Source organism: Pseudochaenichthys georgianus, chromosome 10 (genome assembly GCF_902827115.2).
Source record: "Pseudochaenichthys georgianus chromosome 10, fPseGeo1.2, whole genome shotgun sequence".
Classification (NCBI taxonomy): Eukaryota; Metazoa; Chordata; class Actinopteri; order Perciformes; family Channichthyidae; genus Pseudochaenichthys; species Pseudochaenichthys georgianus.
The window spans coordinates 28,572,478-28,644,566 of NC_047512.1; the positions used below are offsets into that span (position 1 = coordinate 28,572,478).

Sequence of the window (72,089 nt, forward strand, 5' to 3'; positions counted from 1 at the left end):
AGTGTTGATACTCCAAGGAGTTTTCAGTTTTGGTGGCAGTTCTTCCTGTTTGTCTAGAAGTCTTCTCATCAGGGCTCTATAAATAGAGAACTACAGCAGATATGTTATATTTAATGCAGCTGAACCGTGTATTACAATGCCGTTATGTGATGACTTTCAAAGAGAAAAGCAAGCACACGGAATAAAGTATTATTTTTTATTTTTTTAATCGGATTTCACATTGCATTAACACCATTTCCCAACGTGCATTGCGGCTAAACCATCGAATCACCGAGCTGAGGATCTTGCCTACCTCTGTTTCCGGTATTTTTTATGACGGATGTATTTTGTGATACACCCATTCCTTCACATTTAAATTTAAATTTACATTAAAGTATTTCGTGAGGCCTTCTAACATGTTTTTAAATATAACTACGGTTCTAGTTGAAGAGTTTGTAAATTGACATGAACCGAAGCTGTTGCCTGGTAACGCAATCGCACATTGTCACGTCCGTTAATTCCACATCCACACACATGGATTAACATCGATTTAATACATTAATGTTGCCTTTGTTTCTGCTAAAAGAGGTGTCAACCAGCTGGGGCTACAAGAACATCGGCGAAATCCAGTGTGACTATAAAAAAAAAAATCATTATTATATTAATATTGACAATAACAACCGACCGTCGGGTAGCATTTGCTTGGCATTGACGGGTAGGCCTATATCTCCACTGGTTGAGCCATGTTAACAATACTGTGTAACTGTCACGTTTGAAGGGACGAAATCGTGACATCTTCACGTCTCCCAGCAAGGTAAATCGCCACATGTTCACGTCTTGCCGTGATACCGGGTTGAATACATTATGTGACACAAAAAAGCATGTATGATCAGTTTAGATCCAGTGGCAAATGGTATTGGGTCTCAAATGAGGAGATAGAGCAGCATCAATGATGGTGAAATGAACAATGCAGCCGCTCAGAGGAACAGATAGTAAAGCCAGTAGAGGATATTGACACAGACGAACGCCATGGGGAAAGCGGTGCGAGAGTGGCGATCGATGTTGTGTGGATTTTCCACCGTGAAGGCGGCCGCAGCTCTGCGTGAAGCGCTCCTCACTGAGGACAGACCGCAGCCCTGATCCGAAAGCCTCTCTCTGGCCCCAGCATGGTTCCTCGTGTCGCAGTCCGCTGCCTGCTCCAGGGGCTCCTCTGCAGTGGAGCTCATCTGCACAGTGTGTTTCGGCTGGGTGGAGCGGAAGATGGGGATGGAGCCGTTTCCGTTGGATTCATTGAAATCCCTCAGAAGCTCCTGATAGAGAGACAATAACAGTGTTGTTGTTATCCAACATGCTTTAACCTCTTCTATACCGCACCCCCGATACCGCAACCCAGTCTCACGGCATTTCCTGTTATAGTTACGACATTTAATCTATTGATTCGTGTTCACCAACACGATTTTCCCCTTTTTTTCGTGTCATACAGAACGATTTTAAAAACAATGTATTTATATTGGTAGTATGTTTCGTGCCTGCAGCACTTCTTTTTGGCCGTTCGGGTCTTGGAAGACCGGAAGCTGTGGGGTTCATAAAAACATGTTCTTACTCAATATCAAGCCACGATTATTGTTTTTATTTTAAATCGTATAATGTCGGACTTTTTTTGTCGTCTGTGAGGAAAATAAATGGGGCTCAGAGCCTCAAAATACTGAAATCTGTATTTTTTTAATCTTTTTTTCCTTCTAATTTGTTATTCTTTTCTAAATAACACACTGTTATTTACTCACCAATAACACACAATTATCCTTGTTTTTATTTATTTGTTTAATTCCATAATCTCGGGCTTTTTTGGCGTTCATCAGGAACTGAATTTCAAAATAGAAATAACCGGAAACAGACGTAGGCCTATAAGGGACATTTCGATCATCATTGCGATACACACCCACTGAACTCATTACCCAAGATCCTCAGCTATGGTTTAAGCTCGCTGATTGGAAGTTTTAGCCGCAATGCATGTAGGGATATGGTGTTAATGCGATATGAAATAGGATGGCCGAAGACACTACACTACCCATAATCCCCAGCTATCGTTTAGTACTACTGTCCCCGTGATTAATCTTCAAGCTCTGGGATTGGATGTTGGAGTGGCTGTGCGCCAAGGTTACGCTGAGCGTCAAACAGCTGTTTGAAATGGAACGAAACCACGCCAGACTATCCAAAACTGGAATCTAACACCCCCCCAGAACTACACATGCTGGCTAATGTCCATCCATCCATCCATCTTCTCCCGCTTATCCGTGGTCGGGTCGCGGGGGTAGCAGTTCCAGCAGAGAGCCCCAAACTTTCTTTTCCCTGGCGACATCAACCAGCTCTGACTGGGGGATCCCAAGGCGCTCCCAGGCCAGCGAAGAGATATAATCCCTCCACCTGGTCCTAGGTCTACCCCTTGGTCTCTTCCCAGCTGGACGTGCCTGGAACACCTCCCTAGGGAGGCGACCAGGTGGCATCCTAACTAGGTGCCCGAACCACCTCAACTGGCTTCTTTCGACGCGAAGGAGGAGCGGCTCAACTCCGAGTCCCTCCCTGGCTAATGTGTTTCGCAAAATGTTCTATGGGACGTCTCTACTGAACGTTTTGGTTTTTCCCACAATTAGAAGTTGCCAGTATTAAACACATTGGTGTTATCAAATGTAAAACATATAATTAATAAATGGGTGAAAATCGCTTGTGTCCATAATGCTCAGCATTAAAGGGAAATGGAAACACTTTTCAAACTGCTTTCCATGCGACAATATTCCCATTAGGAAATGTATTTATCTAGTCTATTTCCAATGTAAACGATCGAGATACGCAAATTAATTTTTTGAAATATGTGCCTCATGACCATGGGCGCTTCCATTGCTCCGGGACTTTCCCAGTGACGTCACTGAGTGGGTACGGCTTCCTGGGCCAAAGCTCAATAACAAACAACATGGCGTGCAATGCACCAGTAGTTTACATTAAAAGAAAACGGTCGTCGTCAGGAGCGTATTGTATTGCCCCAGGCTGCACAAATGGATTTTATACGACGAAGGAAGAAGTACATTTCCATAGGCTGCCACTAACGGATGAGAAGCTGCTCAAAGCATGGGTTATTTCCATGAAACGGTCCGATCCGCCGCTGAATCAGTACGCACGTGTGTGCAGCGAACACTTTAAAAATGACGATTATGTCCACAAAATGAGGTTTGATGAATCTGGATGCCTGGTTCAATACAAAACATCGGATTTGAGGCCAGGATCTGTATTCGATTTCTCAACGTATGCAGTCAGGAACACCGACCGTCCCAGCACGTCGGCCGCGCAAGACAATGACACCAGTGTCAACAAACGTGAAGTTCGAGCCACCAAACGAGTTGCTTCAGCTGCTGAGAGAGAGGTAAATATTGCAGCACTACCAGATTATAGCTCACGCATGTATTTACTGACACAGTGTGACCTTATTAATTAACGCAATCGCGTCCAAACTAAATGGTAGCTATTATTATGACGTACAATGGAGAATTGGGGGTGTTCTATAGCTCAACTAATTAAACTGGCATACACACGCTCATCTGTCGAAAACAGCCCTAAAAAGGCTATTATTGCTGGACTAGGTGTTCAATGGATGGTATTGCAGGACCCAGAGCGCACGGAGCACAGAGCGGACAGCAGATAATGGAATTGCAGTTGTATTGCTATTGCTTATAGATTATCAGAACATTTCAAAGGGGACACAGCCCCATTGGATATTAACCTATGGATTAACTACATCATCGTTTTTATCGTTGTAATGCCATTGAAGACCAGTTTAGACCAGACAATGAGGAAGGTAAGCCGTTAGCCTAGCGCATGTTAGTACCTAGCGCCACTTGTTTTGATGTACGTTTTTGTTGATAACCTCGCGAGTTTGTATCTTTCAGTGTTGAGGTGGGCACCGTTAGATTCTGTGTCTTTACGATCATAAACAATGTGTTGGATGTGCAGCTAGGATAAGTAATAAGGGAGCTAGGAGTGATTTTCGGTGCAGTAATAGGTTAGCATTTTTCGCTCGGGGCTAATTCAGAGGCTCACTGTTAGCATTGTGTGTTTTTTTTTTTTAAATTCCGGATCGTATGCCACTCTATTCGACCTAATCGGTTCATAAGCATAGGCCATGGGATGCATGGTAACTGTAGATGCTTCCACATCAATGTCATCTCCCGACGAATAGCCAAATTCATCGTTCAAAACGTCGATCTCATTGCATAATTCCTCCATCGCTGCCATATCTGCTACGTTGTGTTGACTTCCGGTATGGATATCCGGAGCGAAGACCCACCCAGTGACGTCACCATTTGGGACTCCCCTAATGGCGGCGGCCTGGTCCCGGAATTCCCCACCCGGCCGGCGGATAATTACTTTTGGCGAGTAATATCATCATCATAAATATTACGATCAATATCCATTGTAAAATGAATAAACTACCGGAATATTATAGCTGTAATTGGTGTTTCCTTTCCCCTTTAATATATACCCACATGACAGCTCATTGTTACTTTGTAATTCTTCTCCACTACAATTCAGAGTTTAACCTGGTATTTTTAGAGTTACTTTGCAGATTCTGATTAATGATGTGAAATATAAACAACCCTTAAATCAGACTTTAGTTACACCTGAGTAAAATTCAGGTAAGGTGATTGTCAAGTGCCAACAATCAGGAGAGATATTTGATAGTTGGTGCTTGAGAAGACTAAACATTTATCTGCAATTGACATGAATGGAAACGAGTAATAAAGTATATTCATTACTCGTTATTCTCTACTAATAGTTAATTAAAGACTGTATAATGGATATTTTGCACATCCCTTTCAAGATGTCAAGATTTTCTAAGGTTTATTGACATATCATATACACAACTATGGTAGTTATGCAATGAATGAAAAACTTGGGTCGCAGCTGAGGTTCCTCAACAGTGCATTACAAGACATCTATCAATATTTGTGTATACCTCCACCATTAAACTGTCATATTCTGCACATTTCTTACTATCTACATGCATAAAAGTATAATTGATACGTAAAATATCAGTTCAAATAAGTGCTTCAACATAGTTAACATTGCAGGAAAGCAATATATTAGACGTTAAGTACTTTGTCAGGCTTAATATTTATCTGTTGATACCCCCAAAGCTTTGTTATTATTTAAAAGAAGACCTTAATCTAAAGTATTATTTAATGTTTAAATAAAGGTTAATTCGTTTTTCTGTTTTGCACCTCCTCCTATTAATATCTTTGTACATCCTGCACTAAACTGTTTTATTGCAGAGATCACTTATAGTATCTTCTTGATTTTTTATATTCTATATTTCTATCACAGACCTTCTACTTTCCCCTTATGAAAGTATGTACTCTAATATTTTTGTCATCAAATATAACACATCAAAACAATAATTCAATAACGTGCTTTAACCACTAGGCGGTGCACACAAGGTACACACAGCCATAATAACTTTGTGTTATTAGTGTAGGACACTTATGTATGTACAACATCTGCAGATGTGTAGTTGTATTCATGTTTTCACATAATATTACAGCATATTGCTATATTATTTCAGACTCAGTATTTACATTCTTACATTCAAAGAAAATCAGTAATATCTTTAAAAACTACAAGTCCCTTTCTATCAGCTGTGCACCGTTATGGTGTAAATATAACCTATCTACGAATTAGATCAAATATAAAAGTCAGCCGAATTAGTGTTGATACTGCAAGGAGACGTATTGTGTGAAGAGAAATTGAAGATGTTGTTTAATTGTTGATATATTTATGATCCACGTCAAGTATTCCGTTTCAGCGGCATTTCTTCAGTTTTTCCAAAGGTTTTCTCATCAGGGCTCTATAAATAAAGAACTACGGCAGATCTGTAATATGTAATGCAGCCGAACCGTGTATTACAATGCCGTTATGTGATGACTTTCAAAGAGAAAAGCAAGAACACTCGGAATAAAGTATTATTTTCTTTAAAAAATGTTTGTCGGATTTCATATCGTATTAACACCATATCCCTGAATGCATTGCAGCTAAAACATCCAATCAGCGAGCTTAAACCATAGCTGAGGATCTTGGGTAATCAGTTCAGTGTCTGTGTATCGCAATGATGCTCGAAATGTCCCTTGTAGGCCTACGTCTGTTTCCTGTTATTTTCATTTTGAAATTCAATTCCTGACGGACGCCAAAAAAGCCCGAGATTATGGAATCAAACAAATAAATAAAAACAAGGATAATTGTGTGTTATTGGTGAGTAAATAATAGTGTGTTATTTAGAAAAGAATAACAAATTAGAAGGAACAAAATATTTTAAAAAATACAGATTTCAGTATTTTGAGGCTCTGAGCCCCATTTATTTTCCTCACAGACGACAACAAAAGTCAGACATTATACGATTTAAAAGAAAAACAATAATCATGGCTTGATATTGAGTAAGAACATGTTTTTATGAACCCCACAGCTTCCGTTCTTCCAAGACCCGAATGGACAAAAAGACGTGCTGCAGGCACGAAACATACTACCAATAGAAATACATCGCTTTTAAAATTGTTCTGTGTGACACCAAAAAAAGGGGGAAATCGTGTTGGTGAACACGAATCAATTATAGATTAAATGTTGTGACTATAACACGAAATGCCGTGAGACTGGGAGACTAATTTGTTCTGGGAATGTCATTTTCGAGCCTGAGACCTGAAAAACAGGCTCAGGGCTTAACAGGTTAAGGGTGGGTGAATACAATTAATTTTAACTCATAGAAATCACTTTGAAGCTTACCATGTTGATGAATTCAAATAATACAATTATTTTTCGTAAACAAGTCTTCGGAAATGTAATGTTAAAAAACACGAAAAGGCATTCTTCGATTTAATTTGTGAGAATTTGCCGACATTCCCACATCAGAAATCTGAACAATGGATAAACCAGGTTAAAATTATTGTTTAATTTTGTTGACAAGTTGGAGTCAAAAGTTTCAAGATGGATCTCTCGGGATATGTGTTTTTGTCAATAAATCTGAATACTGTCAAAAGTAATCAAAGGTTTTAAATAATGTATATTAAATGTAATATAAATCGTACTTTGAATGATTTATGACCAAACCCCTCTGAAAAATCCTTAAATTTTTATTTGCTTATTTAAGAGCTACTGAAGTGAAAATCTCCCTTTCAGAAAAAGAGAAAAATATTTGGAGAAAACGGCCTTAAGGATACGTTTTGTAAAATAGAACATTTTGCAAGACACTACAGGTGAATACTTAATACATTTAAGCTAATATGTATCACCATACAATTTCCCCAGTTGATTAGGTTTATGCAAATTAGGTAATATCTTATGCCTACTTTCTGAGGAATCTAAAGACGCCACTAGACACAGTTTAGTATAATAAACACTTAACGGTATATTCTGGATGTTTCGTTCCACTATAGTTTTTCACCTCATATTTAAATATGAACATTTCCTCACCCTGTGTAATTCCTCTATCGTCTGGTTCTGCATGGTATAGAAGTGTGCACATGCGTACTCCACTAGAGCACCAAATATGAAGGTGAAGCAGATGCCCAGGTACACATCGATGGCCTTGATGAAGCAGTTGGCATTGGGCAGGGATGTGCGGGCACCCATCATCAGGGTGGTCATGGTCAGGACTGTTGTCACTCCTGGGAAAAACATCACAGTGTTGTTTTCATGATGTAAGATAGTGGATGAAACTCTACTTCATGTGTCATTTTTTTTGGAATTTCCTTTTTCTATGCTCTTTTATCTAAATGGGTACTGGTGTAAGTAAACCATTTAAGGGTACAGTTGTTCCTTTAGCTGGAGCCACAGTGATGATGATGTATTTATACTATCCTTATGAATGCAGGACAGTTATAATGCTTGAAGGAAATTGGTGCAATCCACTGCGTCTATTTCCTACATGTTGGATCAACATGTAAAGCCAACATGTGTATATTGTATTAATGCTATTTTTATCCACCTACAAAACTCTTAAAGATGAATACAGTTGTGTTCAATTGAAATGATTGTAATTGTATGTACTGATAGTCCTATCATCTACAATATTTAACATTTTTGCCACAATGGAGTGTGTTTTAACCCCTGTATTGTGTTCAAAAGCTGTTACCGTTCAGGTGTTCGCGTGTCAATTTTGACCCATGATTTATCTCAGTCCAAAACACACAAAAAAAATATTATCATCGAATATTGTTTTAACTTCATCATAACTAACTTATAATGCATTCATTACCGTACAATCCTGTTGTAATTTAATGTTATGGCCCAAAACACATTACACCACATATTGCAAACGTGCATGTGTGTGTTCAGGTTCAAGTGTTAGTGTACATATTCTTTGAGAAAGGTGGAGTTCCCATGGGGGGAGGGGGGCAGAGGGAGGGGAGACCAGGTGCATGTTGCGAAACATTATTGTTACATTGTATGAAGGGGGTGGGGCTGGGGTGTCTAAAGTCAAAGATGAATCTTGATTGGGCCAAATTTGACCTCAAGTCACCCTAAACAATGCTGCTGGGTCTCCCCAAACCCGAACACCAAATGATACACCTTTTCTTTTTAGAGACCTTCAGACTTGTCAAAAATTGTCAAAATCAGTTTTGTAGTGTTTATATAGCTGTTGTGGAGGATATCATGAAGCCTTGTTCCGATAAAACAAACTAGAGTGTAGTTATTATATAATTTTAACTTGAAACGGGTCACGGGAGACCCGAACACAACATAAGGGTTAAATGAGTGTATATTTGTCGTTTTTCTTTCAAATCTAGGATACCTAACTGCCGATGAACACAAATCTGTCAGCATTGTGAACATTTACTTTTCTGCTATATTTTAAATAGCACCACTATAAACATTTGACTATATTGTGTTATAATATGTTTTCTCTGCTTTGGTCATATCTGTCTGACCATATATAAAGTCTATAAAAGTGATTCAATATATGAAGAATTGATGCACTTAGGCCAGGGGTGGGGAACCTCCGGCCTCCGGGCCGTATGCGCCCCGCGAGACCATTTGGTACGGCCCTCGAGGTAATTTATAAACACACGCAAAAAATAAAATAAATCTAGACCGCAGAATAATTAAACAAGAGAGTGCCTGTTTTTCCTGGCCAAGGTCAGGGTCCTTGAACACAACACGAGCCTAACGTGTCATCACGTGGTATGTGTCTCGTCTGACAGGGGTGTAGTTCTAACGGAGAGCACCAGAACGCGGCTCCGGGCCGGGACTTCACAAATTGCAGTAACCATAAGGAGCCATACACATGCCGCAGTTTTTGCGTGGCTGTGTCTTTATTTGAGAGCCCAGTGGCGATCTGCTCATCTGTCATACTGATCATACAGTCAATACCTTTGTTGTTATTAGCATCTGGTTAGCTAGCTATGCTAACGAATATAAGAAGCTTTTTCTCCAACCAGTGAGGTAAAGGCACATCTTTATATGACCATTAAAGTTATCAAAAAACAAGAGAATAAAGTAAACAGGTATAAAATACTATATGACAGTAAAAAAAAGTTATTATTAAACAAGAATACAGTTTAAAAGGGGAGTGATTTGTAAAATATCCATAAAGAAAAAAATCTGCTTACAGTTCTGTTTCATGTGGGTGTTGAGAGATGTATCCATAGATCTATTAATTTTACTCTCAAAATGCACCAGATTGATGCTTTTAACTTCAACATTAAAAAAAAATCTTCCTGGTGGTGCATGCCCCCAAACCCCCCTAGATGAGATTAGATCCCCCCCCCCCCCACTTAAATCATGTCCATATGGATATGAAACTAAATACATTTGCACACATCTTGTGACCATATATTTCTGTTTTGGTGGTCATGCCACGGTGCATGCATGCGCGGGTCATGGTCAAATATCTGGATTAAGAGGTTGCTTTTTCTTTGCACAGCATGAAAGAAAGGCAAAATCAATGGGCTGTGATTTTAGTTTTCTAAGCAGACGTTGAGTTCAATAATTTGTACGGCCCTCGAAGGATGTTGTAAAAATTGAAATGGCCCTTGAGAGGAAAAAGGTTCCCCACCCCTGACTTAGGCTCTTAACTCCATGATACTTTGACCTTTAGATAAACCCAGTTAGACATCCAGTACTGACCGATGCAGGTCCTGGCTGGGACAGAGGACTGGCTGATCCAGAATGAGACCCAGGAGAGGACCACGAGCAGGATGGAGGGAACGTACGTCTCCAGGATAAAGAAGAGCACGTTTCTACGCAGTGCGAAATGCAACACCAGCTTAGGGTATTGTCCTGTAAAAAAGACAAGGTATTGTAATGATGTATCATTTCTGCTCTCATATATAGGCTACTCATTTGTTAGAAGGGGCTTCTGGGGGTTGAAGTATCCTACCTGTCTCATACACAGCCTCGGACACTGAGGTATAGTAGCTCTCTACGCTGTACTGAGCTAAGCCTCAGTATGTCGAGACCCTTCACCGAATCATTCCCTCTGGTCCAATAGAACACCACGTCCTGCAGGTTTGTAGCCCCCTGGAAACACACATACAAAATGTCTGATAAGTTAGTGGTCCAGGAATGAGTACTACATCCGGAAATGAGTTAGCATTTTGGCACGTTGGGATTCCCTCGTCCCAATATCAATGTTTTTGGTCCTGAAATACTACTTAATATATTTGTACATTGTGTATAAAACACTTCATTAAATATGCCACAAACGGTTGCTAACAAGGGACTAAATGAGACTACTAAATTTCATAGCGCCAAACATTAGCCACCGTTAGCGTAGCGGTGGTCACGCGCAGTCATACTACCGCAACCCAGTCTCACGGCATTTCGTGTTCACCAACACGATTTTTAATCTATTGATTCGTGTTCACCAACACGATTTGCCCCTTTTATTCGTGTTGCACAGCACAATTTTAAAAGCAATGTATTTCTACTGGTAATGTGTTTCGTGCCCGCAGGCTGCAGCACGTCTTTTTCTCTCCGGTCGGGTCATGGAAGACCGGAAGCTGTGTGGTTCATAAAAAGATGTTCTTACTCAATGTCAAGCCACAGTTATTGCTTTTATTTTAAATCGTATAATGTCGGACTTTTGTTGTCGTCTGTGAGGAAAATAAATGGGGCTCAGAGCCTCAGGATACTGAAATCTGTATTTTTAAAATATTTTTTTCCTTCTAATTTGTTATTCTTATCAAAATAACACACTGTTATTTACTCACCAATAACACACAATTATCCTTGCTTTTATTTATTGGTTTAATTCCATAATCTCGGGCTTTTTTGGCATCTGTCAGGAACTGAATTTCAAAATAAATATAACCGGAAACAGACGTAGGCATTTCGAGCGATTACCCAAGATCCTCAGCTATGGTTTTAGCTCTCTGATTGGATGTGTTAGCCGCAATGCATGCTGGGATTTGGTGTTTATATTATATGAACTCCGGAAAACATTTTAAAAGTATAAAATAATACTTAATTCCGAGTGCTCTTGCTTTTCCTCTTTGAAAGTCATCACATAACGGCATTGTAATACACGGTTCGGCTGCATTACATATTACAGATCTGCCGTAGTTCTTTATTTAGAGAACCCTGATGAGAAGACCTTTGGAAAAACTGGAAGAAATGGGCGCCGAAACTGAATACTTGACGTGGATCATAAATATATCAACAATTAAACAACATCTTCAATTTCTCTTCACACAAATACGTCTCCTTGCAGTATCAACACTAATTCGGCTGACTTTACATTTGATCTAAATTCATAGATAGGTTATATTTACACCATAACGGTGCACAGCTGATAGAAAGGACTGTAGTTTTTAAAGATATTACTGATTTTCTTTGATTTAAGCTCGCTGATTGGAAGTTTTAGCCGCAATGCATGTAGGGATATGGTGTTAATGCGATATGAAATAGGATGGCCGAAGACACTACACTACCCATAATCCCCAGCTATCGTTTAGTACTACTGTCCCCGTGATTAATCTTCAAGCTCTGGGATTGGATGTTGGAGTGGCTGTGCGCCAAGGTTACGCTGAGCGTCAAACAGCTGTTTGAAATGGAACGAAACCACGCCAGACTATCCAAAACTGGAATCTAACACCCCCCCAGAACTACACATGCTGGCTAATGTCCATCCATCCATCCATCTTCTCCCGCTTATCCGTGGTCGGGTCGCGGGGGTAGCAGTTCCAGCAGAGAGCCCCAAACTTTCTTTTCCCTGGCGACATCAACCAGCTCTGACTGGGGGATCCCAAGGCGCTCCCAGGCCAGCGAAGAGATATAATCCCTCCACCTGGTCCTAGGTCTACCCCTTGGTCTCTTCCCAGCTGGACGTGCCTGGAACACCTCCCTAGGGAGGCGACCAGGTGGCATCCTAACTAGGTGCCCGAACCACCTCAACTGGCTTCTTTCGACGCGAAGGAGGAGCGGCTCAACTCCGAGTCCCTCCCTGGCTAATGTGTTTCGCAAAATGTTCTATGGGACGTCTCTACTGAACGTTTTGGTTTTTCCCACAATTAGAAGTTGCCAGTATTAAACACATTGGTGTTATCAAATGTAAAACATATAATTAATAAATGGGTGAAAATCGCTTGTGTCCATAATGCTCAGCATTAAAGGGAAATGGAAACACTTTTCAAACTGCTTTCCATGCGACAATATTCCCATTAGGAAATGTATTTATCTAGTCTATTTCCAATGTAAACGATCGAGATACGCGAATTAATTTTTTGAAATACGTGCCTAATGACCATGGGCGCTTCCATTGCTCCGGGACTTTCCCAGTGACGTCACTGAGTGGGTACCCTTCCTGGGCCAAACCTCAATAACAAACAACATGGCGTGCAATGCACCAGTAGTTTACATTAAAAGAAAACGGTCGTCGTCAGGAGTTTATTGTATTGCCCCAGGCTGCACAAATGGATTTTATACGAAGAAGGAAGAAGTACATTTCCATAGGCTGCCACTAATGGATGAGAAGCTGCTCAAAGCATGGGTTATTTCCATGAAACGGTCCGATCCGCTGCTGAATCAGTACGCACGTGTGCAGCGAATACTTTAAAAATGACGATTATGTCCACAAAATGAGGTTTGATGAGTCTGGATGCCTGGTTCAATACAAAACATCGGATTTGAAGCCAGGATCTGTTCCCACAATATTCGATTTCTCAACGTATGCAGTCGGGAACACCGACCGTCCCAGCACGTTGGCCGCGCAAGACAATGACAGAGCCACCAAACGAGTTGCTTCAGCTGCCGAGAGAGAGGTAAATATTGCAGCACTACCAGATTACTAGCTCACACATGTATTTACTGACACAGTGTGACCTTATTAATTAACGCAATCGCGTCCAAACTAAATGGTAGCTATTATTATGACGTACAATGGAGAATTGGGGGTGTTCTATAGCTCAACTAATTAAACTGGCATACACACGCTCATCTGTCGAAAACAGCCCTAAAAAGGCTAGTATTGCTGGACTAGGTGTGCAATGGATGGTATTGCAGGACCCAGAGTGCACGGAGCACAGAGCGGACAGCAGATAACGGAATTGCAGTTGTATTGCTTATAGATTATCAGAACATTTCAAAGGGGACACAGCCCCATTGGATATTAACCTATGGATTAACTACATCATCATTTGTATCGTTGTAATGCCATTGAAGACCAGTTTAGACCAGACAAAGAGGAAGGTAAGCCGTTAGCCTGGTGTATGTTAGTACCTAGCGCCACTTGTTTTGATGTACGTTTTTGTTGATAACCTCGCGAGTTTGTATCTTTCAGTGTTGAGGTGGGCAGCATTAGATTCAGTGTCTCCTCGCGATCATAGACGATGTGTTGGATGTGCAGCTAGGATAAGTAATACGATTTTCGCTGCAGTAATAGGTTAGCATTTTTCGCTCTGGGCTAATTCAGAGGCTCACTGTTATCATTGTGTTTGTTTTTTTTTTATTCCGGATCGTATGCCACTCTATTCGACCGAATCGGTTCATAAGCATAGGCCATGGGATGCCTGGTAACTGTAGATGCTTCCACATCAATGTCATCTCCCGACGAATAGTCAAATTCATCGTTCAAAACGTCGATCTCATTGCAAAATTCCTCCATCGCTGCCATATCTGCTACGTTGTGTTGACTTCCGGTATGGATACCCGGAGCGAAGACCCACCCAGTGACGTCACCATTTGGGACTCCCCTAATGGCGGCGGCCTGGTCCCGGAATTCCCCACCCGGCCGGCGGATAATTAATTTTCTTTTGGCGAGTAATATCATGTACAATAAATATTACGATCAATATCCATTGTAAAATGAATAAACTACCGGAATATTATAGCTGTAATTGGTGTTTCCTTTCCCCTTTAATATATACCCACATGACAGCTCATTGTTACTTTGTAATTCTTCTCCACTACAATTCAGAGTTTAACCTGGTATTTTTAGAGTTACTTTGCAGATTCTGATTAATGATGTGAAATATAAACAACCCTTAAATCAGACTTTAGTTACACCTGAGTAAAATTCAGGTAAGGTGATTGTCAAGTGCCAACAATCAGGAGAGATATTTGATAGTTGGTGCTTGAGAAGACTAAACATTTATCTGCAATTGACATGAATGGAAACGAGTAATAAAGTATATTCATTACTCGTTATTCTCTACTAATAGTTAATTAAAGACTGTATAATGGATATTTTGCACATCCCTTTCAAGATGTCAAGATTTTCTAAGGTTTATTGACATATCATATACACAACTATGGTAGTTATGCAATGAATGAAAAACTTGGGTCGCAGCTGAGGTTCCTCAACAGTGCATTACAAGACATCTATCAATATTTGTGTATACCTCCACCATTAAACTGTCATATTCTGCACATTTCTTACTATCTACATGCATAAAAGTATAATTGATACGTAAAATATCAGTTCAAATAAGTGCTTCAACATAGTTAACATTGCAGGAAAGCAATATATTAGACGTTAAGTACTTTGTCAGGCTTAATATTTATCTGTTGATACCCCCAAAGCTTTGTTATTATTTAAAAGAAGACCTTAATCTAAAGTATTATTAATGTTTAAATAAAGGTTAATTCGTTTTTCTGTTTTGCACCTCCTCCTATTAATATCTTTGTACATCCTGCACTAAACTGTTTTATTGCAGAGATCACTTATAGTATCTTCTTGATTTTTTATATTCTATATTTCTATCACAGACCTTCTACTTTCCCCTTATGAAAGTATGTACTCTAATATTTTGTCATCAAATATAACACATCAAAACAATAATTCAATAACGTGCTTTAACCACTAGGCGGTGCACACAAGGTACACACAGCCATAATAACTTTGTTATTAGTGTAGGACACTTATGTATGTACAACATCTGCAGATGTGTAGTTGTATTCATGTTTTCACATAATATTACAGCATATTGCTATATTATTTCAGACTCAGTATTTACATTCTTACATTCAAAGAAAATCAGTAATATCTTTAAAAACTACAAGTCCCTTTCTATCAGCTGTGCACCGTTATGGTGTAATATAACCTATCTACGAATTAGATCAAATATAAAAGTCAGCCGAATTAGTGTTGATACTGCAAGGAGACGTATTGTGTGAAGAGAAATTGAAGATGTTGTTTAATTGTTGATATATTTATGATCCACGTCAAGTATTCCGTTTCAGCGGCATTTCTTCAGTTTTTCCAAAGGTTTTCTCATCAGGGCTCTATAAATAAAGAACTACGGCAGATCTGTAATATGTAATGCAGCCGAACCGTGTATTACAATGCCGTTATGTGATGACTTTCAAAGAGAAAAGCAAGAACACTCGGAATAAAGTATTATTTTCTTTAAAAAATGTTTGTCGGATTTCATATCGTATTAACACCATATCCCTGAATGCATTGCAGCTAAAACATCCAATCAGCGAGCTTAAACCATAGCTGAGGATCTTGGGTAATCAGTTCAGTGTCTGTGTATCGCAATGATGCTCGAAATGTCCCTTGTAGGCCTACGTCTGTTTCCTGTTATTTTCATTTTGAAATTCAATTCCTGACGGACGCCAAAAAAGCCCGAGATTATGGAATCAAACAAATAAATAAAAACAAGGATAATTGTGTGTTATTGGTGAGTAAATAATAGTGTGTTATTTAGAAAAGAATAACAAATTAGAAGGAACAAAATATTTTAAAAAATACAGATTTCAGTATTTTGAGGCTCTGAGCCCCATTTATTTTCCTCACAGACGACAACAAAAGTCAGACATTATACGATTTAAAAGAAAAACAATAATCATGGCTTGATATTGAGTAAGAACATGTTTTTATGAACCCCACAGCTTCCGTTCTTCCAAGACCCGAATGGACAAAAAGACGTGCTGCAGGCACGAAACATACTACCAATAGAAATACATCGCTTTTAAAATTGTTCTGTGTGACACCAAAAAAAGGGGGAAATCGTGTTGGTGAACACGAATCAATTATAGATTAAATGTTGTGACTATAACACGAAATGCCGTGAGACTGGGAGACTAATTTGTTCTGGGAATGTCATTTTCGAGCCTGAGACCTGAAAAACAGGCTCAGGGCTTAACAGGTTAAGGGTGGGTGAATACAATTAATTTTAACTCATAGAAATCACTTTGAAGCTTACCATGTTGATGAATTCAAATAATACAATTATTTTCGTAAACAAGTCTTCGGAAATGTAATGTTAAAAAACACGAAAAGGCATTCTTCGATTTAATTTGTGAGAATTTGCCGACATTCCCACATCAGAAATCTGAACAATGGATAAACCAGGTTAAAATTATTGTTTAATTTTGTTGACAAGTTGGAGTCAAAAGTTTCAAGATGGATCTCTCGGGATATGTGTTTTTGTCAATAAATCTGAATACTGTCAAAAGTAATCAAAGGTTTTAAATAATGTATATTAAATGTAATATAAATCGTACTTTGAATGATTTATGACCAAACCCCTCTGAAAAATCCTTAATTTTTATTTGCTTATTAAGAGCTACTGAAGTGAAAATCTCCCTTTCAGAAAAGAGAAAAATATTTGGAGAAAACGGCCTTAAGGATACGTTTTGTAAAATAGAACATTTTGCAAGACACTACAGGTGAATACTTAATACATTTAAGCTAATATGTATCACCATACAATTTCCCCAGTTGATTAGGTTTATGCAAATTAGGTAATATCTTATGCCTACTTTCTGAGGGATCTAAAGACGCCACTAGACACAGTTTAGTATAATAAACACTTAACGGTATATTCTGGATGTTTCGTTCCACTATAGTTTTTCACCTCATATTTAAATATGAACATTTCCTCACCCTGTGTAATTCCTCTATCGTCTGGTTCTGCATGGTATAGAAGTGTGCACATGCGTACTCCACTAGAGCACCAAATATGAAGGTGAAAGCAGATGCCCAGGTACACATCGATGGCCTTGATGAAGCAGTTGTGCATTGGGCAGGGATGTGCGGGCACCCATCATCAGGGTGGTCATGGTCAGGACTGTTGTCACTCCTGGGAAAAACATCACAGTGTTGTTTTCATGATGTAAGATAGTGGATGAAACTCTACTTCATGTGTCATTTTTTTTGGAATTCCTTTTTCTATGCTCTTTTATCTAAAGGGTACTGGTGTAAGTAAACCATTTAAGGGTACAGTTGTTCCTTTAGCTGGAGCCACAGTGATGATGATGTATTTATACTATCCTTATGAATGCAGGACAGTTATAATGCTTGAAGGAAATTGGTGCAATCCACTGCGTCTATTTCCTACATGTTGGATCAACATGTAAAGCCAACATGTGTATATTGTATTAATGCTATTTTTATCCACCTACAAAACTCTTAAAGATGAATACAGTTGTGTTCAATTGAAATGATTGTAATTGTATGTACTGATAGTCCTATCATCTACAATATTTAACATTTTTGCCACAATGGAGTGTGTTTTAACCCCTGTATTGTGTTCAAAAGCTGTTACCGTTCAGGTGTTCGCGTGTCAATTTTGACCCATGATTTATCTCAGTCCAAAACACACAAAAAAATATTATCATCGAATATTGTTTTTAACTTCATCATAACTAACTTATAATGCATTCATTACCGTACAATCCTGTTGTAATTTAATGTTATGGCCCAAAACACATTACACCACATATTGCAAACGTGCATGTGTGGTTCAGGTTCAAGTGTTAGTGTTACATATTCTTTGAGAAAGGTGGAGTTCCCATGGGGGGAGGGGGGCAGAGGGAGGGGAGACCAGGTGCATGTTGCGAAACATTATTGTTACATTGTATGAAGGGGGTGGGGCTGGGGTGTCTAAAGTCAAAGATGAATCTTGATTGGGCCAAATTGACCTCAAGTCACCCTAAACAATGCTGCTGGTCTCCCCAAACCCGACACCAAATGATAACACCTTTCTTTTTAGAGACCTTCAGACTTGGCAAAAACTGTCAAAATCAGTTTTGTAGTGTTTATATAGCTGCTGTGGAGGATATCATGAAGCCTTGTTCCCATTAAACAAACTAGAGTGTAGTTATTATATAATTTTAACTTGAAACGGGTCACGGGAGACCCGAACACAACATAAGGGTTAAATGAGTGTATATTTGTCGTTTTTCTTTCAAATCTAGGATACCTAACTGCCGATGAACACAAATCTGTCAGCATTGTGAACATTTACTTTTCTGCTATATTTTAAATAGCACCACTATAAACATTTGACTATATTGTGTTATAATATGTTTTCTCTGCTTTGGTCATATCTGTCTGACCATATATAAAGTCTATAAAAGTGATTCAATATATGAAGAATTGATGCACTTAGGCCAGGGGTGGGGAACCTCCGGCCTCCGGGCCGTATGCGCCCCGCGAGACCATTTGGTACGGCCCTCGAGGTAATTTATAAACACACGCAAAAAATAAAATAAATCTAGACCGCAGAATAATTAAACAAGAGAGTGCCTGTTTTTCCTGGCCAAGGTCAGGGTCCTTGAACACAACACGAGCCTAACGTGTCATCACGTGGTATGTGTCTCGTCTGACAGGGGTGTAGTTCTAACGGAGAGCACCAGAACGCGGCTCCGGGCCGGGACTTCACAAATTGCAGTAACCATAAGGAGCCATACACATGCCGCAGTTTTTGCGTGGCTGTGTCTTTATTTGAGAGCCCAGTGGCGATCTGCTCATCTGTCATACTGATCATACAGTCAATACCTTTGTTGTTATTAGCATCTGGTTAGCTAGCTATGCTAACGAATATAAGAAGCTTTTCTCCAACCAGTGAGGTAAAGGCACATCTTTATATGACCATTAAAGTTATCAAAAAACAAGAGAATAAAGTAAACAGGTATAAAATACTATATGACAGTAAAAAAAAGTTATTATTAAACAAGAATACAGTTTAAAAGGGGAGTGATTTGTAAAATATCCATAAAGAAAAAATCTGCTTACAGTTCTGTTTCATGTGGGTGTTGAGAGATGTATCCATAGATCTATTAATTTTACTCTCAAAATGCACCAGATTGATGCTTTTAACTTCAACATTAAAAAAAAATCTTCCTGGTGGTGCATGCCCCCAAACCCCCCTAGATGAGATTAGATCCCCCCCCCCCCCACTTAAATCATGTCCATATGGATATGAAACTAAATACATTTGCACACATCTTGTGACCATATATTTCTGTTTTGGTGGTCATGCCACGGTGCATGCATGCGCGGGTCATGGTCAAATATCTGGATTAAGAGGTTGCTTTTTTCTTTGCACAGCATGAAAGAAAGGCAAAATCAATGGGCTGTGATTTTAGTTTTCTAAGCAGACGTTGAGTTCAATAATTTGTACGGCCCTCGAAGGATGTTGTAAAAATTGAAATGGCCCTTGAGAGGAAAAAGGTTCCCCACCCCTGACTTAGGCTCTTAACTCCATGATACTTTGACCTTTAGATAAACCCAGTTAGACATCCAGTACTGACCGATGCAGGTCCTGGCTGGGACAGAGGACTGGCTGATCCAGAATGAGACCCAGGAGAGGACCACGAGCAGGATGGAGGGAACGTACGTCTCCAGGATAAAGAAGAGCACGTTTCTACGCAGTGCGAAATGCAACACCAGCTTAGGGTATTGTCCTGTAAAAAAGACAAGGTATTGTAATGATGTATCATTTCTGCTCTCATATATAGGCTACTCATTTGTTAGAAGGGGCTTCTGGGGGTTGAAGTATCCTACCTGTCTCATACACAGCCTCGGACACTGAGGTATAGTAGCTCTCTACGCTGTACTGAGCTAGCCTCAGTATGTCGAGACCCTTCACCGAATCATTCCCTCTGGTCCAATAGAACACCACGTCCTGCAGGTTGTAGCCCCCTGGAAACACACATACAAAATGTCTGATAAGTTAGTGGTCCAGGAATGAGTACTACATCCGGAAATGAGTTAGCATTTTGGCACGTTGGGATTCCCTCGTCCCAATATCAATGTTTTTGGTCCTGAAATACTACTTAATATATTTGTACATTGTGTATAAAACACTTCATTAAATATGCCACAAACGGTTGCTAACAAGGGACTAAATGAGACTACTAAATTTCATAGCGCCAAACATTAGCCACCGTTAGCGTAGCGGTGGTCACGCGCAGTCATACTACCGCAACCCAGTCTCACGGCATTTCGTGTTCACCAACACGATTTTTAATCTATTGATTCGTGTTCACCAACACGATTTGCCCCTTTTATTCGTGTTGCACAGCACAATTTTAAAAGCAATGTATTTCTACTGGTAATGTGTTTCGTGCCCGCAGGCTGCAGCACGTCTTTTTCTCCGGTCGGGTCATGGAAGACCGGAAGCTGTGTGGTTCATAAAAAGATGTTCTTACTCAATGTCAAGCCACAGTTATTGCTTTTATTTTAAATCGTATAATGTCGGACTTTTGTTGTCGTCTGTGAGGAAAATAAATGGGGCTCAGAGCCTCAGGATACTGAAATCTGTATTTTTAAAATATTTTTTTCCTTCTAATTTGTTATTCTTATCAAAATAACACACTGTTATTTACTCACCAATAACACACAATTATCCTTGCTTTTATTTATTGGTTTAATTCCATAATCTCGGGCTTTTTTGGCATCTGTCAGGAACTGAATTTCAAAATAAATATAACCGGAAACAGACGTAGGCATTTCGAGCGATTACCCAAGATCCTCAGCTATGGTTTTAAGCTCTCTGATTGGATGTGTTAGCCGCAATGCATGCTGGGATTTGGTGTTTATATTATATGAACTCCGGAAAACATTTTAAAAGTATAAAATAATACTTAATTCCGAGTGCTCTTGCTTTTCTCTTTGAAAGTCATCACATAACGGCATTGTAATACACGGTTCGGCTGCATTACATATTACAGATCTGCCGTAGTTCTTTATTTAGAGAACCCTGATGAGAAGACCTTTGGAAAAACTGGAAGAAATGGCGCCGAAACTGAATACTTGACGTGGATCATAAATATATCAACAATTAAACAACATCTTCAATTTCTCTTCACACAATACGTCTCCTTGCAGTATCAACACTAATTCGGCTGACTTTTACATTTGATCTAATTCATAGATAGGTTATATTTACACCATAACGGTGCACAGCTGATAGAAAAGGACTGTAGTTTTTAAAGATATTACTGATTTTCTTTGAATGTAAGAATGTAAATACTGAGTCTGAAATAGTATAGCAATATATATTGTGTGTAATTGGTGAGTAAATAACAGTGTGTTATTTTGAAAAGAATAACAAATTAGAAGGAAAAAAATATTTAAAAATACAGATTTCAGTATCCTGAGGCTCTGAGCCCCATTTATTTTCCTCACAGACGGCAACAAAAGTCCGAAATTATACGATTTAAAATAAAAGCAATAATTGTGGCTTGATATTGAGTAAGAACATGTTTTTATGAACCACACAGCTTCCAGTCTTCCACGACCGACCGGAGAAAAAGACGTGCTGCAGCCTGCAGGCACGAAACACGTTACCAGTAGAAATACATTGATTTTAAAATCGTGCTGTGCAACACGAAAAAAAGGGGCAAATCGTGATGGTGAACACGAATCAATAGATTAAAAATCGTGTTGGTGAACACGAAATGCCGTGAGACTGGGTTGACTACCGTGATGTAGTTTGTTTATAGCCTGACGTTAGCTATTTACTTTAGCTATTTCATTTACTATTATAACAGTGGTCTTAATATGTTATGGAGCCCCTAAAGGGACATGGAAGAAGAAGAAAAAAGGGAGAGAGAGAAAAAAAAACGAGAAACTAATCCGTTGTCCTGACTTTATTTAATTTTTTGAGAAAGTTACCGGTGCGCCAAGTGGAGCACACAGGAGACAACCATTTAATTGCATACTGTTATGTTTACGTGGGGAAATGACAGTGCATATATATTATTTGAGATATATTTCGAACTCCGACTTAATTTTATGGGCATTTCGGCCAGGGGTGTAGAGGTATTTGTTTAAGCACCAGATTGCAAAACAGGAGAGTCTGTAAACCAGTCTGCTTTGATCTATGAATTAATGTCTGTGACTCTCAGAGTACCTGCTGCCCGCAGCTGGTCTAAAGGGAAACAAACACTCAGAACACACACACACACAGAGCACAAACAGATTCACATCAATCATGCACCCTGGTGACCGGACATCTCCTTCATAAAACTAATAAAAGGGAGAGTAATCGGGCAGTTCGATGTGGTGTAGAGGTGTGTGTGTAGAGGTGTGTGTGTGTGTGTGTGTGTGTGTGTGTGTGTGTGTATGTGTGTGTGTGGTGTGTGTGTGTGTGTGTGTGTGTGTGTGTGTGTGTGTGTGTGTGTGTGTTGCACACGTGTGTGTGCACACGTGTGTGTGCGTGTCAGCCAGTATGAGTGCGTGTCAGCCAGTATGAGTATGTGAAAAATAAAGACAGTGGGAGAGAAAGCCTGGAGCTTACCCGGCTTACATAGGTGTCAGACCTCGCAGCTTTAGAACGAGTGTTGACATAAGCTACACTGATATTATTGTGTGAACTGCACACAGTATAGTGTACTCAGAGAGAGTCTGGTGATGGATTGCTGCATACAGTGGAAAACCTTTGATATGAAATGCAGTTTTGTTGAGCTTAATGCTGAAATCGATAACGCTTTTGAATGAAAAGAAAGAAGAACGAGAAACTTTCTCGTGCGCACGAGATACCCGTTATTCCAACCCAGTCTCATGGCATTTCGTGTTCACCAACACGATTTCCCCCTGTTTTTCCTATTGCACAGCACGATTTTAAAAGCAATGTATTTCTACTGGTAATGTGTTTCGTGCCTGCAGCATGTCTTTTTCTCCGGTCGGGTCGTGGAAGACCGGAAGCTGTGTGGTTCATAATAACATGTTCTTACTCAATATCAAGCCACAATTATTGCTTTTATCTTAAATCGTATAATTTCTGACTTTTGTTGCCGTCTGTGAGGAAAAGAAATGGGGCTCAGAGCCTCAGAATACTGAAATCTGTATTTTTAAATCTTTTTTTCCTTCTAATTTGTTATTATTTTCAAAATAACAGACTGTTATTTACTCACCAATAACACACAATTATCCTTGCTTTTATTTATTGGTTTAATTCCATAATCTCGGGCTTTTTTGGCATCCGTCAGGAACTGAATTTCAAAATAAAAATAACCGGAAACAGACGTAGGCATTTCGAGCGATTACCCAAGATCCTCAGCTATGGTTTAAGCTCGCTGATTGGATGTATTAGCCGCAATGCATGCTGGGATTTGGTGTTAATACGATATGAAATCCGGAAAACATTTGAAAAGAATAAAATAATACTTAATTCCGAGTGCTCTGATGAGAAGACCTTTGGAACAACTGAAGAAATGCCACCGAAACTGAATACTTGACGTGGATCATAAATATATCAACAATTAAACAACATCTTCAATTTCTCTTCACACAATACGTCTCCTTGCAGTATCAACACTAAATCGGCTGACTTTTACATTTGATCTAATTCATAGTTATATTTACACCATAACGGTGCACAGCTGATATAAAAGGACTTGTAGTTTTTAAAGATATTACTGATTTTCTTTGAATATAAGAATGTAAATACTGAGTCTGAAATAGTATAGCAATATGCTGTAAAATTATGTGAAAGCATGAATAACACTACACATCTTCAGATGTTGTACATACATAAGTGTCCTACACTAATAATACAAAGTTATTATGGCTGTGTGTACCTTGTGTGCACCGCCTAGTGGTTAAAGCATGTTATTGAATTATTGTTTTTATGTGTTATATTTGATTAAAAAAATATTAAGAGTACATACTTTCATAGGGGGAAAGTAGAAGGTCAATGATAGCAATATAGAATATCAAAAATCAAGAAGATACTATAAGTGATCTCTACAATAAAACAGTGTGTTATTTTGAAAATAATAACAAATTAGAAGGAAAAAAATATTTAAAAATACAGATTTCAGTATCCTGAGGCTCTGAGCCCCATTTATTTTACTAACAGACGGCAACAAAAGTCAGAAATTATACGATTTAAAATAAAAGCAATAATTGTGGCTTGATATTTAGTAAGAACATGTTTTTATGAACCACACAGTTTCCGGTCTTCCACGACCCGACCGGAGAAAAAGACGTGCTGCAGGCACGAAACACATTACCAGTATAAATACATTGCTTTTAAAATCGTGCTGTGCAACATGAAAAAAAGGGAGAAATCGTGTTGGTGAACACGAATCAATAGATTAAATGTCGTGTTGGTGAACACGAAATGCCATGAGACTGGGTTGGTTATCCTGACTTTTTTTTTGACTCTCTCTTTTTTTTTTTCTTCCATGTCCCTTTAGGGGCTCCGTAATATGTGGACACTTCGTGAACATAATGTGTAATCATCATACATTTGTGTTGGCCACAGATATTACTTATTAAAAAAATCCCATTGCTTTTTGTCATGGTAGCCTAGGTGATGCTAACTTCCGGGTCAGCCATAAAAAGAAACACCACTATGAAAATATTATTGCACAACTGTACAGTTTTAATTATCTGCTACAAATAACATTTCAGTGTGGTGCTCAATACCCAGATGTTGTCGTTCGATGATGATGATGATGATGATGATGATGATGATGATGATGATGATGATGATGATGATGATGATGATGATGGTGATGATGATGGTGATGATGGTGATGATGATGGAGTTCTCAGATACTCACAGCTCTCCAGCTGCAGGGTGCACACCTGTCTGTCCATGGGGTACTTGGTCAGGTCCATGTTGCAGGCGATGGTAGCTGTGATGCTGTTGTTTATTCATACAGTGGCAAGATCATTAGAATAACTCCCCTGAATCACTGGTACTCCTTTGATGTACGACAGGGAGGTTAATAACTAGTGAAATCAAAGAACTCTCCCCTTTATGCATCGATCAAAAGAACAAAGTCTCGTATCTGAAGTGTCAGATTATTATGTATCCCATCCAATCATAAATTGCTGACTTGGTATGTTGAAAATCTCCTGTTGATATATTGCTAACCTATAGAGTGTTCTCAGTCTGTATAGTCAAATCTACTAATTGGGTAAGAAAACATTGTAGATTTGTAATTGGTAGACATGGACATGGACAATATTGATCTGACGTACAATGCAACTATAAATACACAGCTTAATCAGCTTCAAATAAACAGATTTAATTAACAGTTGAATCAAACTGTGTTCTTCTATTCAAAAAGAGTAAGGAATGTCCTTGCATTTCTGTGCTCAGTAAAGCTGCATGAAATTCTCTATCAGTCTGACATGTCTGATAAGATGTCAGACTGAAATTGGACTGTGGCTAAAGGGGAATCTTCCCTAACACAATTTGATTAGTTTGAAGAGCTTTCAAAATACAGATATTCAGGGGCATTACCCTTAGGTGATATGACTTATAAGTGATGATAAATAAGTGTGTTTTGTTGCTTTTTCTTGTAGAACCCAAGGCCAATTCACGGTTGATTACCACGGCAAACAACATGAAACAGTTTTTGTGTGCCTTCCCTTCATTTCCTGCTCTTTGCTGTAAGTGTCCCCCTTTCATTTTTCTCTCAGGTCATTTGTACACATACTGGCTCTGCAGAATGTGTATTTTTGTTGACACATGCGGAAGTAAAAACGTCACTAAATGTCAAATCAATTAACTTAAACCTGTACCGTAGGGCATAGAGAACGGTCCCATTGCTGAAGATGCGGATGAGGCGGTTTTCCACTGTGACGTCATGCAGGAAGGAGCGCTTGGAGTCGGGGATGAAGGTGTCAGGGATCCACAGCAGGGACACGAGGCGCCCGTCCACGCTGACGCTCTCATTCCCCGGGAACACCAGGCGGGAGTCACGCCAGCGCTGACGGAGGAAGATGGTTGCAGTGTAGTCCTAAAACAATATGTAAGGAATACTTATTCATTCATATCTTCATTCACCTACTGACAAAAATAAGTATGACTAGTGATGTACCATGTTGATTTCAGAGATGGCGTCAATGCTGGCGATGTCTAGACTCATTCCAATTTCCACAGGACCCTCTATCAAAGACAGACACACAGGAATTGAAAATCATCAGGCTTTTTTTTCGGGGATACACAAGCATCCAAATTGAAACAATCAAACTCAAATAAATCAAACAATCACGCTCATCCCTACCATTGAAATTAGGCCTGAGGTAGCGGTTGTATCCTTTCATCAGCTTCTGAATTGTCGGCTGCAGCTGAGAGTCGCTCCATTCGCCCCAGTGATTGCCAGAGTACGTACAACCACTGACAGCAATCAACAGATAAATGAGACACGAGATGGACCATAACATTGGGGACTAAGCTAAGAAATTGCATTTTCAACCGATACGAATATCATTGACAGCACGTGTTGTTAACCCTATACATGAGTGTTCTGCCTTTGGACTCTCACCCCTGTGTGAAGGTCAGGCAGAGGGTCAGTAGCGTGTGCAGCAGGGCGGACATTGTGGATTGACAGGCCAGAGGTCAGCGGCTGTGCTCGGGGAAACAAAAACAGATCACAAATCATTCTTCTGCATGTCATGGAATAGCATTGTTTCACCTTAGGGTGGCAGCACATGACCAAATCTGATCCCACAGCTAAGGGAACATGTTTTAAACAGCAGCCATCCTCAGGCTTTGATGTTATAAAACGTTGCCCTCTTACTTAAAAAAAGGTGGAAACTTCCTGGTCAATGAGTTCATTTGTTGCTGCTTGAAAATAAAGAGCGATGAAGCCCTTCCTACTTATTTACATGTTCGTTTCTACGCCTTTCATGCAGGTAAATGTAGCCTGTCACATGCTGATTTATGTGGCTGCAACCTCATGGTTTATTCATCACCTCTCTTACAACTAATCCTGTCTCTCACGCTGTGCCACGCTCCCCTTCTTGCAGATAAATCTAACTGGCAGTAATAGACTTCAGCCCTCCTTAAGTTTTACTTTTATACACACTTTATAAAACCATCATTCATGTGTTTGTGTTTCCTATTTTTCCAATTATAATGTCTCCTCAGCATAGCATTAAATATTTAGTTTTTCATTCACACAGCCCTGCAGTTATAAATCATGATGCATGTGAACACGACTGTTTCCTTTTCTAATGGCCATAATGAAAGTTAAAGAGCCATAGATGGTATTAAGCTGTTTATTTGACATAAGCCAGTTGATGATTAAATCATGCCAAAATATTTTTAACTTAATTTATTGTTTAATGTTTGTAGCTTATAGGCTTAAATAATTGTTTCTCTAAATTCTCTAAAATATTATTTATGTCGGATTATGCATGCTCCTTTTTTCAATTTCTTTAAGCCAACACATCTATTTCCCTTCTGCCATGTATCGATTTACTACAGAATAATCTATATATTTAATTTGTTGCTCAGTCTGTTCCTGCACATCCATATAAATAATTTCTTCCTTAACATTTGATCACAATGAAAACAATTTGACAATTTTAATTTTTTACAGACTTCTTATCATGTCTCCATCTTTTTCTTACCTGTTGCAGTCTTCTGGGGTCCTTTTTCCACCTCAGGTCACTTTATCTCTTTGGTTCCTCCCCCACTCTTCTCTCTTCCTCCCTCCGTCCAAATGTTATGAGAGTCTGAGATGTCACTCCTTCCTTAATAAAGATATCTTCGAATCTCTACCATCTAAATACAAACCCCGGTCTCTCCTATCATTTGGTCCTGATGCGTGGGCTGGTGTTGGTTGTTTTGTTGTTTGTGCATCTCCCCATCTCTCTGCACAGCTGTATTCATCTCCCCCAGAGCCTTTGTGCACCCCCTCCCTACCTCTCTCTCTCCCTCTTATGCCACTCACCCTCTCATTTGCACTGCATCTCTCCCCTGTTTCCTTCACAGCCCCCACACCTCCACACATAGGCACATACATGTACTTTACGCACACACATTGACATCCTAATTCTCCTCCTCCACGTTGTTTTTCTCTTTGCCCTTAATCTTCAACCCTTCCCTTCCAATTTACACTGACACCACACCTCCTTCTGGGCTTCGAAGTACTCCTCTGTCTCCTTCCTCTTTGCCGTCTCCTCACCTCAAGCTCTGCTACCTTGCATCAGTGTCATCACCCAAATAACTTTCCTCCTTATCTTCACTTTCATAAAAAACCCATGTGGCTCCCCTATAATATGAAAAGACTATGTGAGACTAATTTTTACTTTATGCTGCTCCTAAAACTTCCCTCCTGCAGCCTCCAACCCCGTCTACAAAAAGCTTCTGCTGTCCACATTCTGCTTAATGATAATGTTAAACCCTAATGATGGTTGTGATGGTGATGACATATCCCAACCCTGTCTCCTAAAAATTACGTTCCCACAGAACTAAACTGCATTCCCAATTACGTTTAGCAAGAAACGTATTTTCTCCCACGTTACATTTGTTATGAACGTATCTCAAACACGTTTATTTTCTACATATCTTCTAGAAACATATTTTCTCCCACGTTACGTTTCTTATGAACGTATCTTAAATACGTTTATTTTCTACATATCTTTGCCATTTATTGTCTTGCTTATAATAATGATAATAGTCATTTTATCATTTTAGAGCACACATTTGAAATCAGGCGGGCTGTAAATTCGCCAGCTGTTACTCTCATGAGCGAGGCAGAAAATAATAGTTTTTAACATGCCAAAAAGCTGCTGTGTCGTTTATTGCACCTCAAACATTAAAACAAATCCAGTTACGTGTTTCTGTACTTCCTCTAAGAAGAAAGGACAGTAACAGAAGAGCTCTGTGGCTTCAGGCTTGATCGCTGTTCAAATGACAGCGTTGGTTTCCCCAAAAGTGGGCGGGGCTGTAAAGTGAAGTAGATTTTACTCTCATCTATTATTGAAAACCATTCTATTTATTCTAACGTAAATTACATGCCAGTGTTTTATGTTTTTATTTTAAATCGTATAATGTCGGACTTTTTTTCCCGTCTGTGAGGAAAATAAATGGGGCTTAGTACTGAAATACTGAAATCTGTATTTTTGAAAATCTTTTTTTCCTTATTTACTCAACAATAACACAATTATCCTTGTTTTTATTTATTCGTTTAATTCTATAATCTTGGGCTTTTTAGCCGTAAATAAAGTCACCGGAAACAGACGTAGGCCTATAAGGGACATTTTGAGGATACACACAAACCCACTGAACAGATTACCCAAGATCCTCAGCTTGAAGCTCGTTGATTGGATGTTTAGCCGCAATGCATGTTGGGATATGATGTTAATGCAATATGATATCCGAAAAAAATAAATAATACTTTATTCCGATTGTTCTTGCTTTTCTCTTTAGAAGTCATCACATAACGGCATTGTAATACACAGTTTGGCTGCATTAAATATTACACATCTGCTGTAGTTCTTTATTTATAGAGCCCTGATGAGAAGACTTCTAGACAAACTGGAGAACTGCAGCCAAAACTGAATATGTGATGTGGATCATAAATATATCAACAATTAAACAACACCTTGCATTTCTTTTCACAAAATACGTCTCCTTGCAGTATCAACACTAATTCGGCTGACTTTTATATTTGATCCAATTGGTAGATAGGTTACATTTACACCATAACGGTGCACAGCTGGTAGAAAAGGACTTGTAGTTTTTAAAGATATTACTGATTTTCTTTGAATATAAGAATGTAAATACTGAGTTGAGAGAATAGTCAGGGAATTTGGGTGATGGGAGACACATCTATGGAATCACAATTTCAATAGCTTACCATTAAATGACGGATATGCCTTTCTGTCTGTGATGTTTTACAAATCAGATATTAATGTGTAGAAGTAAAGCATGAGAAATAGTATAGCAATATCCTGTAAAATGATGTAAAAACGTGAATAAAACTACACATCTTCAGATGTTTTACATACATAAGTGTCCTACACTAATAATACAAAGTTGTTATTATTAGTATGCTGTGTGTACCTTGTGTGCACCGCCTAGTGGTTAAAGCACATTATTGAATTATTTTTGTTGAATAATGTTATTTGATGAAAAAAATATTAAGAGTACATATTTTCATAGGGGGAAAGTAGAAGGTCAATGATAGAAGTATAGAATATAAAAAAATCAAGAAGATACTGTAAGTGATCTCTACAATAAAACAGTTTAGTGCACAATGTACAAAGATATTAATATGAGGATGTTCAAAACAGACAAACTAATTAACCTTTATTTAAACATTAAATAACAGATTAAGGTCTTCTTTTAAATAAGAAAAACACTTTGGGGGTATCTATCTACAGATAAATATTAAGCCTGACAAAGTACTTAACGTCTAATATATTGCTTTCCTGCAATGTTAACTATGTTGAAGCACTTATTTTAACTGATATTATACATATGAATTATACTCTTATGTATGTAGATAGAATAAGAAATGTACAGAATATGAATATGTTTAATGGTGGAGGTACACACATATTGATAGATGTCTTGTAATGCACTGTTGAGGAACCTGTGACACAAGTGTTTCATTCATTGCATAACTACACCGTAGTTGTGTATATGATATGTCAATAAACCTTTGAAAATCTTGAAAAGGATGTGCAAAATAGCCATAATATACAGTCTTTAATTAACTATTAGTAGAGAATAACGAGTAATGAATATACTTTATTACTCGTTTCCATTCATGTCAATTGCAGATACATGTTTAGTCTTCTCAAGCACCAACTATCAAATATCTTTCCTGATTGTTGGCACTTGACAATCACCTTACCTGAATTTTACTCAGGTCACGTGTAACTAAAGTCTGATTTAAGGTTTGTTTATATTTCACATAATTAATCAGAATCTGCAAAGTAACTCAAATAAATGCAGTGGAGTAAAAATACCAGGTTAACCTCTGAATTGTCGTGGAGTAGAATTACAAAGTGACAATGAGCTGTCATGTGGGTATATATTAATGCTGCCCATTATGGACACAAGTGATTTTCACCCATTTATTAATTATATGTTTTACATTTGACACCAATGTGTTTAATACTGGCAACTTCTAATTGTGGGAAAAACGAAAACGTTCAGTAGAGACGTCCCATAGAACATTTTGCAAAACACAATAGCCAGCATGTGTAGTTCTGGGGGGGGCGTTCGATTCCAGTTTTGGATAGTCTGGCATGGTTTCGTTCCATTTCACACAGCTGTTTGACGCTCTGCGTAACCTTACGGGGACTGTAGTCCTAAACGATAGCTGGGGATTATGGGTAGTGTAGTGTCTTCGGCCATCCTAAACTCAGAAATGTTGACAATCGCAATGATGCTCGAAATGTCCCTTATAGGCCTACGTCTGTTTCCGGTTATTTTTATTTTGAAATTCAGTTCCTGACGGACGCCAAAAAAGCCCGAGATTATGGAATTAAACCAATAAATAAAAGCAAGGATAATTGTGTGTTATTGGTGAGTAAATAACAGTGTGTTATTTTTGAAAAGAATAACGAATTAGAAGGAAAAAAATATTTAAAAATACAGATTTCCGTATTCTGAGGCTCTGAGCCCCATTTATTGTCTGAGCCCCATTTATTTTCCTCACAGACGGCAACAAAAGTCCGAAATTATACGATTTAAAATAAAAGCAATAATTGTGGCTTGATATTGAGTAAGAACATGTTTTTATGAACCACACAGCTTCCGGTCTCTCACGACCCGACCGTAGAAAAAGACGTGTTGCAGGCAGTATAAATACATTGCTTTTAAAATCGTGCTGTGCAACACGAAAAAAAGGGGCAAATCGTGTTGGTGAACACGAATCAATAGATTAAAAATCGTGTTGGTGAACACGAAATGCCGTGAGACTGGGTTGCCATTACGCATGAGGCAGCCAGAAGGGAGAGCTTCACCACCGAGCAGGTGCTAGAGATGCTAGCTGACGATAGCTATGATCATACCAGATGACTCTTCGTCGGATGATGAAGATCTCCTCCAGCCAGACCTGGATCCGGACAGTAGTGACTCGGATGTTGAACTTCCACCACGGGAAAGGTATGTAATCTCTCTGTTTTTATATATTACTTATGTGTTTGGTGGAACTGCGTCACAGTGCTAGCTTCGCCAATAAGCTACAGGAATGATTAGGCAAAATGCTAAATAGTGTTACTTGTCTTTTTGGAGTTGAATGAATATAAGTAGTTATAACCATGCTGTTTCAATCAAATTAGTATGCATATAAAGTGACCGGTGGCCACGCCCCCAATTATTCAAATGAGCTAAGTCCGTCTCCCATTGGCCAATGAGCTAAGTCCCGCCTCCCATGTCCCCCTCCCATTCTTTGATGTGTGTGTTATCAGATTGGCGTGAAAGGCCCCCGGCCTAGTTCTTTGATGTATTGATTAAGATAGTCTCTTTGAGTTAAGGTATTTGACCCCTGACCCTGAGAGTGGAGTAATAGAGAACCGCAGTGACGCATCGTAAAACCCGGAAGTAAGTTAGCATTTTCAGCACTTCCGGGTCCTTCGTCAAAAAAGCAATGCATTTTCTCCATAGGGTTTTGGAAAATAGCTCGAAATAAGGTCTGTGGTTGACACAAATTTAAGAGATAAATCACGTTTTGTTCTACGACAGTAGATACATCAGCAGTGACCCCACTGGTGATTTTTGAAGAGTTTACGTGTCTGAAAAACGATGGTTGTTACCGAGTGGCTGAATAGGACTTCAGAAATTGTCGAGGCCGTTGTACGTAATTACGCCCACACACGTAAACACTCCCGCTAAGTTTTCCCCTGTGTTCTGCTTGAAAGCAAATACCTGCCTAACTTTAGTATCTGTATATCTATATCTGACCATTAGAATCTCTATTTTTGAAATTGTCGTTTTTAACACCGTAGGTTTACAAATTATAGAATAATTAATTACCAGTGTTTTCCAATTTTACTCGGCAGTTCGTTTCGTTAGCTAACGTCAGCTAAAGCTAGCGCTACTAGTTAGATACGCAATGGTGTGTTGCTTTGCTCCGGGTTGCAGCCACAGGTCTTTGCATGAAACATGCTCGTTCTATCGTTTCCCGGCCAATGTTTTCCAAAGGAGAGTCTGGATTCGTGCCATGAGGTAAGCTGACGTTACATTGTTGTCCATGTCACGGTGAAATGTAAATGATGGGTATTGACTGTATCGCTGTTTTAGAGATGGCGCTTCTGAAAAGACCGCAACATATGTAAAGATAATGAATACATCCTATTAAAACCTGTGTGGCTTATATGATAAGTCTAATTAGTACAAGCAGCATAACGTTTCACCGTGTAACTAAAGATTGTATTCAGGGAAATCAGTTTGACATATTGAACTAATAACAAATCACCTCTGGCTGGCAGAGAACTCTCTGCTCCATAGCTTCTCTTGGATGTAAAATTACATGTACATTTTACATTTATATTCAATTTAATATTCCATCCCTCACATACTTTTGTATATATAATAACTTATATTTTGTTTTTCTTGTTATGCTGCTGCAACACAAATATTTCCCAAATTGGGATCAATACAGTAATATCTTATCTTAATTAATTAAGAAATATAACTATTATAATTAGTGTAGCAGCTGACACCTATTTTCAATATGGATTAATCTACCTTTATTTCTTTAGTTCAATTTTCATCTATAAAAATGTCAAAATAGTGAAAATGTTCACGAGACAAAGTGCAAGGTTATATCTTTAGATGTTTTGTTTTAGCCTATGTACTGTATGTCTTAATGCTCTTATATGTGACGGTGTGACTTCCATGAAACTAATATTTGATATCTTCCCAACAGACGAGCTGACAGGAAGCCTAACACTCTAACAACCACAACATTGCAAAGGCGAGTAAATGTAAATTAAAAACGATTCACAATTTCTTAATTTCTTCTTCTTTCTCGCAGTGAGGTGAAGCTGACCTAGCACTTGGTGCAAGTAAGGATGCTCCTCGCGCAGGCTGAATGTTTCTCCCTCCTTACTGACACAGAAGCCCTTGATTTGCAATGCTTCACTAATTGTCATTTCCCTGGCTCCGTAGGGACACTTTACCTCCAGCACAGCCGGAGACCCTACCAGCAGTGTTGTAGTCAAGTCACCAATTCACAAGTCCAAGTCACCCTCGAGTCACCACTCTTCGAGTCCGAGTCCAAGTCCGAGTCACCAAGGGAGAGTCGTAGTCGAGTCCGAGTCCAAGTCCGAGTCACCCAAGGAGTGTCCAAGTCGAGTCCGAGTCCGAGTCATCATTACCTGTGTTCGAGTCCGAGTCCAATTCCGAGTCACCCAAGAAGAGTCCAAGTCAAGTCCGAGTCACAAGTCTTCATGTATTAATCTTCGTGGATATATGTTTTGAAATGTAGCTGCTCCTCTACATTGCTGTTATCCTGTCTATTGAACTGCTGTGAAGCGAGTTTGGCTACAATTCTTGTAATAGGTGCTATACAAATATAAAGCTTATTTCTAATATTAATATTATTATTATATATAAATAAACTATATTTAAAATGAGTTACCTTTTAGAGAAGTGATTATATTTGTATGCCAATATTTTCCTATGGTAAAGTTTTCGTTTTGCACTTTTATTTTGATAGTAATAAGATTGGGACTCTTATTTTGAAGGAACTTTTACGGGTTAAATCAGTTTACCGATAAAGATTTATCCCCAGAAAGCACATGGCTACTTAGCATGAAAAATGACGTTATTCTGCATGTTAAGTATGTGCTTTCGTTATCGGCTGAATCTTTATTTATTGATTAGATCACGTTACTCTGATGATAGTGTTCAAGACAGCCTATATGTCTGAACTCGATCCTTAGAGTAATGTGTTACGGAGCCTTCTCTTCTATATTGTTTCCACATAACGAGCATTTTGTGCTGCTCTTTTCCAATGTGGAAGCAGAATGTGTGAAAGCATACAGCATGATGCGGGGTGCGTCTGTAGACATCTCTAGACTGGAATAGCGGGGCCCAGTACGTGAACTCGCCATACAGGATAGAGGACATCAGACTCCAGAGAAAATGTGCTCGAGTCCGAGTCCGAGTCCAAGTCGGAGCGTCAATGTACGAGTCGAGTCCGAGTCATCGTGGGGGGGGGAATTCACGAGTCCGAGTCCGAGTCCAAGTCATCCTGTGCGAGAATTCACGAGTCCAAGTCCGAGTCGCATCAATCAGTGCGCGAGTCCGAGTCGAGTCACGAGTCCCGAAAATCGGCACTCAAGTCCGACTCGAGTCCGAGTCCAGGACTCGAGTACTCCATCTCTGCCTACCAGACCTCCTGATTGGGAGAGCCACAAACCTGACTCATGGACCTGCATCTGGATTGCAGTGGTGAATGCCCTGACGCCCTCACATTCATTCATAGTCCCGCACTGTACAGACAAAACACCATCAAGGGCCTGTTGTTGCCCTAGCACCCTGGCACTAAGGGAAGCAGTCACACGCTTTGACCTCAGGACAGCTCCAAAGTTGCTGGCAGTCAACCTTCCTTTCCTGAACAAATGCCAGTTTGGGTTGGTTCGCTGACCAGTGGTAGCCACCTGAATTGCCCTCTGTTGCTCCTCAGACAATGCCATGCTTGCCACAATTGCCTCAGGTCCCTGATGCCCAACAGATTTGAGAATTTCAGGAACAGTAAGTGTTTCCAAGCTGTAGTGTTCCTCTTCTGGCTCGGGGGAGAGAAGCCAAGACATTCCTGAGAACCTGCCCCCGAGTCTGTCCCTCAGCCAGTTACGATCTTCGGTGGTGGGCTCTCTTGTCAGCGGGTTGAATGAGTTATTGGTTGGAGGAAATAGCTCCTCCACTGAATGCGTACGTTTAGCTGCCTTTGGCTTCTTCCACTGACAGGGGGTGTCAGTGCAGCTGAAACTGTGGATGGCAAAGATGGCTAATGCAGCCATTCTCCACATGGGCATTCACATTTTGTGGAGAGAATTCCCTCTTCTCCTGTAGATACCTGTGGTGGTGGGATTGTTTTATTATTTAAAATATATTTACATTTGTAATGCCTTCCCAATTATCCCTTTAATTGTTTATAGCCTACTGTATGTTTATTTCATGGATATTTCTGTGTTTTCTGGTGTGTAATATTTGTAATCTTGGGGCCTCTTCTCTTTAACATCTACATGCTACCACTGGCTCAGATAATGAAGAACAACAAAATAAGTTACCATAGCTATGCAGATGACACACACATTTACGTAACCATTTCACCAGGAGACTATGCTCCAATTCAAACACTGAGTAAGTGCATTGAACACATCAATGACTGGATGTGTTAGAACTTTCTCCAATTAAACAAAGATAAAACTGAGGTAATGGTTTTTGGAGCCAAGGCAGAATGTATAAAAGTTAGTGCTGAGCTTCAGTCTGCAATGTTCAAAACAACAGATAGAGCCAGAAATCTAGGTGTAGTCATGGACTCTGACCTGAGTTTCAACAGTCACATTAAATCAGTTACTAAATCAGCCTACTATCACCTAAAGAACATATCTAGGATTAAAAGACTAATGTCACAGCAGGATTTGGAAAAACTTGTCCATGCTTTTATCTTCAGTAGACTCGACTACTGCAATGGTGTCTTCACAGCTCTCACTAAAAAATCTATTAGGAAGCTGCAGCTGATTCAGAACACCGCTGCTCGAGTCCTCACTAACACTAAGAAAGTGGATCACATCACTCCTGTTCTGAAGTCTTTACACTGTGTCAAAGAATAGATTTCAAAATACTGCTGATGGTTTATAAAGCACTGAATGGTTTAGGCCCAAAATACATTTCTGACCTCCTGCTAAATTATGAACCATCCAGATCTCTCAGGTCTTCAGGGACTGGTCAGCTTTCTGTCCCCAGAGTCAGAACTAAACATGGAAAAGCAGCATTTAGTTATTATGCTCCAAATATCTGGAACAAACTCCCAGAAACCTGCAGGTCCGCTGCAACTCTTAATACTTTTAAATCCAGGCTGAAGACTTTTCTTTTTGTCGCTGCTTTTAATTGAACTATTCATATCTTAAACTGCACTGTAACTTTTATCCATGTATTTTTTCTTTTAATGTTTATTTTATTAGCTTTTCTTTTTAATGACTAATTTTAAATGCCATTTCTTAATGTCTTTCATTTTTTGTAAAGCACTTTTAATTGCCTTGTGTTGAAAAGTGCTATATAAATAAACTTGCCTTGCCTAATAAAGATTTCATGTGACACATAAAATGGATTTGTTGATGGGAATTAATGTGAATAAATTAACTCTAGGTTAACGGTACTCTTGCTATAACTACTCACCGACACTCTATAAACCTTGTCCCTCATGCTAACCCTGACAACACCGGTAAGCACACCTTCATCTAGGCTGCACTGTTTTACGTGTCCTGACTTGTCGTGGTTCTCTCCTCTATCTCCAATCTTCTTGTCATCTTTGTAAAACGATATCAGACTGGTAATTGACACAGCCATGACTTCTAGTTAAATTCAGTGTGGCTAAAATGAAAAGCTTTGTTAAAATATGCAAGCACACGGAAGTCAAAGTCAGCTTTATTTGTAAACAAATTCTGTGTGTTATACATCCAGAAATATCGTTTACATAAAACAAAACAAAAAGGGCCTAGATAAACGTGGTATACAGAAAACAAAACAAAAAGGGCCTAGATAAACGGGGTATACAGTTTAAAATGTTAATATATTTAAAGTGCAGTTTCAGTGCAAGTCAGTTGAAACTGACGTGACGTTGAAGTCGTGCGACCCTGCTGCTGTACTGGCTTGTACTTCGTTTATAGCATAACGTTAGCATTTCTCTTTTGGTGACTAGATTTATGATTCAAAAATGATGAAAGTAGGAGAGACATGTGGAGATTATCCGGCTGAACAAAACGTGATCCCTCTCTTAAATGTGTGTCAACCACAGACCTTATTTCGAGATATTTTCCAAAATCCTATGGAGAAAACGCATTGCGTTTTTGACGAAGGAACCGGAAGAAGTTTACATCCGGGTTTTAGGACGCGTCACTGCGGTTCTCTATTAGCCTTGTAAACAGATAGGTTTGAAATGCCCCAGGCAGTCCCTTTGTTGTATAGTTATTTGATGTATTGATTAAGATAGTCTCTTAGAGTTAAGGTATTTGACCCTTGCCCCTGAGAGTAGAGTAATTAGCCTGCAATCAGATATGAATGAAATGCCCCAGGCAGTCCCTTTGTTGTATAGTTCTTTGATGTATTGATTAAGATAGTCTCTTTGACCCCTGCCCCTCAGAGCCCTTTGTTGTCAGTAGTAGTAATGATGCCCCTTTCGCCAAACAGTATGCATAAAAAGTGACAGATGGACACGCCCCCAAGTATGCAAATGAGCTAAGTCCGTCTCCCATTGGCCAATGAGCTAAGTCCCGCCTCCCATGTCCCGCCTCCCATTCTTTGATGTGTGTGTTATCAGATTGGCGTGAAAGGCCCCCCGGCGTAGTTCTTTGATGTATTGATTAAGATAGTTAAGGTATTTGACTCCTGCCCCTGGAGTAATTAGACTGCAATCAGATATGTTTAAAATCCCCCAGGCAGCCCCTTTGTTGTATAGGTCTTTTGATGTATTGATTAAGATAGTTAAGGTATTTGACCCTTGCCCCGAGAGTGGAGTAATTAGATTGCAATCAGATATTATTGAAATGCCCCAGGCAGTCCCTTTGTTGTCTAGTTATTTGATGTATTGAATAAGATAGTCTCTTTGACCCCTGCCCCTCAGAGCCCTTTGTTGTCTAATCTAATTAGCCTTTGATGTTTGCCCTTTGATGTGATGTGTAATTTCACATTGGTGAAAGCCTCTGATGTTAATCTCTGTATAAATGAGCCTCCTGAGGCTATGGCAAGTGTATAGAGATATGCTCAAAACTAAATTAAAAAAGACAGACAATTCAGCTTACCAAGTCAACCGTCTGAAGCGCCAGTCAAGAAACGAATGCAGCATCGGGGCTGGGTTCAGAGTACAGCCTCTTTCTGATCATGTGTGTTGGAGGAGGGGCTCTGTAAGGAAGTCTGAAGGAAGGGGGATATTTCCCCCCCGTTTGTGTACTTTCAAATTATAGCTCACTCGAGATGGTTTCTCCAAAAATGACAGGTTTTGCATACATAAAATGTATCTTACAGTTCCTTTAGTTGTAAGATTGTGAACTAATGTATAATTACTTTTATTAACTATTGGTTTGCATCCATTAAGTGTCACTAAAAAAGTTTTACGCAGTGACTGACATTCTGTATGGGAGTTCACAGCCGAGCTGCTGCAGGGGGTTGAGTATGTTTTGGCTCTCGGGGGATGGTGGGTTAAGAGACAGATTCTTAACGAAATCTTTACACATAAATCTGCCGAATGTCTGTAAAAAAAGTCTTTAAATCAAAAAACATGCCTTTTTAGAGTCAGAAGCCTAACGAAATATCATCAAACAGAGTACTTTATGTTAGGGGTCCTCTTTTATACACAAAAGTGTATCTTTTCAGTAACTTTCTCAGAGAATTTAAGCATAAATCTGGCAAATGTTCAAAACAGCCTTGTTTCTCACTGAAATACCCTCAAAATCACAAACTGACATTAAGAGTCAGGGGGTTAACGAAATCTACTAAAACAGTACTTTATTATCTACTTTTTTCAGCTTTTATACACAAAAGTGCAGGGAAGGTAGGCAGATTTAGAACACTATCTGTGCGATGAGAAGGAAGACCTCCCCCTACCCTTAAGAACAATTAACACACACACACACACACACACATTGGAGTTGCCCCTTGATGTGAGGATTTGAGATAAGCAGGGGATGTTAATCTATATGTTAATTAAGACACTCACTAAGACACCTAAAAAACGTTATTGCCCTCTCTAGATCTGATTCAGTTTTTGTTTTAAATGATATGTGAGTGCTAAGGATGTTTCTTTTTAAGTTTTCTGTGAAACTGTTAACTACAAGGAAGTATCTGCTTGCAAAGAGGGTATTCATATTAATTTAAAATATCTTATTTAGTTTTTAATAGTGATAACTAAGGATGTTCTCTTTAGTTGTAGGATTGTGAACTAATGTATAATTACTAGGGGTGTAACGGTACACGTACCCGTACCGAGATTATTCGGTACGGGCCCTTCGGTTCGGTACATGTGTGTACGGAAGTGTACCGAACGAATATAACGTTAAACGTAAACAATTGAGAACGTGAACAACTTCTTAGAAGTAATCTCAGGTGCTGCGTCGCAGCATTCAGAGTAATTTGCTCCCATTGTGTTCAACGCATAGAGCGAGCAAGTCATTTCATTGGACGAGCTGGTCAGAGGGATGCGTTTAAATGTATTCAGTAATTTGAGGAACTGTCGAAATGGCGAACGCAGATAAAGTTGAGCTCGAAAATCCTCCAGCATCATTGAAGTCTCCGGTTTGGGAACATTTTGGTTTCGCAGTTACGTACAAGGATGACGGACAAAGACAGGTGGACCGAACCAAAGCTGTTTGTCGGCATTGTTCAACTAACATTGGTTACGCGGCTGGCAATACATCAAACTTGCACACTCATTTGAAAAGGCATCACCCGAACGTGAATATCACCGGTACCAAAAGACTGAAGTGCAAACCCAACTCCCGCTAGCATTTAAGCCTCCACCACTCGCAAAAACTTCAGACCGAGCCAAAGCCATTACAAACGCCAAATATCCTTATGTTGCCATCAATCAATCAATGTTTATTTATATAGCCCAATATCACAAATGTTACATTTGTCTCAGTGGTCTTCACAGTGTGTACAGAATATCAGTATGACAATACGACACCCTCTGTCCTTAGACCCTCACATCGTACAAGGAAAAACTTCCAAAGAAAACCCAGTTTAAAGGGAAAAATGGGAGAAACCTCAGGGAGAGCAACAGAGGAGGGATCCCTCTCCCAGGACGGACAGACGTGCAATAGATGCCGTGTGTAAATTGAAAAGATAATACATTTGCAACATAGGTAGTCCAAATGTTTGGAAATGCATGTGTGTATAATAGGAAGATGAATCCACGAGGATATCCATCCAGGACCTATGATCCAGGACCACAGCCACGACTCAAGATCCAGCGCTCGCGATCCAGGACACAGGACCGCAGGATCATCCATGACTCCGGATCCCAGCGTATATAGACACCAAAAAGAAAGACATTTGGGGAAGCTGGGTTAATCGGAACATGAGTGTACACGGGTATAGACAGAGAGAAGGAAGAAGTAAGATGTCCCCCGACAAACTAAGCCTATATCAGCAAAACTAGGGGCTGAATCTAATCAGCCCTAACTATAAGCTTTATCAAAAAGGAAGGTCTTAAGCGCACTCTTAAAAACGGATAGGGTGTCTGCCGCCCGAACACAAACTGGAAGCTGATTCCACAAATGTGGAGCTTGATAAGAAAAGGCTCTGGCTCCCATTGTACTTTTAAAGATTCTAGGAACAACCAACAACCCTGCATTCTTGGAACGCAATGCCCTAGTAGGACAGTAGGGTATAATGAGTTATTTAAGGTAAGATGGCGCCTGCCCATTAAGGGCTTTGTAGGCGAGAAGAAGAATTTTAAATTCTATCCTGTGTTCTATAGGGAGCCAGTGTAAGGCAGCCAGAACAGGAGTAATGTGGTCCCTTTTCCTAACTCTGGTTAGTACACGAGCCGCAGCATTTTGAATCAGCTGAAGCGACTTGATTGACTTCTTGGTACTCCCTCATAATAAAGAGTTACAATAATCCAGCCTAGAAGTAACAAATGCATGGACTAGTTTCTCTGCATCGTTTTGAGGCAAGATATGCCTGATTTTTGCAATGTTACGTAGATGGAAGTAGGCGGTCCTTGAAATTGATTTTATGTGGGCGTTAAAGGATAAATCCTGATCAAATATAACACCAAGATTCCTTACAGTCTCACTGGAGGCCAAATTAATGCCATCCATAGTTAGTATGTCTTTAGATAATTTGTTTCGTAGATTCTTCGGGCCAAGTACAATAACTTCAGTTTTGGTCGTGTTTAACATCAAAAAGTTTAAGGTCATCCACGTTTTTAAGTCCTTAAGGCAGTCTTGAATTTTATTTAGATGATTAATTTCATCAGGCTTGATTGATAAATATAGTTGAGTATCATCCGCATAACAATGAAAGTTTACAGAATGATTCCTTATAATATTGCCTAACGGAAGCATATATAATGTGAACAAAATAGGTCCGAGCACTGAGCCCTGTGGCACTCCATGGCTAACTTTGGTTTGCGTGGAAGATTCATCGTTAACACGTACAAACTGAGAGCGTTCAGATAGATAGGACCTAAACCAGCCTAAAGCAGTTCCCTGTATGCCAACTAAGTGCTCTAGTCTTTGCAATAGGATATCATGGTCGATAGTATCAAATGCAGCACTAAGATCGAGCAAAACAAGAATAGAGACAAGTCCCTTGTCTGAGGCTATTAGAATATCATTTGTGACTTTAACCAGAGCTGTCTCTGTGCTATGATGTGTTCTAAAGCCAGACTGAAAATCTTCAAATAAATCATTGTTTTTTAAGTAATCACACAACTGTTTTGCGACCGCTTTCTCAAGAATTTTTGAGAGGAACGGAAGATTAGAAATAGGTCTATAGTTGGCTAAAACCTCTGGATCGAGGTTGTGCTTTTTAAGAAGCGGTTTTATCACTGCTACTTTGAATGATTGTGGAACATAGCCTGATAATAAAGACATATTCATAATATTTAATAAAGAAGTGCTAATTAATGGAAAAACTTCCTTCAACAGCTTAGTTGGAATTGGGTCTAACATACACGTTGATGGTTTAGAAGAGAGAATCATTGAATGTAATTGTTCAAGGTTAATGGCTGAAAAGCATTCTAGTTTACTATCTAGTGTAATATTAGAACTTACGATTCCGGGAGCTGTTGATAACACTATACTGGTCGAAGGCAAGAGGTCATTAATTTTGTTTCTAAGAGTAACAATTTTATCGTTAAAAAAGCACATAAAATCATTACTACTGAGTGCTAAGGGAATAGAATAGGAATCTTTGCTCTTTTCTCTCTTTGCCATGTTAGCAAAGCGCTACCTGGCTGTATCTGCTACCTCTGTCCCTAGCGAGAGGGTTTTCTCCACAGCAGGAGACATTGTTAGTGCCAGCAGATCTGCCCTTTCGGCAAGCAATGTGGACAAGTTCATCTTTCTTTAAAAAAACATGAAAATACAATGACAAGCAAGTCATAATGTCAAGCTGGCTGCTTAGGTACTAGTACAGTACAGTTCAAATACAGATTATTTCAGTTCATCGAAAAGCTGCACCTTAATGTTTATTTTATTATATTTTATATTTATTTGAGTGAATATTCATAGTTTAATAATAATTAAAAACCCAAAACTAATAGTTTATGTTTTGTGAGTACTAGTACAGTAAAGTTCAAATACAGATTATTTCAGTTCATCGAAATGCTGCACCTTAATGTTTATTTTATTATATTTTGCATTTATTTGAGTGAATACATTATTCACAGTTTAATAATAATTAAAAAAAAATATGTTATGTTTTGTGATAATTTTTTCTGCTGTACCGAAAACGTACCAAACCGAACCGTGACCTAAAAACCGAGGTACGTACCGAACCGAAATGTTTGTGAACCGTTACACCCCTAATAATTACCTTTATTTAACTATAAGAAAAGTCTCTCTGAAGAGGAGAAATAATAAAATATCCTATTACCCGCATAATCTTTGTCTTTTTTAAATAATTACTTTACACCACTATAAGGAAACCCAATATGAAGCTGTGTGAGGTTGTGTGGGTGTAATATTAGATTGTGTTGTAGGCAACAAAGAGAAGTATCTTTTAAAAATGTGTGTTTCTGCTCCTATTCACTCCAAGGTGGCTCCAGTAGGGCTGATCAGAACAAAGAAAAGCTGTAAACACTTAAAATACTTAATCAACAGTCTGAGGGTAAATTAAATTAGTCATTTGCAACAGCTTGAACTGGATAAATGGTTAGTCTTTTTTCAAACATACCGTACGTTCTGCATGTTAGTATATATGGCCAATCGATTTTAGACCCTACTGCCCTAGACGCATGCCCTCAATAGGGAAGTCACGCTTGGGGGGGAGGTGTTTCATTTCACAGATCCACCTTGATTGTTGTTGTGAGGGGTGAAGGAAGAGGGACGGGGGAGGAAAATTCAGAGGATGAAGAAGCAGAAAACATAACTTGTTTGTAAAACGGAAAGCACGTCAGTTTCAAGAAAGATGACACCGTGTTTATGCATGACATGCAAAATATCTTGAAGCCCTATTAAAAAAAAATAAGGTACAAGTATATTGTGTTGAAAATATCGCAAAAAGTCGTAATATTGTATTGAAAAAATATGAAAAAAGTAATGTTGTGTTTAAAATAACATGAAATAAATCAAAGTAACGCCTCTAAAAAACATATATTTAGAAAAGTAATGTTAGTCATGTCAAGTTATCAAGACTGCTGTGTTTCATCGAAACAGTGTTAAAATCACAAACTTGCCTTTTAGAGAGACATTACTTCCTTACAAATCAATGAATATTTTACCCGGTTAAAAAGGTTTGCATCCATTAAAGTGTAACTAAAAGTATCGTAGTAGCACAAGAAAAGAGAATAAAGCATTGATGTCAACAAAACAGCCTTGTTTCACTGAAATAGCCTCAAAATCACAAACTGCCATTAAGAGTCAGATTCTTAACGAAATCTAATGACACAAAGTACTTCATTATCTACTTTTCAGCTTTTATACACAAAAGTGTATCTTCCAGTAACTTTCTCAGAGAATTTAAGCATAAATCTGTAAAATGTTTTAAAAACAGCCTTGTTTCACTGAAATAGCCTCAAAATCACAAACTGACATTAAGAGTCAGAATCCTAATTAAATCTACTAAAACAGAGTACTTTCATGGTAGTGGTCAGCTTTTAAAAAGAATAGTGTATCTTTCAGTAACTTTCTCAGAGAATTAAGCATAAATCTGTCAAATGTTCAAAACAGCCTTGCTTCACCGAATTAGCCTCACAATCACAAACTGCCATCAAGAGTTCAAACCGGAGAGACGTGATGTAAGATTTTACATATTTATTGTTTACACGTCATATGAATGAAATGATTGCCATGATAATACAACAGGAGAATGTAATGGTGTTTGGCGATTAGGCCCCGGTTTGCAGGATAATCATTTAGGAGGGAAAGCACCGCTCCGATGAAATCCCCGGGGTCTAGACACTGGTGGTGGTGCTGAGTAGGTGAGACCGGTCTGAAGAAGGAAGGTTTAGCTTTGTCCTGGAGGAGACTGGAGGTGAGAGGGGTGGAGGCGGGTTGCGGTCATCTGCAAATGACAACTGACAGGGAGGAAGAGCAGGCATTTAAGGAATTTAGCATGTGCAGCTATTGGCTGCTGAGGGGTGACGCCCTCATATTTAATGAGGGGGGAAGGGAGCCATCGAGTGACGTGTAAGTGACTCGTGTTAGGTCTTCCTTATTGAACTTGCGCTAAGCTTCATTTCAAACCGGAGAGACGTGATGTAAGATTTTACATATTTATTGTTTACACGTCATATAAATGAAATGATTGCCATGATAATACAACAGGAGAATGTAATGGTGTTTGGCGATTAGGCCCCGGTTTGCAGGATAATCATTTAGGAGGCAAAGCACCGCTCCGATGAAATCCCCAAAACCATTGAAGTATGAAATACTGAGATGAACCGAGTTGCTTACCTTGTGGGGTGACTGGTGATCTGGGAAGGAAAGATAATAGATTAGCACGTATATGAGCGACATAGTGCCGGAATCACTGCCGGAGCTTACGGGTCATGCTGAGACTCTGACTGCCAAAATCAGTGCCGGTCTTACCTGAAAACGACCTGCGGGTCGCATGCCTGGCCAGCAGGGCTTGACTACGCCGAGGAGCGAGCGGTTTCGTTTTGTAACGGTGGCCTTCCGCCACGACACCGAAGTGTACGGTGGCCTTCCGCCACGCCTGAACTTCGCAGGCTATATACATCTTTTTCTTTGCTCTTTCTTTCGTAACTGACACCGAAGTGTACGGTGGCCTTCCGCCACGCCTGACTTCGCAGGCTATATACATCTTTTTCTTTGCTCTTTTCTCTTTCTTTCGTAACTGACACCGAAGTGTACGGTGGCCTTCCGCCACGCCTGACTTCGCAGGCTATATACATCTTTTTCTTTGCTCTTTTCTCTTTCTTTCGTAACTGACACCGAAGTGTACGGTGGCCTTCCGCCACGCCTGACTTCGCAGGCTATATGCATCTTTTTCTTTGCTCTTTTCTCTTTCTTTCGTAACTGACACCGAAGTGTACGGTGGCCTTCCGCCACGCCTGACTTCGCAGGCTATATACATATTTTTCTTTGCTCTTTTCTCTTTCTTTCGTAACTGACACCGAAGTGTACGGTGGCCTTCCGCCACGCCTGACTTCGCAGGCTATATGCATCTTTTTCTTTGCTCTTTTCTCTTTCTTTCGTAACTGGCACCAAAGTGTACGGTGGCCTTCCGCCACGCCTGACTTCGCAGGCTATATACATATTTTTCTTTGCTCTTTTCTCTTTCTTTCGTAACTGACACCGAAGTGTACGGTGGCCTTCCGCCACGCCTGACTTCGCAGGCTATATATATATATTGTTAGGAGATTTGGTAGACAACTTGTCCACTTTCTTAAATCTCCTCGCGTTCCTACACGAGCCATTATCTTACAGGAAGGAAACCCAGAACCTACAAGTAACCGTTTAACAATAATCCACTTTAATGGTAATATACAATGCAATACAATCAAGTACAATCAATACAGTACAAATTACATACAGTTCTGTGGGATCCCACATTTACCTGATACTCACGTGAGCCAGCCAGCCAGCCAGCCAGCCAGCCAGCCAGCCAGAGGAGAAAGAGACCGAACACAGCGGGGTTTCTGTCTATATCCCTCGCTGACCCAAGGAGGAGTTATCTGCGCCTCCCTTCCAGACCAGTGATTGGCTGCCCAAATTATCATCAACACCCCACATCTTAAGTCCCCAATCCCAGTGGCTCAGCTTCCTTATCACAGGGATCTGAGATGACTATGTCAACTCCACACCTTCCCCCTCTTCCTTTGTCCTCACAAAACCACATGTTAGCAGGCCCAAAACCAGCCCAGTTTTCTACACAAATCATTTTCAAGCTTCTTCACAGTTTGCACGAATACATACAAATATTTCCTTACAATTCCCTCTTTTGCACTCTTAAAAAGAGAGTGCAATTTACACAAGGCACTTGCAAAAAACTGCATCCTTGTCTGCTGAGTCTCCATACTTTTTATTCTCAGTGTCCACAGTGAAGGGCACTCCGTCCAGGCTCTCGTTGCAGATGACGCAGCGGAAGCAACCGGGGCGGTAAGACTTCCCCAGGGCCTGCCGGCCTGCATGTCCATGATTAGATGTCCACCTGCGTTGCACTTGTCTGCAGACTGCTGGAACCCAGAGTACAGAAAGTCCTCTTCACAGAAAACCCTTCCTGCGTCATAGTAGAACGCCTTCCCTCTCAGCCTTCGACTACAGGCGCTGCAGGTGAAGCAGCTGTCATGGTAGAGGCTGCCCATAGCTTGGCAGGCCTGGCTGGCTCCATACACCGTCTTGTTGCACTTAACCCACACTCCTGTTTCAGCGGAGAGTGGAGTCCCCTGTGCCGTCCTGGCTTGCCGTGTCTTTGTCCCCTCTGATCCGCTGATGGCGGCTTCCGAGTCGATGCTGAATAGATGTCCTCCCGATCTTCCTTCTCCGGTCCGATGATGATGCCTCCCGGGACGACTGCTGGATGGATGATGGATGTCCTTTTCCTCCAATCCGCTGATGACAGCCTCCGAGTCGACCTCCCTGATGAGAGCCCGATCCGTCCTGATGTCGTCTAGGGTCCTCGCAGGTGTTTTCCCCCGCCGCACACTGGCTCCGCACAGTGGTACCAGTTGTCCCCCTTTTGGCATCAACAACCTGTGTGGAGAAATCTGATACAAATCCCTCAAGCCTACGCTCCGGGCTCTGGGGCCCTCGGCTGTTTAACCCACCAGTGCGTGGCAACTTGGAGCCTGTTGGTGGGGTGTCTTAAAACAACAGACGTGTGTGCACAGGTTTTCTAAATTAATTGTGCTGCTTCAGAATCTTGGACTGTGCCCACTAAATAAGAACCCCAACATCTTTAGGTAAACTAAATAACATATTTCAATAGCTCTGAATTTCTGACAAGCATCTGTATTTATTTTTAAATGAAATCCCTGAGATCCCATTAAAAATCTAAAAATATGATTTGAACTGCTAATGTTTCTGGTAAAGAAACACACTAATCTTATGGATTCAAAAACAACCAAAATCACAATACTAACAAAGTGAATGGCTTCCTGGTGATACTGCTTCTACCCGTCAGTGCTTAGATATTATCCCACTGAAAAAATGAATACAGAATTCCCACCAACTGTCATCAAATGTCTTTCTAAATGTAGATGAAATGTATATCCCCATAATGACCTAAACAATAAAGTCTATGGCTTTTACTTCTTTACCAGACTAGTTACATGATGTTGTCCAAATCACATTGTGTCTCATTACATTACTATGTTTTAGCTTAACTGTAAATATGTTCTTTCTACATTTCAAACCTCAGTTACTTTAATACCTGTTGAAACATTAGTTGACACATTACTCACCGGTCAGCCTCTCCAGTATTTCATTCTGGACTTACATCTCTCTGGTAGCCCCTTGGCCACTGATTCTCTACCTGTGCTACCTGCTATAACTCAATCAATACTAGAGACATGTCAACATTCACCAAACAGCCTCTTATCCCCAAATATGGAGCAGGTCAATTCTAAAACTGTCAATCAATGGTCAGATTGAACAATGGAGTTGGGCAGCAGGTTCCTTTCCGTCCCTAAATGAAAATGTACATTGTAAAGTTTACACTCCCCCTTTTTTACACATTCTCTCATGTGTAAACAAAAACCTGTATGGGAAGAAAACCTTCAGGTCATAATGGATTATAAGACAATACCAAACATTTTTCCCAGTAAACACTTGAGAGTGTTTCTCTTCATCATTCAGTTCTAAAAGAAACAGAATTCCAAATTTCCTAGTTTGAGTTTCACATTCTGCAAACAGCCACCTCCTGTGGGAGTGAAACATCATCAACCAGATTAGATACGGTTTCCCCTTTTGTGCAATGTTAGGAAAGCTCTCATTTCACACATTATTATCACACAAAAATAATGTGTTAGTCCAAAACATGCTTGATTAGTCATCGTTTCAAATCATTCAGTTGCACTGATCAGGTGCAGACATACACACACTCACACTCACACTGTCAGGTTGTAAAGTCAGGTTTGGTCAGGTTCACCGCAGAGTCAGTCATTGACAGTGCCTTCCCAAGTTACCCTGTCGGTCAGTTGGTCTCAGTCTTTTTGGCCATGTGTTGTGCTCTGCAGAGACTTTGATGTTCCAGCACAGGCCAGCATCCTCCGTCTATACAAATCTGTATATATGGAGCGCCATCATTTATTAATTCACAATTACAACTATAATGTTCAAGATATCTCCAACCCCTCCTTGCTGTTTCCCACATTCCCTGAAAAGTGTCTAGCCAAAAAAATGTCACTTCCTTATTGTACTATTACTATTACTGCAATTCATTTACACCTAATTAGTATTAAAATGACTAATAGATCTATTTCAGAAACATGTGTACATCACTATCTTGTGTCAAAACATTACTAGGATCTGTAAAGCTCTGCTATTTATTCCATAACTCATTCTATCAATTTATCTTCAATTCTGGTGCACTTAAAGAACAATGTTACCCTCTTTCACAGTGCGTGGAACTCTGGGTGTCTGAACATGAAACCAGTACCTCAAATTGAAATACTATATTTTGTTTAGAACCAGCTTTCCCTTCAACATGACCTATATAAATAAATATTTATCTGATCTTATAGAGCTGTTACTAAAACTCTCCCTTTGAACTGATCAATACTGTAACAAATTAAAACACTACCAAATTCACACACGAATAAAAAATCCAGTGCATACTTCCTTCATGCCCCCCCCCTTTTTTTATCAGTGTGTATTAGACTGATTTTCCACTTCCCTTTAATAGTTCCCCTCTTTTCCGCTATTTTTATTTACCACTTGACTAATTTATGGGCCATACATCTTCTTATCTTCACTTATTTATCAAGTCAATTCAAGTTCTTTACAATACATTAGTAGATACCTTGTGGAGTCTTCACAATAACTAAATCCCCTCTAGGATATGAAATCCATTCATCTTCAAGCAGATACTATGTCCTTATTTATGTTTTGTTCACGATAACAATGGTATAACAACCACATGTCATCCATTCTGGTCCACCTAAAAACCAATGTTAAACTCTTTAGCAGTGTGTGGAACCCTGGATGTCCGAACATGCAACCATTCCTCCCTCCTTTATCAAGGATTTAAAAACAGAAGTCATTTCATATTTCCCATGGTAATAACTATGCTACAATGGTGAAATCAATTATTTAGATTGGAATACTATATCTGGCTTGGCACCAGCTCTCCCTTTAACATTATCCATACAGATAAAGATTTGTCTTATAGAGTGGTTCCTAAAACTATCCCACTACTTTATTCACACGTGAATAAAAATGTCAAAGAATATTATGTTAACCTGATGAAAAGATTGAAGAATATGGTTGTATTCTGAACCCTCAGTGTGTTCTCATTTTACTCTAATAGTTTACTGCTATTTTTAATTTAATAAATCTTTCTGTCTTTACGTATTTATGCTTTAAATGTGCATTTTGTGAATAAGTGTGTTTATGTGCAAACTCACTCATTCCCGTTTTCCTTTTCTCCTCCTCTGGTTTTCTCAAGCCGTGACCCCGGCCTCCTCACTTCAAATCGACCATGCCAACTCCTCTGATTCTGTGTTCTCTTCAGTCCCTCAGCTGTAACTTCATCCGCTGTCAGCCATTGGCCCAGTTACCTCTGCATGCCCCATCTTGCCCTGCTTTGCATTTTATCCCCTCCTTTACAGTCTCTCTGCTGTTTTTATGGGGGGAAGATTCTGCTCTCATGTCCCACACTTTGCTCTTGTGCTCAGTTTGGAACTTCATGGTCCTGTCTGAGGGACTGATGAGCGTAGATTTCTGCCCGTCAGCATGCTGTCTGGTTCTGGATGTCACAGGCGGAGATAGTTCTGGCTGCAGTCTTGTTGTTGTCGTTTCAGCTCTGGTTCTCTGTCTGTTCGATGGAGAAGGAGGAGTTTCCTGTTGGGTTAGGTATTTTGTCTGCTTGGAGGGTCGGGACCGTAGCCTTTTCTAACTCAGAGGGGGAGTCCAGGTCTCGGGACGCATTACCTATAAAAAATCTAGCACACTGAGGTTAAATAAATCCAACCCTTTCCACTCTGACTCTTTGTAATCATACTATCTGTCTTAATTGTTAAATGCCATCTAAACAACCTAATTGATGTCTACAAATGATATTACAAAAACCCACTCTAAAAATGGTTTCATCCATTGCTACATATGTACCCAACATAACTCTTTCAGGAAACCATTTTCTCCTATACATTGAAAAACGTACATGTTTCCAGCATCACATATTCCACACACCACGAAAGAACATCTACATATTTTCTCCAATATTTTAAGCTAGTTTCTATAACAAGATTATCACGTGTGACATAATAATCAGATGTCTTGTTTGCTAACCAAGAATATTAAACTTTAAAATGTCTTTTGGCCAGTTGAAGTCCTGCTTACTTCATCCTTAAACTCTACTTTAATTTGAAACCAAAAAAGGTCTTCCTTCTCCACCATGATCCTATCTCTATATCAAAGTCCAGACAAACTGATGATTTATCTTTATAAACCATGAGGAATGACTCATAAAACACTATTCTCCCTTACTTCAGTTCTAAATCAAATGAGCCAGACAGGAAACCCCTTTTAACCACTTGAAATTGTTTATCTAAGTTGTGTTGCAAGCAGGTTAGATCTGTAATGAATTAAAATCAATATTTAAAGACGCAATATAAGTTAAATATATTGTTAAGGTAATTACTGTTTTATTGTGAAGTCATCTCTGGCGAACAGCGGCCTTTGGCTTTTATTTTGAAAGGCCGTTCCGGAACAGCCGTGTTCCTAGAAACACGGCAAATTGACAATCGTTCTAATGCATTAACTATAGTCGTGAAAGAGACAAGGAGGGGGAAGGCGTGTGGAAGCAAGCAATGAACTGAAAATGCCACTAATCCTGTTTTAACGTGATGGCGCACATTGAAAACCTAAACGCCCTGTCATAACTGACAAGCGTTCAAAAACCTTTCTGCTTATCCCTTAGGCCACTATTTTTGTCTTATTCATAACCTAAAAATACAATTGTGATGAATAGCTTGCTTTTGTATCATTACATTTACCAACATAAAACAAGGTCTGTACTAATCAACAATGACAACCCACAGACAGCTCATTTAGTTAAATATACGCAATATATTGACTTCGCTTTTATTTATCTGACTTAATTAACGTGCTTCCCCCCCTTTCAGCCACTAGATGGCAGCAGCAGAGCACAAATGAGCTTCACTCTTCTGACTCAATGTCTGATATCCATAGACAATGCTCATACAGGTTATTTAGGTAAAAATCACACAGATGTATTCCCCTTACATTTTGTCCGGCTTGATAACGTGCTTCATATGTCGTCACGCAGGACTCTCTGCCTACCTTGCGATCAACGTTATGTTTACGTCAGCCTTTCAAATTAATTTTTACAGACAAGGGAAACGGGAGCCGGTCTCGTCACAATGTAGGTGACGTTAGCGCTCTCTCCCAAGGATTTAACAGATAAAAGTCCGCTGACACTTTCGCTTATTTGGTCTTGGACTCTTATTTTACCCCCAGTTATAAACGGCGGACCGATCTTAAATGTCGATCATCCAGGTTACGTCGTGTGGGACTCACACCGCACATCCCACGAACTGCACCGCTCCTACGCCACTTCCGGACTAAACTACCTGAAGATCCACGCTAAACTGCTCTAATTTCTTGTTACGCAGGACTCTCTATACCTGACGATCAACGTTCACGTGTTATATATAACTTTCCTAACATGGTAAAAAAGATGCATTGTATACTCCATTCAAACTTCAAAAACACTCTGAAACGCCTACAGACAATCATACATGGCCCTGCTATTGTCCGAGGCGTCTAAAAGTGCTTGTTCCCGACCCAGTGTGGTCCTCTGAATCCTTCCACAGCCCTGTCTACTCGGAAACGTCGGAGATCACCATTTGTTAGGAGATTTGGTAGACAACTTGTCCACTTTCTTAAATCTCCTCGCGTTCCTACACGAGCCATTATCTTACAGGAAGGAAACCCAGAACCTACAAGTAACCGTTTAACAATAATCCACTTTAATGGTAATATACAATGCAATACAATCAAGTACAATCAATACAGTACAAATTACATACAGTTCTGTGGGATCCCACATTTACCTGATACTCACGTGAGCCAGCCAGCCAGCCAGCCAGCCAGAGGAGAAAGAGACCGAACACAGCGGGGTTTCTGTCTATATCCCTCGCTGACCCAAGGAGGAGTTATCTGCGCCTCCCTTCCAGACCAGTGATTGGCTGCCCAAATTATCATCAACACCCCACATCTTAAGTCCCCAATCCCAGTGGCTCAGCTTCCTTATCACAGGGATCTGAGATGACTATGTCAACTCCACACCTTCCCCCTCTTCCTTTGTCCTCACAAAACCACATGTTAGCAGGCCCAAAACCAGCCCAGTTTTCTACACAAATCATTTTCAAGCTTCTTCACAGTTTGCACGAATACATACAAATATTTCCTTACAATATATGTATATATCTTTTTCTTTACTCTTTTCTCTTTCTTTATCTCCTTTGTTTTGTAACTGCCACGGGGGTGTACGGTGGCCGAGTCCACGCCTGACTGCAGGAAATACATTTACTCTGATACGTTTGAGCGAGGCCTGGGACCGGTTGGTGACGCTGGGGAAGGACCCCTCTGATGATTTTGTTTTGGAGTATTTCAACTCTACATGCGGGGTTTTTCAGACATCCGTGCGGGTGCCTCTGACTGCTTGGCTGAAAATGATTGATGGAAAAGCTACAAAGCTTAAAGAACTTTTTAAACAGAGTCAGACATCGATGGACATTATACTGGTGAAAAAGACTCACTTTTGCAGAGGACTCCGCCTCCCACTCAACATAACAAGTCACACCCTACTCACCAGATCATTTAAAACTAAGGACCCCTCAAAGAAAAACATTGTGTATTCTACCTATGTAAAAAGAGTGTCGGGGTTGTCTTACGAAAATGTGTTATCTCTGTATCAAGATGATGTGTTTAAAAATGAATTTTGTGAAAAATACCAACTGTGTGAGAGACGTCATAAAGACACTCATTTTAACCACAGTGTTTGTTCTCTACAAATGTTTTAAGATTGTTACAAAATGTAAAAAATAAAAGGTATGGAGACAAAATTAATTCTACTAAAACAGAGTACTTTCATGGTAGTGGTCAGCTTTTAAACACAAAAGTGTATCTTTCGGTAACTTTCTGAGAGAATTAAGCATAAATCTGTCAAATGTTCAAAACATCCTTGTTTCACTGAATTATCGTCAACATCACAAACTGGCTGAAACTGTACAGTGAATTGGAGAAATCACAGCACAGAGTTTTCTACTACGACACAGATAGTATAATCTATGTGACAAGATGGGGGGAGACCACAAATTTTAAAAAAAAGATGCGTGTGAAAGGGTTTACACAAACGCATCCTTTTTTGATTTGTGGTCTCCCCCCATCTTGTCACATAGATTATACTATCTGTGTCGTAGTAGAAAACTCTGTGCTGTAATTTCTCCAATTCACTGTACAGTTTCAGCCAGTTTGTGATACCCGCAGGGGTCAAATACCTTAACCCCAAGAGACTATCTTAATCAATACATCAAAGAACTATACAACAAAGGGACTGCCTGGGGCATTTCATTCATATCTGTTTACAAGGCTAATTACTCCACTCTCAGGGTCAGGGGTCAAATACCTTAACTCAAAGAGACTATCTTAATCAATACATCAAAGAACTAGGCCGGGGGCCTTTCACACCAATCTGATAACACACACATCAAAGAATGGGAGGCGGGACATGGGAGGCGGGACTTAGCTCATTGGCCAATGGGAGACGGACTTAGCTCATTTGCATAATTGGGTGCGTGTCCACCTGTCACTTTCTATGCATACTAATGATGCTAACTACTAATATACATGTGTTTACTTATTTATTTGGTGTAATATTATTCATTTATAGTCCAATATTATTCTTTAAGTATAAGCCAGTGAATTAATCTAATCTCTTTGTTTTTCCACATTTGTTAGATGAGGAGTGACCCCAGCAGGACAAAGCCACACACCCAGAAGACTTTCAGGGAGCAGCTTGCTGCAGAATTGTTGGAGTTTGCTGAAGGCCCTGCTGAAGGCCCTGCACCTCCACCACCCCCTCCTCCACCACTCACATGCATGCCCGAGTATTATGGGGAAGATGCCACCAAGGTCAGGAAGAACTGCAGGAGGTGCCTAGATGCTGGACTCAAAAGGGTGAATACACCTGTGTACTGCAGGAAGTGCCAGGTCCCTCTGTGCTTCACTGTCAAAAAGAACTGTTTCAGGGAGTGGCACGACCTAAATACTGGAACATTCAGGTAGGTATAAAGTTCAGGTAGGTATAACATTTTGCGAGTGTTTATTTAAAAAAAGATACTTGTTGTTTTTATATACCTAGTGTGATTTTATTGTATAGTGTGTTGGTAAAATATTTGTTGTTTTTACAAACCTACAGTGTGGTTTTATTGTATAGTACGTTAGTAAAATGTTTGTTTTTACATGCCTATAGTGTGTTGGTAAAATGTTTGAAATAAATCTGCCCCAGTTGGAGTCAAATGTTACCTATGTTTCCGGTTTTTTTTATTGTGCAAGTACACTTACACACAATGACCTACAGTGTAGTTTTATTGTATAGTGCGTTGGTACAGTTACATACACACACAGCTACACTTACACACCTACACATACCCACACAGCTACACTTACACATACACACCTACACATACACACACACCTACACTTACACACACCTACACACACTCACACACACAGTTTTTAAATATTAGGGCTGTCAGTCGATTAAAATATTTAATCGCGATTAATCGCATGATTGTCCATAGTTAATCGCGATTAATCGCAAATTAATCGCACATTTTTTATCTGTTCTAAATGTACCTTAGAGGAATATTTTTCAAGTTTTTAATACTCTTATCAACATATGAGTGGACAAATATGCTTTATGCTAATGTTTATTATCATTTGAACATTGACAAATATTCTCATGAATATTAAACACAACAACCTCTGAACATTACAAATATTCGCCTCAATTCAACCTGGAACCTCTCATACAATACAGTGTGTGTGTGTGTGTGTGTGTGTGTGTGTGTGTGTGTGTGTGTGTGTGTGTGTGTGTGTGTGTGTGTGTGTGTGTGTGTGTGTGTGTGTGTGTGTGTGTGTGTGTGTGTGTGTGTATGTGTGTGTGTGTGTGTGTGTGTGTGTGTGTGTGTGTGTGTGTGTGTGTGTGTGTGTGTGTGTGTGTGTGTGTGTGTGTGTGTGTGTGTGTGTGTGTGTGATCGTTGGAGCTATGTGCAACTCAAGGCATATGCTCGAACGGGAGCTGCCTGGACGCTGCAATCATGTTGCGCACTATCCGAGTGTGCAGACTTCTCCTACAATGTCCCGCTGTCTGCTTCCTGCATAAAGTCAAGTGCTCGGCGCAGTTGTGTGGATAGAGCGCTCCTCTGTTTTCATTGAAACAGCTCCTTATATCCGTTAGCACAGCTAGCTAGCACCAGATGCTAACAACAACAACAACAATGCACGTAAGGTCTCTCGCTCGCTCGCTCGGGCCACACACACACACACTCTCCCGGTCCTCCCGATGGCCAGTCGGTGCCTGCCGGTGAGCGTGGAAGTGTGGTCTGCCACAAGCGGGCGGCAGGAGCGGGGCTGTCAGCATCAGCGGGTAGATGGTATTTTAAACTCGATGCGCTCTGAAACTACGGGGCGGCCGAGGACAAAAAATACACATGCGTTAATCGCGTTAAAATAATTAGTGGCGTTAATTTTTTTTTGCGTTAACGCGTTATTAACGCGTTAACTTGACAGCCCTATTAAATATATATATATTTTTTTAATATTTTTTGTTTTGTTTTGGGTGGAATGAATACCTATAGTGATGATTCAATGTAATACAATGATTTTTATAGTCTGGTACCTGAAAAAGGTCAAATGGCACTGATGGAACCAAATGTGCCCAAATGTGCCCAAAGCTTATTCCGCCTGGACTTTATTTTCATAAACCTCTCTAAAAAGGTCAAATGTCACTTGTTTTGCCTCAATCTTGTTGATACAGGGTACTTATTATATGTTATACTTTGGATTCCTAAAGCTTTTAGTCTACAAAACCATCATTCAAGGTTGGTCTTCACCAGTGTTGGGACTAACGCGTTACAATAACGCCGTTATTTTTGGCAGTAACAAGACTATCATGGCGGCGGCGGAGCTCGAGTCTAGTTTCTCCACCTGGAGATATTCTCACTATTTCACTTTTGTCGAGCACAAAGAAAAGAACGTTTTAGTTAAATGTAAGTTGTGTCCTGGCGGGTCAAAGAGCCTATCTACTGCCCAAACCAGTCATTCAAATCTCTTAAAACATCTGCAAAAACAACATGCTCGGACGAAGCTAGTAGCTAAGACCACAGAGACTCAGCCGACGCCACTCCACCTCCACCTGCACCTAAGCAACAGTGGCTGGATTTTAACCAAGGGACTGCTAGCCAGGGAAAAGTCGATGAAGCCATTGCACGGTATGTTGTAGAACACATGCAGGCTATTGCTACAGTGGAATCACCCGCTTTCAGGGAGCTAGTTAGCATGATACCATGTCCGGGCGGCACACGGCATATGGGACGAAAAACTTTTTCCAACTACCTGGAGAAAGAATATACAAAAATGGAAAGCCAGCTAATATCGATGCAATCCAGATTGCATATAATGCATCTATGCATGTCAAGTTGATCGACAGATTGTATTATTCTCCAATGCAATTACAGTACTGAAATGAAGGCTATAAGGGCATTAATGGGAGCCCTTTTTTAACTAAACTAAAACGTTACTTTTCACAGTAACGCATTACTTTTTGGTGTAAGTAATCAGTAAAGTAACTGAGTTACTTTTGAAATGAAGTAACTAGTAATGGTACCTAGTTACTGGTTTTCAGTAACTAGCACAACACTGGTCTTCACTATAACGGCCCGTCCACACAGCGGCGTGCGCTGACGCTTGCCGGCGGGCGTGTCTGAAACTCGACCAACAACCAATCACATGAATCTCCCGCCCCTGACACACAAGCAGCGGTTTGATTGGCTAGAGCTTGTACTGGCATATGATTCGATTGGCTGACGCTTCTGCCGAGGCGTCAAAAGTTGAACATTGCTCAACTTTTTCAGCGAGCCACGCCAGCTACGCTCCATGTCGCTTCCCACGATGCATTTCGGCTAAAAGTCACCCCATTCAAAGTGAATGGTGAAGCGTCAACGCACGCCGCTGTGTGGACGGGCCGTAAGTAATGGGTTTTCTTTAGGCGGAGACAGGAATTTACATTTTTTTGCTATGTTCCATCTGAATTTACTCTGACACAGAAACATCTATATTGATTCTGACACTTCTACATCCAACTCACAGATTTGATAACAACAATTATTCATATAAACCTTTTAGAAGTGAAGTTATAGTAATTTGTTCTGGGAATGTCATTTGCGAGCCTGAAACCTGAAAAACAGGCTCGGGGTTTAACAGGTAGTAGAGAATAACGAGTAATGAATATACTTTATAGAGATCTGCAGATAAATGTTTAGTCTTCTCAAGCACCAACTATCAAATACCTTCAACTACCTTTTAATATCTGCTCTCTGATCGCTCGACGAATTGAAAGTACGTATTGCCTGAGATCTCATGATGTTGTTTTATTAAATGTGCCAAGTGCTAGGATTGTCTTAGGGAAGAAAGCTTTTAGATGTGCAGCTCCACTAAATTGGAACAGTCTGCAAACCTGTTTAAAACTGAGCACTTTGGTTCCCCTGCATCATTTTAAAACTCGGCTGGGTGACATGCTGTTTGATACTCATGGTTCCTGTCACTGTAAATAGAGTTTTGTAAACTGTACCCTGTACATTATGTTGTATGTCATCCTTATTGTTGTTCTGTTGTTTTTATGTTACATGTGTAACTAATGTCCTGCAGGTCACCCTTGAAAAAGAGATCTTTTGATCTCAAGGGGCTTTCACCTGGTTAAATAAAGGCTACAAACAAACAAAATATCTCTCCTGATTGTTTGCACTTGACAATCACCTTTCCCTGAAATGTACTCAGGTGTAACTAAAGTCTGCTTTAAGGGTTGTTTATATTTCACATCATTAATCAGAATCTACTAAAGTTACTAAAGTAAATGTAGTGGAGTAAAAATACCAGGTTAACCTCTGAATTGTAGTAGAGTAGAATATATATTAATGCTGCCCATTATGGATACAAGCGATTTTCACCCATGTAGTAATTACATGTTTTAAATGTGTACACACCAATGTGTTTCCTATCGCCTAAACCTCCAGGGCTGTACACAGTTTAATACTGTCAACTTCAAATTTTTGGAAAAACGAAAACGTCTTTTAAAACTACAATTCTCAGTAGAGACGTGCCACAGAGAACATGTTGCGAAACACAATAGCATGTGTAGTTCTGGTGGGGCGTTCGAGTCCAGTTTTGAATAGTCTGCCGTGGTTTCGTTCCATTTCAAAAAGCTTGACGCTCGGCGTAACCTTGGCGCACTGCCACTCCAACATCCAATCCCAGAGCTTGACGATTAATCACGGGGTTTGTCAACGGGACTGTAGTCCCAAACGATAGCTGGGGATTATGGGTAGTGTAGTGTCTTCGGCCATCCTAAACTGAAATGTTTTTCGGATATCATATCACATTAACAACACCACATCTGGCTTCACAGAGATCTTCTGTTACTGTCCTTTCTTCTTAGAGGAAGTACAGAAACACGTAACTGGATTTGTTTTAATGTTTGAGGTGCAATAAACGACACAGCAGCTTTTTGGCATGTTAAAAACTATTATTTTCTGCCTCGCTCATGAGAGTAACAGCTGGCGAAATTACAGCCTCGCCTACTGATTTCAAATGTGTGCTCTAAAATGATATTTAGAAATGACTATTATCATTATTATAAGCAAGACAATAAATGGCAAAGATATGTAGAAAATAAACGTATTTAAGATACGTTCATAACGAACGTAACGTGGGAGAAAATACGTTTCTTGCTAAACGTAATTGAGAATGCAGTTTAGTTCTGTGGGAACGTAATTTTTAGGAAACAGGGTTGCATATCCACACACAGCAGTCGACAACTGGGCTCCAGTCTCGCTCAAGCGGCAAACTCTGGGGAAGAGCCGGGAAGCCAATACGGAAGTGCCACACACTGCAGTTCATATATTGGCCGATAGGCGATGGCTGCAGAAAGGAGCAATTTCCATAGACCCCCATGTTAAAATGCCCAACTTTACAGCGGAAAAAAACATGTTTTTCTCCCTGGCTCCATACATTTTATTATCGATATAGTTAGATTCCACCTTCATGATTATGGATCTGTGAAATAAATGAGAGTAACAAATGCTTCAGATAATGAGGAATATCAAATGAATTATAAAGGGTTTCTCATTTTGTTCCTTTGACAATAACATGCAAAATAACTATGAAATCACACCTGTATGGTTAAAAGTAACAAGAGAGCAAAACCTCAAAAAACAGATTAACAGCACACAGTTTATATATATATATGTATATACTGTGTGCTGTTTATCTACAATTGTGCACACATGTATATATACATATATGTATAGTATGTTTGTGTGTAATGTCAACCATCTGAAATCAAAAGTTACAGGGTATCTTACCTTCAGAATATGCCGGGAACGAGGAGCAGTGACCGCAAGCTGGGTTGTTAGCATAGACTGTTGTTAGCATAGGTTGTTAGCTTAATACTGAGAGCATGTTAGCTTAGCTTCTTAGCCTGAGCTAGGTCTGGAACGTCACGCTCGGTGGCAGCAGGTCCCGCCCTGTCGCGCCTCGGCTCCGCCTCAGCACAGCCTCTTTGCCCTTATTTGGAGCAGGCGGGAGTTAGACACTGACGTCACTGTCGAGCCGTTAGTGGCCGACTCCGCCTACTAAGGGCTTCACGGCAACTCTGCAGAATCCTATGGGTGACGTCACGGACCCTACGTCCATTTATATATACAGTCTATGGTCTCGCTGTGATCAATCTAAATGTGCTCTCCGAGATACAGCTCTAATTATATATCCTGATCTGCGAGGGCCCGTTGGTAGGAATTCCAGCATGTGGGAGAAAGCCTTCAGGGCAGCCTAATAACGCCTAATGAGATTTCAGCGCATGCGATCGACCTACTGCAGCCTATTGCTTTCCCAGCCTGCTCCCCCCAGTACTGCTATTGATGTTAACTGGTCGCTAACAAGCTTACATGTCCCTGTCATGGACTACTTTGCGCATCTGTAACTCACTGCAGACGTAAAGCTCTCTTATTCTTAATTTCATGCTCCGGTGGTGCTGTATTCTTGGATAAACAGCCTTTTTTTTTTTACATGGTGTTGATTGTATTTGAATGAACAGAGGATGATCTAATTTGTATCTACTTTGTGAATCAAAGTACACACACCAGTAGCATTTGCTGACAGTGAACGAGACAAATGGAGACATTTTTGAAGCACCTGAGGGGGGTTATGTCAGAATAATTCTAGTCAAACCAGCGATGTCAGACAACTCAGTGTAAGTCAGCGTCCACCTGGCTGCCTCTGTCTATACCTGCCTGCATATATCTGTGTGTGACTGACTGTTTTTCTTTGTACTTCACCACTTAAAGGCTCCCTGTTTATCCATATTCGTACGCTTGTCTATTTCTCGATTGCTTTTATTATCGCTCCCACTTTTCATATTTCCTTGCATCCCCCCAAGATTTATCGGCCACTTTAATGTTCCTGTATGGCTGCCTCTCTTGGTGAATTCAACTTTAATGTCACAGATGCATCATATACTCAAATGTCCATTATATTGTATTTGAACGTTTATAGGGCATAGCACACCAATGCGCTTATTCTCCTGGGTATGCATTATTTTCATGTATTATTCACACCATTTATTTTAGTAATTTTGTTCCACAACACTCTGTGATTACCTTAGTGAATAGATATAGATGTGTTAGTCAACACATGAAATGTGTATGTCCCGTGTCCTCATGGTTATTATCTTATTCACTTTCTGTTCATGTCAACCATGTCCCCTATAAATTAGGTTCCGAAAATTGCATTCTCAATTATGGTTCAAAAGAAACATATTTTCTCCTGTAATAATGTAGCCGCTTCAGACACATGGTAAAGCTGTAAACTGAAACAAAATCAATAAAAGCTTTACCTGGTTAAATTGAGTAAAGTATCATGGTTTGGCTGAGAATTAAGTGCAATGTTATGTCGACAAGGTAACCTACAGAAGTTAAAATGAGCCAATATTGTCTTGTGTTTCATATAGGACACGAACATCGGTCACCTGTGTGAAGGTTACGTTTTAATTTGACCCATCCATATACTCCAATATTCTCCTCTATACAGATTTACAGGGTCAATGATAAGTAACATATTTGTGTTAAGTCAAAAACGAACTTGGGGGAGAAAATACAACATTATTGATATGTACACCTTAATATGATACAAACAGAAAAGCAGGAATGCTCCGTATTTATAAAGCTGAAAACTGCTTTTCACCTGCATGCTTGAAACATATTTTTGAAGGATCAATCGACTGGTTGTTTTTCTGTTGATCAGCTAATTCATTGGTTGACAAATCCTTGCTTCTCAATAATGGTACAACCTAATCCGCAGCACTAGATGTGTGTCTATGTATTTGCTGTGTGTTAAATTCTACTCTGCTGGGCAATAGCCTTCCAGTCACAGCCTCATTCATTTAATACCTGGTCCCTTTTGACCAACCCCTTATTTCAATTTCCATATAAAACGCAATCAGTTATCCTTGGTTTACAACTCCCCATAGCAAGTAGACCTTCTAGTTGTGAGTCACTCTTCTTCTTGCTCCTCCCACATCTAATCCCATCCAAAGCACCCAGTTGTTGACCTACCCTCCCATCAATCCATCAATCCAGTTTCTCCTAAGAAATCCAATGTGTTCAGGCAACAACGCATTATGCTGCACATTGGTTTCATTCCCATCAGTCCCCTGTTGCATAACCAACTTTCTCAGAATATTTTCTCATCTCTCTGCTTCAATTTGATTTCTATTTCACTGTCTGCATCTTTATCTGTTTCCTTATCACAATGAATAACCATTTCTACGACACCATGATTCAAGTTATGTTCACGTCCACAGTGGCACCAGAAAATGAAAAAGTCACAACGGCCCATGCATTGGCCCGGTGATTTGTTGTCATGTGACAAATGGAAATGTCAAAGGACTCCTCATAAAACAGACGGTGATAAATCTCTCCTAAATGACTGTGACGGCTGCCATGTCCAGGAGCAACATGTATGAGTTAATATGACGTAGACCGTTTGCCCTGCGGCGAGGCTAGTCACTACTCTGAGCCAACCGCCACGTCCCCCCGTGACTTTTGTGTGCACTAGAAGTAGAAGTGGACATGAAATTGCAATTGAACATTCCTCTTAATAGCCTAGTTTTCCCAAAGGCTCTACTCTCTCAGGCTCTGCTGGCTCGTAAGCTTTATGCGAGGAAGAGCTTGAGGCAGTCCTCTTAAGGCAGTTGTATCTGTTCTCAGCCTTGTTCCTGTCATTCCACTTGTTGATCCCTGAGTATCAACTGTTTTCAATCCTTTTTATTTATTTCACACTTTAGAAATGTAGAGTTTTAAGTTCCTGTCAGGCACATTTATTATAGTCCCCTCCACATCATTCCTCTTTTCATCTCTTTGTAGTCAAAGTGTTGGTGAATACTTTTTCTCCCATCCCTGAATATGATCAAATGAATGGCATTAGCAGCCTTGTCCCTCAAGAACAACATATTCACAAAAGTATAATTAAAATGCTGTGAAGACAATGTTCACAGAGCATGCCACAGCATTCTGTTTGGGACTGGGAGCAGAAATCAACCTGCAGGTCTACTAACCACAACTGCACTTGGTGCACCAGGGACATACAGTACCTTATTAAAAGTACACACCCTTAGAGGAATTAGAAACAACAAACAAATAGTCTGTTTTTAAATGCCTTTGTCTGAATGTCTTTCATTTTTGTAAAGCACCTTGAATTGCCTTGTGTTGAAAGGTGCTATATAAATAAACTTGCCTTGCCTTGCCTTGCTCTAGACGTGGCCTGGTGGTTTGAATTGATAAGTATAAGTCCACATTATTAGAAAAACAATAAACTAGCATTGTCTACAATTTAGCACAATATTACATTTTTTAATCAATACAGGTATGTATGGATCTCCATTACTCCACTTCAGGAAATAAATAACATGTTTGAAGTTGGCTCTCTGTCTTTTTTAACCCTTGTAACGTATTTTTGTTTGTGGACTGGTTTGTGATTAAGGACCAGTTATGTGAGATGTCCCAATAAATAAGAGCTTGTCAATATATTTTGAAGTATTTTAAAGGATTTCCCCTTATAGAACAATCTAAATTAACTTGCTAACAAAGCAGATGCGATATTACACAACATATTCGATGTATTATTTTTAAAATCAGACAACATTAATAACAATTTTAGTATGTTAAACTCTAGGCTCATCCCCTAAAGAGGACTTTACAAAGCATATTGTATGTTAAGGTGTCTGTTGAACATGTAAATCCTCTGATTGGCCCACAGAGAACAAATACCAGAGCTCAGCCTCTGAATTAATTATTGAAAGGTCACCTAATGTTTTCTCTTGTTCGCCATTAATTCATTATCAGTTAATTGTGCACTGTTTTATTAATAGCATTGACAATACACTGAAGAGTTTGGTATTCAGAGAGATCCAAAGAGAGTATAAAATGTCCTGTTGGGACAAATGTTTTGGCAGCCAGAGCCACACTACCATCCTCATGGATTCCCTAAAAGAGCAGCTGCTTCACAGCTTTCCCATGAGGACTTTGGGTGCTTTACCCAAACCCAAAGGGGGTGAAAATATAAGAATCCTGCGAGAAATAAGCAGCTTACTCGATGTTAACATATAATTGTTCTGTCTTAGGCCATCTGCCGTTTAAAAGGGCCGGTAGGTTTATTAAAAAACCCTTGGATCCCCAAAACATAAAACACTCAAGGCTGAAGTATTGAAAACAACGTACTTTTGGTAGAGTAACCAATGATAATTATCTTCAAAAAAGGCTTACTCCAGAGTAAGTAATTTAGTCGTTGACTCTTTGATCTGGGATATAGCTGGTAGGGCTCAAAGAATTTGCATGATGTTAACAGACTGTTCATCTTAGTCTCAACATAATAACACCCAATTACCCCATCTGCCTCCAATCCTTTCCTTTATCAAACTAACATTGAACCCTTTATCCTCTGGGATTAATTTACACATTGTGTTATAGGCTAATTTAGTGTTGATACTATAATGTAGATTTTACACGGCATTACAGTAATTTGGGCCAAGTGCATATTCAGGGTAAGTAAAAACGTAAGAGCCACATTCTCCTTGCCATGTATCTCTTGCCTTGTCTGCCCTCGGGTCCACTCAGGCTCCTATAGCTGTCAGCTGCAGAGCAGACTGAGAGCTTCTCTAGGAATAGGATACATATACCTAGGAAGGAAAGGTTTCCTATCATATCAGAAATTCAATTTGTACCTTCCACTAGCTGGGGGATTAGATATTCGCCTCAGCTGTCAAACAAGCCAACCACTTGGGAATCCATTTCAGCACCAATTACAGTTTGCAATCTTTCATTTAATAAACGTTTTTTTTCTGCAAACATGGGATACTGGTATAATGTAATATAGATGGGTTTTTACATTAGCAGGGAAGTGTTTTAAATGCACATGTGAATGTTAAGTAAGGCACCAGTGGGACTAGTTAACTGCCTGTAGATGCAGTACGGAAAGAGAGGTACAGAGGGTAAGATAGTATGAGCATAAACTACAAGGAATGGAGCGCCTATCGGAGAACTGCCTGATCAGAGACTGGGGCTTCGGGAAAAATAAACATTTACATCATGTGTTGCCATGGTGGGGATCATTCATGTACTTTATATTCCAAAGTCCTTATGTATTTTGATAGGCTTACTACTAACATAGTGAGAGATTGGAAGGGGCTTTCTTCGCTGTTCAAAAAACTGAAAGGAGGATGTTTCAATGGGTTTGAAGGGTGAAAATGGGTTCAGCTATTGTGAAGATATCCATGTCTAAAGGGAAAGTTTGGAGCAGTAACATGTAATTAGGCTATAAGCTGTGGGTGGTTTCAATATAGGTCGTTGACCAATGGAAAACATTGCTAAGAACCCTTTGAATGTCTGGTTATGTGTCATATGAGGAAGATATTAAACTAGGAAAACATAGGACACTGATGATACAGTCCCATGCTGAGTATTCTTGGTCATTAACAACATTGGTTTCCTCTGACTTCATTGATCGTACTTCTATTTTTCTTCCTGTTTTCTTTTCTTTTTAATTTGTTAGCACCATTGTGGTCTTCTAACATGCTTTATAGTCTGCCCTTTTTCCCAACATTGCTATGAAATCCAATGTGACAAAAGTCTTAAAAGGTTAATCGAATAGGTTTAGAATATTAGTTCATTTTTTTGCTTTATTTAGATGAGAAGACTCCGATTAGTTTAGGATTAGCTTAGGCTGAAGTGTCCCTTTCCGAATGTAATACAATGTACCTACAAGCACCTCTGAAAGTAATTTAACTATAACACATTCTAATAGTGTTGTGTTTGTTATCTTCCGACAGAACCAGGCTAGTCGTTTCTCCTTTTTCTTCTCTATTCTTTTTAGCGCCAAGCTAACAAACTGCTAGCAATAGCTTCACATAGTCCAACCCAGTCTCATGGCATTTCGTGTTCACCAACACGATTTTTAATCTATTGATTCGTGTTCACCAACACGATTTCCCCCTTTTTTTCGTGTTGCACAGCACGATTTTAAAAGCAATGTATTTCTACTGGTAATAGGCTTGTTTGAGACGCGTTGCGGCTCACCTCGAAAGTAGACGAGAGTAGCCGATCGCAACCGGGGGAGGTCTCAAAAAGCTCGCCTGAAGTCGGACAGCCCGGTGTCGGCTTCGTCTTCTTCTTCTTCTTCTCTCGGTTTTTTGGCGGATTGCAAACAACTTTAAGGTGCATACTGCCACCTCCGGAGTTGGCTTGAATCGGTTTGCATTTATAAAGAATGCACACATGTGTTTAATCGTTAATGTCAGATATGTACTAAGTAAATACATTTGTTCCTGCTCAAGATTAGATTCAACTTTATTGTTATTGCACATATTACAGGTACTGAGACAACAAAATGCAGTTTAGCTTCTAACCAGGTGCAACAAGCAGTAAAGTGAAGAGTAATGTACACAATCTACAGAATAACATATAGAATGAATTGAATGATGAATAAACAGTGAGGGGTATGAATATACTAGATATCAGCCTGTGAGCAGTATGAACAGTGTATGAATATGCTAAGATATATAAAGTATGAAAACGGTAAGCAGTGCAAGTATAGTATAAAATATATGGATATTAATTTCATGATGATAAACATTGTGGAACAATGATGAAAAATGGGAATGGAAGTGGCGACGTAAAACTGACACAAAACAACAACAAACTTTTGCCGAGCCAATTGGAGAGTTTCATCAGCAGCACGGGGTAAAAACCACCAATGAGCGCTCAGCTCGAGATACCAGCGAGTCGTTTCCCATCAAGCATTTCGCTTCCGCAGCCCGTGGAGAGGAACTGCGCCGCCTCGCCGCGCCTCGCTCTCAAGTCTGCGGGGGTCTTTGTCCCGCGAGATTTCAACGTCTCATGTAGGCAGGCCTCCAGAGCAAGTCGGATAAAATGACTAACCATCATGCAACGCACTAGCAAGACGTTGATCGCAACTGCGCAGGTCTCGCTTGTCTCAAACAAGCCTTTTTTCTTTTTTTTATATAAATGTTTTATTGAACATTTTTAAAACATACAAAAGCTCGGTGAGGATATCATCAACTTATCAACATAAGTGCAAGACATTCATTCACAATAAGACAAAAAAAAATACATCCAATAAGCCTAAAACCTAAGCCTAATAGGCTTGTTTGAGACAAACGATAGCTGGGGATTATGGGTAGTGAAGTGTCTTCGGCCATCCTAAACTCAGAAATGTTGACAATCGCAATGATGCTCGAAATGCTTTTGAAATTCAGTTCCTGACGGACGCCAAAAAAGCCCGAAATTATGGAATTAAACCAATAAATAAAAGCAAGGATAATTGTGTGTTATTGGTGAGTAAATAACAGTGTGTTATTTTGAAAATAATAACAAATTAGAAGGAAAAAAAGATTTAAAAAATACAGATTTCAGTATCCTGAGGCTCTGAGCCCTATTTATTTTCCTCACAGACGGCAACAAAAGTCCGAAATTATATGATTTAATATAAAAGCAATAACTGTGGCTTGTTATTGAGTACATGTTTTTATGAACCACACAGCTTCCGGTCTTCCACGACCCGACCGGAGAAAATGACGTGCTGCAGGCACGAAACACATTACCAGTAGAAATACATTGCTTTTAAAATCGTGCTGTGCAACACGAAAAAAAGGGGGAAATCGTGTTGGTGAACACGAATCAATAGATTAAAAATCGTGTTGGTGAACACGAAATGCCGTGAGACTGGGTTGCATAGTCATAGTGTATCTACCTCTTTTTAAAGCTTCCAATCTCCCTCTTTGTCTCACTGTTCCTCTGTCTTAGTTGTCTCAATCTATCAGTCAGATGGATTGATACCTCTTTTTATTCCACTGGTCTGTTTTTATTGATTAGCTAAAAGTTTAAATCCATCAAGTAGCCATCCTCCCAAGAGCTCATGAAGGTCCAGGTAATTTAATCAGCCATAACTTTGGAAAAACTGGGATAAAGGACGTAAAAAGTCCCAGTTTGTGCTTCAAATAACTGCAATGATGGTGTTTATATCTGCTTATTGTAATACCTTTATGTTAATTACGTTTTGACTCGTTATGATTCCCTTTTTATTCAGTGTTTTTTGTGGCAGTATTTAGTTTATAATATCACTTCATACCTTTATATTTTCAGTCTACTGACCCATGGTGTCACCGTGCAGAATAGCCCAGGCTCCCCCCGGAGCAAGTCTTTTCATGCCTTCGACTTGAAATTCAGATGAGTGCAGTGTCAGTAGTAGTTATCGTCTGGACCTGGGGTAGCATCTCATTCAATTCCACTGGAGGAAGGAGAGGTGGACAGGGAATGTGTTCCCTTGTCACCTTCAGCCTTTCAGCTATGACAGGCCAAACGTCCTGTGAAGAAGGATAACATGACGTTATGAAAACATAGACAAGCTAACTCTGCTGTCTTGCTTATTGATTTAGTTTCAACTAAATGTTAAATAAACTAACATTATTGTTAACTATAGTTTTTGGGGAATTTGGTGATTCACAAAAACATTTTCATTGTTAAGATGAAATTGCAACAGCAATGTCTCTGTTGTATCAGTGCATTCTCTTTTTATTTACTCAAATCAATACAAATCAAAATGTCTCTCTTAAGAGAAGTTCATGTCTTACGTATTCCAAGTTGATTTGCAAACATATCTGATGATGTCATTTGAGTTTTGATAGCCACTGACAAAATACAGCTGTTGGCACAGATAATAGCTTGATGTTATTTTATAAGTGGTACATCCAACTGACATTTAATGATCATTTCTGGGTTGTTGCATGTCTCCCTGAGGAGACAGAAAATGTCTTCAACAACAGCTGCCTTTTGTTATTGGCTTTAAACACAATGCAAGCGATGAAAGAGAGTTGGAAGACACTCATAGTGGGTTTCTCTGGACTGCCGGCAAGCACAGGTTCAACAGTAACGATGTAAAATTGCCTACCAAAAAATGATCTGTCAGTTTTATGAAATACTATGTCCTGTCTTAAGTGTGAAAACTGCTATTCAAACCAAAGGTTATTGTTTTTAATTAGTAAGTGTGGATGGTAGGCCAAATTAGGATTCACATTGGGAAGAACGCGGTATTTACTTTCTTGGAGCGTGACTGTGTGTGTGCATGAGGGGACAGTGTCCACATAGATTCACTGATGTAAACTGTCAAACAAAGGATCCAACTCATCTGCATGGTCCAGTAGAGTCCACACACCCACATATGTTGCTTCTAATTTTACCACGGGGATAAAGCCACACCAATTAGTATGCACCAGTAGATTTTATTAGGAAATGGAGAAAAGCCCATTGGGAAAATGAAGGTTCATAATGTTGAGGCTCTGCGACTTCCCTGTGCAAACATTGCAGTTACATTGCAGTAAGAGTGATTAGCACACAGTTGTTTCCTGGATGTGTAATGACATTTGAGGGAATTCCAACCACATAGCCAATTACTGGGTAATGAGCATTAAAGCTTGCGGTCGCTGTTGTGGCGCCGTCCTCTTTATGACCACAATCCCTTTTCATGAAGATCAATGGTTCAGATGTACAGAGCACATTTTCCCTTGCTGGTTCTGCTGCATCAATGTGCTGAATATGTAAATGCCATGTCATGCGCTTGATGCATTATCCCATATGTGTGACAACTTTTCAGGGATTAACCTGGACTGTTTTATTTTCGTACACATTTTTTTTCTCAGGATTTTTCCATTGGGAAATGCTATTTTCTCTCTGCAAATGAAATATTTATGTAGTTTCATTAAATGTATTAGACTTGTGTCAAGATCTACAAGGTTTTGGGATAGTGTTTCAAAATATTCTGTGAGGAATATTATATATGCAATTCCTTTTGTCATTTTCTATGTTATTGAACTTCCGGTCCAATATGATAGAAAGCTTATACAGAATTTCTTACATTTAACTAAGCCCGTATAAGTAAGCAACATGTGTGAATACTTCCTCAAGTGTATTGGCTGAATATAAAGATGTTAGGCTTGGTAGCCTAGGCTGGCAGAACGTTTAAAAGTTAGCGCTGAGCTTCAGTCTGCAATGCAGGTCTCCCTTGAAAAAGAGATCTGTGATCTCAATGGGACCAATCTGGTTAAATAAAGGTTTGAAATGAAATGAAATGAAATGTTCAAAACAACAGATAAAGCCAGAAATCTAGGTGTAGTCATGGACTCTGACCTGAGTTTCAACAGTCACATTAAAACAGTTACTAAATCAGCCTACTATCACCT

General features: G+C 39.7%; 1 protein-coding gene across 1 annotated transcript; it reads right to left on the reverse strand.

Annotated features, from left to right (window-relative positions):
- Nucleotides 1-835: 835 nt before the first annotated feature.
- Nucleotides 836-28,126, reverse strand: gabrp (gamma-aminobutyric acid type A receptor subunit pi). Its single transcript, XM_034092948.2, has 10 exons — nt 28,067-28,126; nt 26,977-27,057; nt 26,716-26,828; nt 26,530-26,597; nt 26,231-26,448; nt 25,261-25,343; nt 20,249-20,386; nt 19,996-20,148; nt 7,486-7,679; nt 836-1,289 (listed from the first exon to the last, which is right to left on the reverse strand). Exons 2-10 carry the CDS (start codon nt 27,027-27,029, stop codon nt 957-959), a joined length of 1,353 nt encoding a protein of 450 aa, XP_033948839.1. The 5' UTR covers nt 27,030-27,057; nt 28,067-28,126; the 3' UTR covers nt 836-956.
- Nucleotides 28,127-72,089: the final 43,963 nt, after the last annotated feature.

What these genes read in the sequence shown, in the direction of transcription:
- gabrp (XM_034092948.2), bottom strand. Translation starts at nt 27,029, where the DNA reads ATGTCCGCCCTGCTGCACACGCTACTGACCCTCTGCCTGACCTTCACA. An exon ending in TGCCTGACCTTCACACAGGG is followed by an intron (nt 26,829 to 26,976) that starts GTGAGAGTCCAA and finishes GATTGCTGTCAG; the next exon opens with TGGTTGTACGTACTCTGGCA. An exon ending in ACCGTTCTCTATGCCCTACG is followed by an intron (nt 25,344 to 26,230) that starts GTACAGGTTTAA and finishes AATAAACAACAG; the next exon opens with CATCACAGCTACCATCGCCT.